This window comes from Gobio gobio (genome assembly GCF_949357685.1).
Source record: "Gobio gobio genome assembly, chromosome: 7".
Lineage (NCBI taxonomy): Eukaryota > Metazoa > Chordata > Actinopteri > Cypriniformes > Gobionidae > Gobio > Gobio gobio.
Genome location: NC_137103.1, coordinates 5,442,587 through 5,514,675, shown reverse-complemented (window position 1 = coordinate 5,514,675; position 72,089 = coordinate 5,442,587). Strand labels below are relative to the sequence as shown.

Here is a 72,089-nt window from a genome sequence, read left to right as displayed (position 1 = left end):
GAGAAAATGATCCCTGCATCCGTTCCTAAGACATTTCTAATATGATCTTCTACATGATATGAGATGATGGAGGATGATTTCTGAGAGCAGATGAATCTCCAGGACTTTACCTCTGTCAGAGATCTTCTTCTTCTTCTTCAGCTCCTCTTTGCAGAAATCCTCCAGTTTGTCTCTCAGCTGACGGACAGATTCTCTCACGCCATCAAAAGAGGAGAGAGAACTGAAGGGATTGTCATTGACGTCTGTAGATTCAGGAGGAGCTGAGAGAGACTGGAAACTCTACAGAAAACAGAAATCAAAGCTCATCACCTCCACACTTCAGCCAATAACCTGCACTACTGTCAGATTTGAGCGGCTCTTGTTGATCTTTAGTGACTCTCCTCAATCCAGCACTTTCACAGCATCAGCTTCATTCTGCTCATGTTTCACTTTTAATAAAGCACTTTAAGTTTTATTCAATAATAATCGGCTACTGTTGCATTATTGAAAGTGAAGGAGCAATACTGTTGTATTATTAAAGGAAATATTATAACATTTCTCATTTTATTCTAAGCTTTGTCCATTTATTGTTGGTTGAATGCGTCGCGTGTCTAGAGATTGTCATTATTTAAAAGCACAGAGTGAAAACAGAGCGAGGTTTTTTATTAGTGATCGGGCAGCGAGTGATGAGGAGAGAGAAACGACAAACTAGAATCTCAATAGAAAGGAAACCAGACAATCAATTTACTATAAATGAGTTCAGATCTGGATCCTGTTAGGATTCGGGGAAAATATCAAATTACGATTATTCTTGTTAAAATTTCAATTTAAAATGTGTAATTACATACACATATGTGTAAATTATATGTGTAAATATATATACATTTTGTGCTTATATATGACTAATAATAATCATTATTATTTTTTATTATTGCTAATAATATATAGAATAATATTTAACAAAATAAGAAATATTACTATTACAATAAAATTATAAAAATAGAGTATTTAAGAATAAATATAACAATATAATAATAATAATAATAATATATATAATTATATATATATATATATAAATAAATAATTTTTCAAAAAAAATGCAGTTAAACCAGTTAACATGCCTGTGGCTAAAAATAATATATTTTCATTACAAAATATATTATTATTATTATTATTATGAAAATCTGTGATATCAATTTCTTAATTTTTGTCAGGACTTATTCAAAATCAAGAACAAATAAATATATATAAGACAATAAACACACGACTGAGACAATATATGGTGTATTTGAGTTCTTCAAGTCTTCTCGGTATTGTCATAATAATAAAGTATATTGCAGTGCTAATCACTGTATAGAATAAATACCGTTTAGGCAACTGGTGAAATGAATCAAAATCAACTCACTGGCACAAACACTCTTAAACAAACAAACAAAAACACAGACCAACAAGAACATCAAAAGAGACGCAGATAAACACAGCGTGTCAGCTAACATTACCAGCTTTACATCAGGATGCACACGAAGCTCGCGCAGCCCGTCATCCGCAGCGGCCATAGCTTATTTCACATAGATCCCTCACAACCAGAGAAAAGTTCAAACAGCTGATGACATCAGCGGGGGGAGCGCAGACACATCGCTGGTAGTGATGTGTCGTTCATGAATGATTCGTTCATTTTGAACGAATCTTTAATATGACTCGGGACTACCGAGTTGTCTCAGAGAGTGATTCGTTCATTTTGTGTTGACCGCGCATGCGCATTACGCTAAATCTGTACTGGAAAGAACAGAAATGATTAGTTCATCTTTCGAGTCTCGAGTTCGGGTTCGAGTCTTTCGTTCTTCCTGTCAGTCCCATAGAGTCTATGCTGTCAGTAGCGGAAACAGAAAAGATTCGTTCTTACGAGTCTTTCGGGTTTGACGTTTGAGTCATTCGTTCTTTTGCCACGTGATTTGTCACCGTATTAAACACTAGTTCACAACCTTTTTACTAACAAGCACGTAGTTATTTTTTATTTTATTTTTATTTTTTTATATTCTCAGTTAATATCAGACATATACAAATATGGGAAATATATTGACTATTCAAGTCTAACATCACAAATTCAAGTCAATTAGACTATTACTCGTTTTGAATCAACTGTATTTTATTTTTCTCTATTGAGTTATATTATTATTATTTTTTCCTTGTGTTATTAATGATTAAAAATCAGTTTAAAAATGTTACCAAAACCTTTGTTACATAGCTTATAGGCCTATAGCACCTATACAAAAACATATTACACACACACATATATATGTGTGTGTGTGTGTGTGTGTGTGTGTGTGTGTGTGTGTGTGTGTGTGTGTGCGTGTGTGTGTGTGTGTGTGTGTGTGTGTGTGTGTGTGTGTGCTATATGATTCAAAATGAGTAATAGTCTAATTGACTTGAATTTGTGATGTTAGACTTGAATAGTCAATATATTTCCCATAGTTGTTTATGTCTGATATTAACTGAGAATTATATATAAAAAAAATAAAAATAAAATAAAAAAATAACTACGTGCTTGTTAGTAAAAAGGTTGTGAACTAGTGTTCAATACGGTGACAAGTCACGTGGCAAAAGAACGAATGACTCAAACGTCAAACCCGAAAGACTCGTAAGAACGAATCTTTTCTGTTTCCGCTACTGACAGCATAGACTCTATGAGACTGACAGGAAGAACGAAAGACTCAAACCCGAACTCGAGACTCGAAAGATGAACTAATCATTCTGTTCCCGGACCTGTGTCACATGGCCCGGCCCCAGATCAGAGTCAGACACAGACGAGTGGACAACTAACGTCTCGAGGAGTTCGAGGACACGAGAGGCGGAGAACAAACGTGATAAATATGAAGTTGCAAAAGAAAGAATGTCTCGGATCAGGAGGTGAGGTGAACTAACAGAGTTAGACTGCAATAGCCTGACCCAACAACTAATCAATTCATTAAACGTTTCAGTTTCTTATCATTTGGCTTTGGTTGCAGTACCCTTTAGTTTATTTTTATTTAGTTTTACAAATGTAATCAACATTTACATAAGTAGGCCTTCTAGATGGGTTGGGCTATTTAACATGTCATTTTAATTATATTTTTCTGAAATGAAAGATTAGTTCATTTTGCTGAACGAGACTCAAAGATCCGAGTCAGTAAAATTATCCGAACTTCCCACTACTAATCGCTGGGCCTCTGGGGCGTTTTATCACTACACATCAACATTTGATTGGCTGATGACCCACGTCAGTCAAAGTTATGATCCAATGAAAAATGGCAGCTTCAACTGAAGGCTCGCTATTCCACTAGTGCTGGTCCACAGAGCTGTGATGCGTTTAGATGAAAAATACAGCTCAGCCTCACAAAAAATAACCACATTCTTTCTGGAAATATAATTGTAACGTACTGAAATAGAGAGCAATTGAATTTAGACTCGTTCAGACACATTCATTTAATTATGAAAAATATATATATTTTTGATTTTGACAGGGCCAGCAGAGAAGACCCTGACAGCCCACCACTGATTATTATTGTAATCGATTAATCTAGCACTTAATCGATCGATTAATCGGATACAAAAAATGTTGTGTGTGTGTGTGTGTGTTTTTAAACAACCAAAACAAATAATGCATAACGAAAATGAAGAGGAAAAGCAATTTAATTTATTAATATGCACAACTGGTTTAATGCTGTAATCTAGCCCTGACATCAAAGTAAATATCTGTTTCTGTAGATTTCTACACCTGCAGCATTTACCATTAGGCTACTAACAAATAATATATCATTTCTGGGGTGAGCCTATTTGCTATGGTAACCTTGTGTGTGTGTGTGTGTGTGTGTGTGTGTGTGTGTGTGTGTGTGTGTGTGTGTGTGTGTGTGTGTGTGTGTGTGTGGGCATGTTTTTGTGAAATATCAGGACACAAATGTGTATAATGTCATGGGTATTACAAAAAGAGGTAATCCCCATGTCCTCACTTTTCAAAATGCTTATAAATCACAGAACAAGTTTTTTTTCACAGAAAGTGAACTGCACAGTCTCCTGTGAGGGTTAGGTTTAGGGGCAGGGGCAGTGTGTGTGTGTGTGGGGGCAGTGTAAGGGGATAGAAAATACGGTTTGTACGGAATAAAAACCATTACGCCTATGGAATGTCCTCACATTTCACAAAAACAAACATGTGTGTGTGTGTGTGTGTGTGTGTGTGTGTGTGCGTGAGGAAGAGTGACGTTCCAGTCAGACCAGTTGCTTCATTGCAGTTTGGTACGGCAGAAATACATACATTAATTTTCAATAGAGCGCTGCATCTGGCTTTCATCACTTGCATTGCGATGCATTTTAGGTGAAGCATCCGTTCGAAAAATCACATCACAACGTCACGTCCCGATGTATCCAGTGAACACATGCTGAAATTATTGTTGCGTGGCTACATAAAAGTTTAAGCATATGTGATGCATTGCCGCGATTGGTCTGACTGACGCGTGAGAGAGACGAGGGTGTGTGTGTGTGTGTGTGTGTGTGTGTGTGAAGGGGTTCTTTTTTTAGGCTATACTCTCTTGCAGTTGAATGTGAATACGTTTACTACTTAAAAACATCAAAGCTAAACATCATATCTAGTCAAAGCGCATCACGACATCGCTACAAATACAGTATGGGACTAAAATCAGCGAACATCAATGTATAGGCTTAGGCTACATTACCATTGAAGTCACACTGCTGTGGAACGCCAGGTCTACTTTGCAGTAGACACATTGCACCTTGTTCTCTTCTTTTTTAAGAATGTAATGATCCCAAACTTTAGACATTCTCTGCCGTTTATGGACATCTTTACTCTCCACCATCGCGCCAACTAAATTCAAAATGTATCTCGCGCTATGGTGTGCTTCCTGAACATTGAACAGGTCCGTGTGAATCAGATTCCTGCGCGTATAGAGCGCGTCATAGGAGTTTAACGAGGCTTCGAGGCAGAGTTTTTGCCTTGAGGAATTTTTGTAATCGAGTTAATCGAGTAACTCGATGAATGGTTTCAGCCCTAGTTTCCACTGCGGTCTAAAGAACCGTGAAGATTAGGCAAATTAGTCCAGAGACGTGGGACTGCGCAACTGAGACTCAAGCAGCGGGACACTTAGCGCTCTTTTTTTAATTAGTAATGATCATAAATTTATCATTTCAAAGCTTACAAACTCAAAATTCATCCTGTGAAATTGGATGTTGTGTTACCATGGAAACGGCACTTTAAATTCTTCTAGCGGCTCCTCCCCTAGTGGGCGGTGTCAGGTTTCATATTACACAATTTATTTCAACTGCTTTATAAATCAAAACCTTTTTCTAATCTTGACAAAACACATGTCATCGGAAAGGTCTGAGGCACAAAGGTTCATATTTGGTGACTGTTTTGTGATAGAAGTGATATTTGGGCAGAAATGTATTCATTTGTTACAGGAGAATGTGGACGACACCCGGTGGCTATTTCTGGTACAACGCCTAAACAAAATCTCATGGGAGCTTCAATTTTTGTGATACCAACTTCTAATTTGGAACAACTCATATGGCTTCGATTTTTAAAAATTTTGGAGTAAAAATTATTTGATAAAATATATATTTTATATAAAATAACATTAGTACAGTATATTTAATTTACTGTCAAATTAAACTTTTTCATACTTTAATTTGTTGAACTGAATTACAGCCATTGAAGTTTGGATAGTGCATTTTCACGTCTATTCTCAAGAAGGGTGTGACAGTGAAGCGGTTAAGAGATTTCCAGAGCTGAACTGCATCTGTAAGTGCGTCTCTTTCACAAGAAGACGATCAGATGAGCGTCTGACGGATGATTATATAATAACCCAACACACAGATCAACGGCTCATTCTTACGGTGGCCGAGACAGCTCAACGCGCTGCAAATGAAGAAAACACATGCAAATACAAAAACGCGCTGCAAAAAGTCCACAACACATGCAAATACTATAATAACTGACGTGCTGTAATAAGATTAGCTAACTCCTCATTAAAAAAACTTGTATAACACCTATCTGTTCTCATTTCTTTTAACTACGGGCCACAAGGGAAATAATAATACATAAATTTAGGTTAAATAGTGTTATCAGAACATGTTGAAGAAGAGCTCTCATCGCTGACTTTTAGTTTCACTTTCTGCAGTGAATAATTAATTGGGATTTGAGTCATAAAATCAAGTAAATTATAAAAAAATATATATTATTAATTATTAATAATTTATGAATAATATTTTTTAACACAAAATAATACCCCAAATCGTTTGTCCTGGCGCCGGGACTGGCATACCAAAACGAAAGTGTTATAAGGGAACATCAGCAATTGACGTCCATTAGTCTTCGGTGGGCTGCACCTGAAAGGTGTTTGTTTATTTTAACATTCTGATCGTATGTGCATTATGAGCAGGCCTATTTGCAGCTGCGTTTTTGTATTTGCATGTGTTGTGAACTTTTGCAGCGCATATGTTGTAAAACTGATGAAGATGTTTTCTTTATTTGCTGGTGTTTTTTCTATTTGCATGTGTTTTCTTCATTTGCAGCGCGTTGAGCTCTCTCAGCCACCGTACATTCTGCTCTCATGAAATGTTTCTCTGTGAGTCTCTTGTTCTTCTAGATCTCTGTTACCTGCAGGAAATGGACGTGATCCTGTGTGTGTGAAAGCTGCTCCAGCTCAGCGTCTCTCCTCCTCAGATCATTGATCTCCTGCTCCAGTCGCTCCAGTCGTCCTTCAGCTCGACTCACTGCAGTCTTTTCCTGATCTCTGATCCGCTGTGTGGCCTCAGAGCGGCTTCTCTCAATGGAGCGGATGAGCTCAGTGAAGATCCTCTCACTGTCCTCCACTGCTGTCTGTGCAGAGCGCTGTTAGGACACACATCACAATCACACAGTGGCTTCAGTGAGTCCTGACTGACACTTCTCAAACTTCTCTTCTTCTCCAGACTCACCTTATGAGCCTCCACAGCCTCTCTCAGCTGCTGAAGATCTTTCTCTCTCTGCTGGATTCTCTGCTGGAACGACCTCTGCGTCTCCTTCAGCCGCTTCTGCAGCACAAACCAATGACAGAGACGCCACTTTATACTGCGCACACTAGAGCATCATGGGAGCTTTTGTTTGCTAACACTTTCTATGAAGCTTGTGTTTATAATCCATTATAAGGATATTCTTAGTGCATTATAACACATGCATAATGCCTTATAAACAACCTTATAATGTGTTGTGTCATCTCATGAATAATCAGAACAACAGTAATAATACTTACCTATGTGTGGTTATAACTATTAAGATTATGATGATTTATAGCACACAATGAAGATGATTTTATCCACTTAAAGGGTTTGTTCACCCAAAAATGAAAATTCTGTCATTAATTACTCACCCTCATGTCGTTCGACACCCGTCAGACCTCCGTTCATCTTCGGAACACAAATGAAGATATTTTAGTGTAAAGCTGATGCTGAGAAAGGCTTCAGATAGGCCTCCATTGGCATTCAGTACATTGACACTTCCAAGACCCATAAAAGGCACTTAAAACGTCGTTACAAAGTCCATCTCACCACAGTGACTCTACAATAATTTTACGATGCGACGACAATAGTTTTTGTGTGCAAAAAAAATCAAAATAACACCTTTAACCAACTTGTTCTTGTCTTCCGTGTGTGTCTCCACGACGCATGCGCGAGAATATGATCCGGCGTTCGGACACATGACCCAGAAGCGATTTGTTTACGAGCAGAGGAAGACGCGCGTGTCTAAGCTGTTGAATTCTACATTGATCGTGCTTTAGGTCTCGGCGTAGTTCTCAAAATGGGGCTAAAGTGTGCATTTCATGGATTCCCGAACGCCGGCGCTACGTCATATTCTCGCGCATGCGTCGTGGAGACACACACGGAAGACAAGAACAAGTTGGTTAAAGGTGTTATTTTGATTTTTTTTTTGCGCACAAAAACTATATATATAACTATATATACTAATATCTTCATTTGTGTTCCGAATATGAATGGAGGTCTTACGGGTGTCGGAACGACATGAGGGTGAGTAATTAATGACAGAATTTTCATTTTTGGGTGAACTAACCCTTTAAGTTATTATAGATTATATATCTCATAGTTTCATATCTTTAACTTTCTCAAGTCTCATATCTTGACATTGTTTCCTTCAGATCTGCACAGTCTCAAACTACATCTTATGAGTCTTTTACTGCTTAAAGTGACACAAAGTCTTCTCTTAACATCTGTACGCTCAGCGGTGAAAGTCCACTTCCAGCTCCTGTTGACTTCTGCTGACGTCTGCAGTGTGAATGATGTTTCCTGATCATATGGTGCCAGTATAAATAGTGTCAGCATTATTTGATCAGTGTGTGATTTCATACCTGTTTCTCTGTCCTCTGGGCTGCGGCTGATACAGTGTCGTGGTTTTTATGTTCGTCCATCGTACACAGCACACATATAAACTTCTGGTCAGTGCGGCAGAAAACCTCCAGGAGTTTATCATGAGTTTGGCAGATCATCTCCTGCAGTCGTCCAGTGGCATCGGTCAGATTGTGTCTCTTTCCTTTAAACCAACTCTCATGTTGTTGAAGGTGATTCTGACAGTAAGAGTTCAGACACACCAGACAGGACTTGACGGCTTTGTGTTTTCTTCCAGTACAGACGTCACACTGCACATCTCCAGCTCCAGCGTAACAGTCAGCAGGAAGTTTAGTCTTCTTCAGTTTCTCCACCACTTCAGCCATCATGGTGTTTTTAGCTAAAGCAGGTCTTGGACTGAAGGTCTGTCTGCACTGAGGGCAGCTGTAGACTCTCATCTGATCCTCCTGATCCCAGCAGCCTGTAATACAGCTCTTACAGTAACTGTGTCCACACGAGATGGTCACTGGATCCTTCAGGAGATCCAGACACACTGAACACATGAACTCATCCTGAGAAAATCTGGCTTCTGCCATTTTACTGAATGAACACAGAGACACAAACACACACCAGCTCGACTACACTTCAGTCTCTCTTTCCCTGAAGTCATGTGATTTCTGCTTCCTGGTTCTGTGTTTGAGTGACGTGTGCAGAACCGGTTTATCTGCAAGTCTATAAAGCGTCATAAAGCCTCATTCATGCTGAGTTCAGATTCTACAATAGTAAATGCAAAAACCTTTATTAGTTAAATAAGGTGTGTTCAGTTACAGCTGGAACTAAACTCTGTTGAACAAACCTCCAGATCTACTTTATAGACACAGTTATTGAACTGAACTGAATGAACACTGAACTGACTTCAGCTGAACAATGACACTATTTTCTTTATAGAGCAGCTTTACCGCAGAATGGACTTGTTTGCATCATTGATCATTATTTTACTGTTTTATCTCTGTAAAGCTGTGTTGAAACAATCTGTATTGTATAAAGCGCTATAGAAATAAAGGTCAATTGACTTGATTGACCCTTGAGCTTCTGTTTTCCATATTTAAATTGTATATGTATGTTTTGTTGAAAGGTTAATTTGTAACATAAACATAATTTAGCGGTTGATTCACTGATCTCATCTAGTGTCTAATCTCTGATTGTAAAGGTGATGTTATTAACAACATTATTTCTTACAGAAACCCTGATAAACTACAGCATGAGCTCCAGACACTATCCACTGTAGACATTAAACTGTATATGTATTGTATTTGATGCAAAACATTTTGATAATTGCTACTTTCAAGATGGATTTGTAGACAACAACAAGCAATAACGCTTTAGAATAATGGTCCGTCATTAATAGGTAACTATGCAGGAAGTAATGCAGACTAATGAGTAGAACTACATCAACACTTCAGCTACTACTATTAACTAATATAGAAACAAGCTTAAAGTAATATAAATTTAGGACTAAGATAGTTCCTTATTAGGTAATCAATAATTACTGAATGGGATTGGCATCACTAAAAACTAATAGATAACTATAACAAATAATAAAGAATTACTAATGAATTACTAATCACAACATTGACGTGTTTGAGATGTGAGAAATTGTCTTTTTTTACTCTCAAAGTCATAAAGTGCATCACTAATTACAAGCATTACTTAGTCACTCTGCAGGAACTACTAGTGACCTGGACCATTATTGTAAAATGAAGAAGTCACATGACAATGAACTTGACATTGGCAGACGGCAGCCTATAACGCCACCTCTGGTGCGACCATGAGTATAAAAGCACACCTGTGAAATACATCATCCACTTCTTGTCTGAAGGAGACGTGTGTAGAAATAACGAAAGCATGGCAAAGGGACGCAGCGTCTCGTTCCCCATTCTCAGGGAACCATGGTTATATGCATAACCTGAGACGCTCCCTTTCGAAAGGGAACTCGTGCTGCTCAGAGAGCCTACAACTCACAATTGCTATCTAGCGGAGCGCTGGGGAGCGGACGCCTCAATAAGAAAACTCTCTAGTGAGAGGAGGCCTAGCAATGCTCACAGCAGTCAAGGAGGCTCACAAAAAGCCTGACAACTTATCAAACTGCCTAGCCGAGCTCTTGGAGCTGAGGCCTCAACATGACAATTCTCTAAATCAGGAGGAGACCTAACAATGCCCCACACTCAGGACATCTTACAAGGAGACTCACAAAGAGCCTACAACTCATAATGCTGTCCTAGCGGAGCTCTGGGAAGCGGAGACCTCAGTAAGATCACTCTCTCTAGCGAGAGGAAGCCAAGCAACGCCTATGGCTGAATACACCAAGTCCTACGCCTGTCAAGGAAGCGACATAACAGGGCAAGCAGCTTGATACAATAATGGGTGGGGCTCAGAGGAGTGAAGGCCTCTAATAGAACAACTCTCTATAGTTAGAGGAGGCCTAACAACATATATATATTAATATAATATTCTGTGACGTTAGTCCACTGGAGGCAAGTTGTGATGAACCCAAGTGCAGTTTATTTACAGTGAATCCAAAACATGAACAGAGAGAACAGATGCAACACAAACGATGACTTGACTTGAACAGACATAAAACCATGACAAACAATAACACATGACAAAACCAGGAAACATGACAAGGAGCATAATTACAAAGACATGAACACAAACAAGACCCAAAACTGTTACAGTTACAAATCAAGTTACTTTTACTAACTACGTTTTCGTATTTAAAGACAAGGACAATTTTCCAAATTAATTTAATAAATTACTTTTTAAATAAATTATTTAAAGAATTATTTTAAAAAATCATATGTTTACACAGTAAAATCCCCAGTGTTAACCCTTTTCTGACCCCAAAGCACGTTTGCTCAAATAAAAAACATGTTCCCTTTGTCCGAATGGCATGAGACTTTGTACGGTTGTCAAGCCTGGTTAAAACCAGACCATTCTCAGTAGTAACTGAGTTATGGTCTGGCAAAGCTTCATAGACAAATCATTTCCAAAGGGGCGTAATTGGATAGACCTAAAACCAATCAGAGCGATGAGGGAGATGACGTATGCAGAGCGGACACAAAACACAACCCAGTCTCTTTTTGTTAAATGTCAGTTTATGTGTGATCATCAATAGCAATTATAAAAGCATAAGTAAAAGGTATAAGAAGCTATACAATAAATAAAGCAATTCAGTCAAAGTCAGCGCTAGGAGACTACAACGGTAAAGTTTAATATCTTAAAAATATAAAGTTATGAAACTTCACTTTGCCCTCAGACAAAACGATCTGTCTAGGAACAAATGATAGATTAATGAGAGCAAAGATCAGCCGTTAGATCTGCACAAGACGAGACGGTTTAACCACTACAGAGACATCAGAGCCAGCGGCAGACGGCAGAAGGACTGGCCGAGGAAAGGCTCCTCTCGGCGGGCTCAATGATCGGTTGAGCGCCGCTGAGCCACTGGAGCTCACAACTCCGAAAACGGCAGATCAAATTTTTAAAAAAGGCGCTCTCTTTATAAATAAACCACAGATTTGAGCTTTAAACAACTACATTCACTCCTGAAAAGGACTTAAAACTATATTTTGTAAAACATTAACACTGCCAGAGGACTCTCGCTAAGACCCATTCGTTTAGCCACCAAAGGGCCAAGCTGGTATCAGACTTTTGCCGAATCCAGTCGGTAAGACAGCGATAACATCTTTTTTAGATATAAAGGCTTCGAGTGTTGTTCTTTGCTCGGGTTTTAACGGAAAGGAGAAGTTTAAATCGCTTAAAACAGATGCGATAGCTGATTCGAACGAGTGATGCTCCACAGCAGCGGCAAATCTGCTTCACCGTCGCTGCGCTGTCGTCATCGTGTAAAGCCGCCCCAACGTTTCTGATTGGTGCCGCGATTTCTAGGGTTTAGAAATGGGTTTGAATGGACTCTTTGCCAGACTACTTGCAGAGCAAATCTAAATTTGCCGGAAGTTGTCTGGGTTTTCCCAGGCTAACGGTTGTCAACAATCTGTTTTTATGTTCGTGTGACAAAAAAGTCAAACTCAGGGTCTTCAGGGTCTGGACAAAAGAAAATGGACAAAATTCATCCTCAAAAACAGAAACAACACAGAACACACATACAGAAATGAAGTGGCACACTTCCAACAATGCATAAAACATCCACAATGTAAAATGATCCTGTTCACACACACACACACACACACACACACACACACACACACACACACACACACACACACACACACACACACACACACACACACACACACACACACACACACACACACACACACACACACACACACACACACACACACACACTATTGATTATTATTGCTGTTCAGTTCATTGCATTTTGAAGTTCATGTTGTATATTTTTTTACTCAATATGTAATATAACTGTTCATTTCTGTTCATTTTTGTTCTGTTACAGTTAGTCACTGAAGTGTAGATTAAATTTGTAGAATTATAAGAAAAACAGATGAAATCAGAAAAAACCCTAAAGAACTTTTCTCTTGTTCAGGTTTGATTCAAATAAAGTAACATTGAAAAAAAAAATTCAGTACAAAAAAATGCTAAACTTTGACAAAATTAATTAATTTTAATTGTTATAATTGTGATTTCCTAACATTTAGATATCAATCCAACTGAAAAATACTTGTGAAAAGATGTCTTTCAGTCAGTCAAATAGCACATAGCAAATAGTGGAGCTCTGCAGCCATTTACTGGTAAAAGTCTTTTTATTTTAAAACTGTATTTTCCAAAAGATGGGCAAAAATCTTACACTAATTATCCATTCTATTACCATATTTTTTATATGGTAAATAAAACATGATTTTCATTTTTGGGTGATCTCTCCTTGTAACATTTCAAGTGTGAAAGCGGTTTGGAATCGGTAATGAACACATGATGAGAGCAGGCGTTTTGCAACTGTTGTTCCAGGTCGTGTATCACAGTGTTAAACCGGCAGCTCTCAAACAGCAGCTGGAAAACATCAGCATTGCGTCTGAGAAAGCTGAAGGACCTAATCCTGGAGATGGAGGAGAGGGAGGCTGAGAGAGAGCAAGAAGCAACAGAGAGAGAGGAGAGACGATTGCCTGAACCTGTCCTAATCAAACACACCTGAACATGTCATCAAGTTCACCCAAAACCAAGGGGGAAGTCCAGCCTCCGGAAAGCGTACCATCCATAGGGGCGGCCATTGCTAACCAAGCCATCACCTGCTGTTAGCATCCCATTGACTCCCATTCATTTTGGCCTCATTTTGACAGTGAATATCTTTACATCTGAGGCGTTTAAAGACTCCATTCGTCCATTGTTTATTTCTAAACAAACACAACAGCGTATAAAAGGCTCCATTACCTTGTATCTGACACTATCGCCCCATAGAAGCCGTTTTTGTAAAAAATAGGCTACGATTGCGTCATAACCACACGACTCTCGTCGCATAGTAGAGAAATTACCGTATAGACCCGAGGAGAAGCTCACAGGCAATCTTTACTGTCTATGAGGCGATCGGGGGGACGTGGAGGCGTAAAGTCCGATAAAGTCAAGGGAGAAGCATGAGGAGAAGCCCATAGAGAGCCAGAAGCAACGGGACAAAATATTTCAACAACGTGATTCAGATTTTACGCTGCACAACTACTAGAAGACTTACAACTGTCAGACAGGCTGATCACGTCACATCTACGTCCTCAAGCTCAGTCTGCCCTTACGAAAATTAACCATGGCTTTACTACAAATAAAACCAAAAAAACATGGTTATTATAGTTAAACCATGGTAACCACAAATTAACCATGGTTTTGCAACTCTAACCGTTTAACCATGGTATTTGTGGTTAAACTGTGGTTATATAAATTAGCCAAATTAGTAATCAATTAGCCAAACAAACATGGTTAACTACATTTTTACTATAATAAAACCATGGTTAATTTTCGTAAGGGTGAGGCTGCAGTACATCAGCCATCAGGAAGTGATGCTTCTAACTGACTTTAATTTTTCTCTGTGAAGTCTATGTGTCGCTGTGTCCATTTCTTTTACTGTCTATGGTGTAGACGCAAGAAATGTTTCAAAATCCACGAGCTGCGATTTACAAATGTGCAAGAAGAGATCCACCAATGCAGAGGAAGCCATTCACAAATGAAGAGTTGTGTTTGTGACAAAAACATTTGTGGATTTGTTTTATTCACAAATGTCATTGTATTTATTTCTGAATCATTCATTTTTGTGAAACTCCTGCATACATTTGTGGATCTCATTCTATTTATTTGTGAATTTATTTAATTTTTGTGAATCTCTTTACGTTTATTTGTGGATAACAATCTATTTGTTTGGAATAACGCAACAAATCTACCCTCATAGAAGAAGGTCAAGAGATGTCATCCGTGTGATTTGAAGGTTCAAATATTGCCACACTGATGGCTCAAGAAGGTGTTATTGTTCAAATAACATATGGTTTAATTTTAAAATATGAAGAAATTGTAACCCTAAAGTGTTTTTCACGTGTAATAATTCTGTAAAGGCTAGGGACATTTCCATAGAAAGGACTTATGTAATATTTTTCGTGTTATAGCGCCACCAAGTGTTCAATCGTCGCGGTTTTTTTATCGTGACCAAACACTCAGCCCATACACATGTGTACCAAGTTTGGTAAATATATCTCATTTTGTTCTTGAGGTATAGCCATTTTAGTAAAATAGGCTCCTCCCACAACATTCGTTTTCCACCCCTTAGCAACCGTGAATCGAAATTTCAACTTTTTTTCGATAATTATTGATATTCAGACTCCAGAGAACATTTCTGCACTGGTTTGGTTCCGATCAAGCAAAAAACCTAGGAATAGTTTGCAAAAGTAGTGTTTTGACAAATACACATGATACATGATATAAGACACTTGAGTCTACAACATACGGTTTAGGAGTTATGGGCAGTTTCGCGCAATTGATTGCTATAGCGCCACCTATAGGCCAATAGAAGGACGCGTCTGTTTGTCATTCCGCGCGACAGGTGGCGGTGGTGAGCAGACACACAACAACACAAACACTCATCAATGCTGACGAAGAAGACAGAGTCGCCTGCCCGTGTGTGTTGATCAACAGCATGAGTAATAAACGCAGTGTTTACACGTTTGAGGATTATAAATGCACGCCCGACCCTGTGTTCGCGGTGGAGCGGGACTGTCTCGAGCCGTCCCCGGCGCCGATAGTGGTGGATAACGGCTCGTTCCAGTGCCGCGCGGGCTGGGCGAGCGGGGTCGCGCAGCTGGATCAGCCGCGGCTCGTGTTCAGATCGGCGGCGGCGCGCAGCAGAGGAGCCGCGCGCGGGGACGCGCACGTGGGGAACGACATCCCGAGCCTGGAGCCGCTGCGCTGGACCCTCAAGAGCGCGTTTGACCGCAACTCCGTGGTGAACTTTGACATCCAGGAGCTCATCTTTGACTACATCTTCACGCACCTCGGAATAAACAGCCAGGTAATGATGTTTATCGGTGGAGAAGCGTTTTTGACAGTGTGTGTGTGTATATATTCTCACCATGTGCAGAGTTGAGTTCTTCTTTTACGTTGTTTGCTATTATTATTCAAATACACCAGTGGACTTGAGGTCAAGACACATCTGACCTGTGTAATCCCAGTACAAGAGACTGGTTTCATTTCCCAGATCTTGTCAATATAAAGCAGGTATCAGAGATGTGGTGATGTCTGTGCAGAAGTACTTTGTGTTCCTCATGGTATACCTTAAAGGATTAGTTCACTTTTAAATAAACTTTTGGTGATAATTTACTCACCCCCATGGCATCCAAGATGTCCATGTCTTTCTTTCTGCAGTCAAAAAGAAATTAAGGTTTTGGATGAAAACAGTCCAGGGTTGTTCTCCATATAATGGACTTCAATGGGCTCCAAACGGTTCAAGGTCCAAATGACAGTTTCAGTGCAGCTTTAAACGACACCAGATGATGAATAAGGGTCTGATCTAGTGAAACGATCAGTTTCTGTGAGAAACCCAGCAGTATTTATGCTATTATTTTACCTCTTATCAGACGAACGTGATCGTCTCTGAGCTCCGCCATAACTTCTGCTAAGTGAGGTCAAAATACGAGCTTGGTCATAGATGTTTACGTAGATGCCTCATTAGCGACTGCACAGATCAGTAGAATGAGGCATCTACGATCGATATATCTATGACCACGCTCGTATTTTGACCTCACTTGCCGGAAGTTATGGCGGAGCACGTTCCTCTGATAAGAGGTAAAATTTCTTTTTGACTGCAGAATGAAAGACATGGACATCTTGGATGACATGGGGATGAGTAAATTATCAGCAAAAGTTTATTTAAAAGTGAACTAATCCTTTAATTGTAACCTTTAGTGGTATAGTAATGTACCAACTGACAGGGTTTCCTTGTATAGTTTACAAGAATAAGTGAAATCGCAAAAAAGTGGATACAGGCCATCGAGAGCATTCAGAGGACGTTATATTACACGGAGAATTAATAAAGTTTGATTCAACTCAAATTAATAAAGTTACATAAGACAAGGGAAAAAACAGTTTGAAGATGAATGCAAATATTAACAATATTTATTGAAATTCATATCACAAAAGGTTCTGTCATAAAACACAAGTGTGCTGTTCAGTCCAAATGCATCACAATAAATACAGACTTGCACCTTCCCATGAAATATGTAATACATTCCTCATTTCTTAAGTACCGTCCAAATAACATGAAAACATTAATATGTACACTTCCCATGAAATGTCAACTCTTAATACTTTAACAGATTTCCCAAACACGGACATTTTAAAACAAAACCATTGTGCTGAAGTCCAGATAACATTCAAACAATTTCATCACGCATACACTATACCCAAGAAAAATAAACTAAAATATAGTTCACTTTCAAATAAAAATGACCCCAAGCGTTACTCACCCATAAAGCCATCCTAGGACTTTCTTCTCTATGATGAACACAATCAGAGAAATATTAATAAATATCCTGACACAGATAATGGGAGTGATCGAGGATCAACGAGTATGAGCTGAAGAAAGTGCTTCCATCCATCATCGTACTTTACATGGCATCCCTTTGCTTTAGAAGGCCTTTAATTTACCCCTGGAGCCATGTGGAGTAAGTTTATGATGGATGGAGACACAGGGTATTTGCAGGTTTCACCAAGTCAAATTTAAGACTTTAAGACCATTATGAATTAAATTGAAGACCTATATCTTATAAAAAAAAACTTACAAAGGATATGCAGAATCACAAATTTACTTGCAAAGCAAATAATTTATTCAAATTGAACAAAGTATTAGTAAACTTGCACTTCCTCATAGCTCAATCCTAGGTAGGCTACTGTTTGTTTTTTCCCCTGTTGTTGCTGTTTTCCCACGAAAGCTGATTGGCTGCAATACAAGAGACATTTTGGTCTCATTTGTAGTTGTAACACAGCAAACTATAGTTGGACTGGTGAAAGAAAGAACTACAACACCCCGGAATAAACACACACTAAAGCGCTGCGGGAGCATTGCACTCGTGAAAATACTCAGCAAAATAGCTCCCTTGTCATGGTCTTTATTTAACTATAGGCCTATCCACGTTTCTCCTGAGTAAACGCCGAGCGCCGCCATGAGGAATTCCAACTTGCGTTTAGATGCCCTCATGTTCCCGATCTCCATAGGAACACATTGTCAAAACGGGGTAAAAAGAGCATCTGAATTAATTAAACAGAAACTTTTTGAACATTACTAAAAATAAAAATATGTGCAGGGTTCAGCTGTGCTGTTGTTGACAGCTACATAACAGCAATAAACTGAAGAAATTCCTGGAAAACCCTTATTTAAGACATTATCCCCCGGTTTCACAGACAAGGCTTAAGCTAGTCATAGACTAAAATGCATGTTTGAGTTGTTTTAACTGAAAGAAACTTGCACTGATATATCTTAAAATATGTCAGTGCTATTGTTTTGTCTCAAGATGCATATCAGTAATGTTTTTTTTCTAGCGCACGTTTATAAAAGTTCCTTAAAAGTCCTAATTGAACTAATGCCTAATCCTAGTTTACCCTAAACCCTGTCTGTGAAACCGGGCCTAAGATTTTTAAGGACCCGCGGACACCCTGAGACACTCACTTCAGCTCATACTCGATGATTCTCGATCACTCCCATAATAAAGCTCAGATGTGTCAGGATATTTATTAATATTTCTCTGATTGTGGTAATCAGAAAGAAGAATGTCATACTCCTAGGATGGGCTTGAGGGCGAGTAAATCATGGACTAGTTTTCATTTGAATGTAAACTAATCCTTTAAGACAACCTGAATGCTCAGTTAGATTTGAAACATTATTTGAACTAAAATGTTAAATTGTTGCAATATAGTATGTCATACCTTGTGGGTCTTGAAAACATCTGCAGAGTCTTCTTTCAGATAAACTGGTAGACCTGTCAGAACAGTAGTTCGTCTGACGTCAATGTCATTCTTGTCCTTAAAAGGCAAAAGACTAAATTAGCAGAATTTAATTCACAATTAAACAACATTTATGGATGAATTCTCTGTCATGATACATTTTGCTGGACGATAAATTGGCCAAGAAATTATTGCGATAAACGATAATATTGTCGTTCATTATTCTAAAATAATGATAATGGCATAATGCAGGTACACCTTTTCAAAGATCAATAAACTTTTATTTCTAAAGACTATTTAACACTGAAAAAGGAAAGCATTTTAAATATCAACAATAAATTAACAAAACAACCAAAAACAAAAAAAATGCACTTTAATAAACAGCTGGGAAACTGCAACGATTGATTGCGTTTAAGGTAATGCTGGGAATCGATAAAAAAATTAACTAATTAATCGAATTTTTTTCCGCAATTAATAACGATTAATACATTTTCCCGGTAACATGACCAAAAATATTTAAGACCCATCGAATCTGAATTTAAGACATGAAGACTTTTTAAGGCCTTATTTAAGTAAAATCTTATTTAAGACATTAAGACTTTAAGACTTTCATTACCTATGATAAGACAACCTTCAAGAATTGCAAACTTAATTCCATGCAATAGTATTAGTAATTGTGTGTCTTCCTTAAAAACCTGTATAACAGGGAAATTCTTTAGGGCAGATAAAAGATAAGTACAAGAGTTTTTTTAATTTATTTATTTCATTTCAATTCATTTCAATTCATCCAAACATAAAAATGGAAATTTTCACTTACCAGCATGTTAATCTAAACCTACCTTATATTTTTACATATTTGGAACAGAGATATTGCAAGGAATCTTTTAGCTTTTATGCTCATATAAGGAAAGTCAATGATTACCAGAACTTAAGTCTTAAAGCATGAGGGTGAGGAACTGATGACAATTTTCATGTTTGGGTTCACCCTTTAACATTTGTTACATTACTTAGTGTTGAGATTACTTTTACACCAATAATCTCATGCTGTACAGCCCTTCGATAGGTTCAAGTCTACTTACTTGTTCATTGTAGTCTTTTAGTATTGCAGCCATCTTGTTGCCACTGACACTCCCCTTCGCTGCCTTAGCTCTGAAAAGATCCAGAAGCTGTGGAGTATGTTTATCCAGGGAGGAGTAAAATGTCTGCTGCAGCTTTTGATTTGTGATTCTGTGAAACTCTGCAAGTACCTGCAACAATAAATAGAAGAAAAAAACACATAAAAAGGCTGTTATAAATTTGAAAATGAAATAAATCACAATGCTTTTCTACACTGCAAGTAATTTTTGTACACTAAAGGGTGCAGAGAAGTGCATAAATTGTTACAAAATTAATACATTCACAAATGTCATTTATTTCAACATTTACCCACCTTTGTGTATTTACAAACCTAAGCCAATGATTAAGTCAATATTTTGGGTGAACTAATCTTTTAAAGAACAAAATGTTGACACCCCAAAACCTTAAAGCGTTAGTTCACCCCAAAATTAAAATTGTCATTAATTACTCACCCTAATGTTGTTCCACACCCGTTAAGACTTTTGTTAATCTTTGGAACACAACAGCGTTGACATCAAAAAGATATTCATTTAAGTTTCAACTAATCCATATGAAATCAAGGGGTTTAGTTCACATTTTCTGAAGAGAATCAATCGCTTGTTATAATGAGAATATTTCATTTAGGCTTTTACTCGCATGTAAACATTGATCAGCAAACATAAGCAGACGCTCAACTGAACGTGAATCACGCACAAGATTCTCAAACTCAAGCTCAAACATGCTGCGTAACCAACGAGTTCATTCCCATGTGTTCTGTGTCTGTGCTTCTGGAAGAGGATGGATCAAAAGTATTACGGGTGTGGAACGACGTGAGGGTGAGGGCGAGTAATTAATGAAATGATAATACATTTACATTTTGGGGTGATCTAACCATTTAAGATGCCAACAATTTCTCTTTGAGAAGTAAACAAACAATTTATTAAAGCATCACTTACTTGGGCTTCACGAAACAAAGCTGGCCATCTTGACATCATTTCCTTAACTGATGGACTGGACTGCACAATCTCTTTTCGTCTCAGCGCAAATGTTTGTTGCATGTGTCGATTTATCATCATGACATCTTGGTCCTTCTTTTTAAGTTCATCCATCATTTTTAGACGTAAATCTTCCAAAGAATTTTCATCTGACCCATGAGTAAAGTTAGGGAGAAAGTTGACTTCTGCTCGTCTAGGGCGTTTAATATTTACACGACTGTGTTCTGCATCTGGATTGCTCCTGCTTCTTTTGCACACATTAATGGCAACTTCTTGCATTCCTGATCGCCGAAGTTTGCTTCTATAATTGCCCATTTTGAACTTCAAGGACACTTTCCAGCCATCATAACCGGTTCTTGAGCCATTTTCCTTCAAACAGGGGTGTTTGTTCACCAGGGCTTCAGCTGCTTTGGCAAAGTCATCATCACTTGGGTATGCCTTGAAGCTGTAAATTGTATCAATCATTCTCTCAAGTATGTTATGTTTTTGATCCCTTGTCAATTTAAGATGCTTTCCTTCTTTAAAATATTCAGAATTGCCCTCTCTCAAGGCAAACTCCACGTCATAAGAAAATGTTGGTGGATCAAACACATCAGGCCACCTGCTTGTGCGCTTAGAAGAGGATGATGTGTCTAAAGCCAACGCTGTCTCTTCTGTGTCAGTAGAATGAACATCCAGCTCAAGTGTTTTAATGAGCTTCACAGTTGCTTTGGAGGGAAGTTCATCAATGTTCTCGAGATCGCATAATGCATTTCCGAAATCAGGATCTTCAAACTGTAGCCTAAATTCATAACTCACATTGAGGTTTGTTTTTAGCTGCAACAAAAGGGCACTGACTGTCTCAGGGCGAGATGGCAAAACTATTTTACGGGTACTTGTAGGATCTATGATCACCCTCAGCTTTAAAGTGCTATCTGAGGCACTCATTTTGAATCTGTAAGCATAAAACACACACACACAGGCAATCAAACTACAGGGGCTTTTGCGTTAAAAATAATTAATTTTGTATGTAATATTTTGCCATGAAACTGATCAGCTAATTGGCAACCATCAAGACATCAAAATTTGTTTTGTAGAAGATGCATCTACAATCTTAAAGGCACTTACAGTTGACCCTCAGGGGTAGTGATCAGCAATGCAGCAGCAAGCTACTGTAGGTCCAAGAGTGAGATGAACCTCTTTGTGGTAAGGATTTTTTGGCCTTTTACCCTGTAAGCAGTCAGAGGAATGCTGTCGTGCAATTCATATGGTGATCTCACAAATACCTTTCCTCCAGAGTCTGCAACTAACTCATAACTACGCAAATGCTCTACATAGTTTGATTCAAATTTCTTCAGCACAAAATAAACACTGTCATTAAACAGTAAAGCGTGCCAAATCTCATGAAACTGAGGAAACCCTCCATGTAGCCCTGTGCAAACAAACATGCCATGTCTAAAAAGGGTACCATCAATGATCACTTGATCAGCAGAGTAAATGGTGTTGCTGTCAGTGATACTGGATATAAATGCCTGTGCATCTTCCAGCAATGTGGCTACGAAGACAGATTTCATGTTTGTGGTTTGAATTTCAGGCTTAAAAAAGGTGGGAGAGGACAGATAGTGAGCCATCAGCTTTTGGTGTCATTCTGCAAGCATTTTTAAAATGTTTTTGAAGTTGTGCGCATCATGCACAATCTTCTTGAAAACTTTGTGCTTCCCTTCAAATCTCATGGTCCAGAGATGTACCAATGGACCAAAGCACTTAATCAGGTGAGGATAGTGCTCAACGAAATGGTGTTTAGGGCGAAGCACAAAGTTAGGAAACACTTCCAGTAAGAGTTGTCTGTGATCAGCAATTTTGCAAGCAAAGTACTGTAATGTCGCATCATCAAACGAATGACATAGTGACAAATCAACTATGTCTTTTAAATCCCATCAAAATGTCCCAACATTTTTCACCCTCTGGGACAGCATGTCCAATTAGAACAGGCAATAATCTCAGCAAGGTGTGGTTCTCATGACCGTTTCCACCTATAGTGCCCCGTATTGAAGTTTTTGGGAATTGGATGTGGAAGGTCAGTCTTGTCAGAATGTTCATAAGGGTAGGACACAATTGCCTTATTGAGATCGTCCAAAGAAAAATATTTCTTTGTAGGGATGTGACGGTGAGGAAATTTCCCCACCGGTTAATTGATGTGTGACAACACCGGTAATACTGGTATCACCGGCGAAGGCTTTTAAATCACTAATTCTATCTAATCGAAAGTAACATGCACACGACCGCTCTGGATTGAAAACGCACCAGTGCGCACACACCGTGAATGACAGCTCGTCTGTAAATGCGCGCTCTGTGAGGCCATCAATCAGTTCCCTAGTTCAGTAGTCAGGGCACTGACCAAGCATTGATCAGTCTATGATTGAGATGCACGCCATGAATGAATAACAGTTCGTCCGTAAAGCCTTGTTTATACTCGGTGCGCGCGGCAAAAATAAATGCGCGCAGTCAGCGTAGCGCGGAGGCTCACACTGCGGAGCCAGGCGAAAGTAAACAATGCGCGCTCTGTGCGGCCGTGCACATTTTACTTTCGGTTTTGAATTAGCGCCAATTCGGCTGCGGGTTGCTTGAATTGTGGGTTCATTAGCCTATTATTTTTTAATGAAAAACACAACAACAAAACAAATGACAAACTCCCTTAAATAGGCGCTTTTACGTTTCGCTTTGAAACCAAATCTTCCGCGTTCATCTCAGTCAGCTCCTCACTCTTAAATCTGATGAATGACTCCTGCCGCTGCCGAGACTCACGGTCGGATCCTGCTTTATTAAGCAGAAACGTTCAGTTTTTATTTGTATTGTCTGTTCTCTAACTGAACTAAATTATTTTATTACTATAAAAAAATCTAAAAGACGGTGGGCGGTGCCACGGTGGGCAAGTGATGTAACCGGTGTTGAGTCTGGACACCGGTAACACCGGCAACACCGACTATCGTAGCAAGCCTATTTCTTTGAAATCAAAACTTTTAAGCAAAGTGCAATTTCAACCGGAACAATTCCTTCAAGCAAATCATGCAATATATCGGGTGGAAATCCTGTGATGGGATGGAAATAAGCAAGGCAGTCAGACAGGGCACAAGAACTCTTTACCCCATAATCAATATGATCTCCATCCGTTTGAAGTGCTTGGACTAAGGTATCATGGTTGTCTCTTGTCCTTAACTCACAGTTACCAGTGGTCACTTCTGAAGTCTGCATGTCTGTCTTGGAACTGAGGCAGAATCTGCAAACGTAGGAGGAATTGAAACTCTCTTTAAAGCCAGCCAAGCCATGCGCCGCAAGATTGTCTGCCACCACGGCAAAAACTGAACCCCTTACAGAGTCAACAAGAGACTCAATGTAAACACCTTCCACTTCAAGGGTCTTGAGGTCATTTAGTAAGGGTTCAAGAATCCTAGAATAGCCAAAAGGTCTCAAGTCATTGGAATTGCATAAAAGCGCAAGTTGTATAGTGTGAAGTGCAGAGCGAAACTTAGCTGGAATGTTAGCTAATGTCCAATACACTGCGCACACTTTGTGAATTTTGCGAGAAGTACCCAGAGGATTTGAAACCTCAAAATCATCAATGTAAAGTATGAGAACAAACTTTAGTTTTTCATCTGAAAAGAGGGGATTTTCTTCACAATAAGTGCCATCCCAAAAAGATGAATAATGTCCATCTTGTGAAGGTGAAGTCTCCTGTACTTTTTCAAGTACATCTGTTTTTCTCAACAACTCCTGCAAACTGGAGAGAATTGGCACATACATGCAGGTGCGATTTGATTCAATGAAGTACTCAACAGGCTTCACAAATGGAAATTTGTGCTCAATGTACGTCTTCCTCCTTTTAGCAGTTGACAGAATTGCATGTTTAGTCGTAGATCTGTGAAGTACGTTATTCTCTGACACTGCCTCAACAATTTCATCAACAACTGATTCAGGGACGCAGCACTGGTTTTCAGTAAGTACTTTACTGACAGCAGCTTTGATCAAGGGCTGTGATAAATGAAAAAGTTGATCTAATTGTTCAACAATTTCTTGAACTGCTCTTTCAGACATGTAATATTGTTTGCAATTTGAGGAAAAAAGCTGCCAAATTGTGTTGAAGCTTGTCAATTAATTGACCAGTGTCTAACGCAGGTGGCTCCAAGACAGAATTACTTTCAGATACCTCATCTTCAGATCCACTGTTCTGCTGCTCAGAAACGTCACTTTTTACCATCATGTCATTATATTCCGAAGCATTGTGGTGCTCCCTCCATTTGTGTGAATTGAAGGTTGAGTAATTATTTGTTTGGAAATTACAATTTTGATACGGACAAGTCACCATTTCAAATTTTTTCAAATGACTTCGCAGGTGACAGAACATGTCCTGTTCCACAAACGGCTGCTTCAGTGTGCACAAAGGACAGTGGAATTCCCTAGACTTTTCACAGCCATGTGTCTCTTGCTTCTCAGGGTGAAACCTGGTCAAGTGTATCTTCAGGGAATTGTATGATTTGAATGTACACATGCAACCTTCATACAGACATGGTATAGGACAGATTGTTGAATGTACAAAATGGTAAAGTCTGTAATGTTTTAACAGACTTTGTCTGACAGAACAGACAAATGGGCACAGCTTGCACTTCAAGAGCATTACTGTGATCTTATTGAGAAATTCACATTTGAAAACGTGACAAGCACACCGCTTTGTCAGTCATTTTAACCTCAATTACGTGATTTCCTGACCTCTTGACTTTATATAATCGCCCATTTTGAATTCAAGGAGGAATTCGAGGGAATATTTATACCTTTCGCTTTAGTTTTTGCCACTTGAATGACAGTCCATGGAGTCAGTCAGTCTTCTCTGAACTGGGGGGAAAAAAATCATTTTCTACTGACACAACTGTAGGTTACTCACAGCATAATAAAAGAAATATGTCAGGTTGTAGTGCCTTTTTATTTGTTTGTTTTTTCCACGTGAATGACAGTCGATTTGGAGAACATCAGTTTTCTCACTGATAATGATCAAAAAATGCGCAGGACATGTTTGGCTATGCCAAAATGTGAGAAAACACAAATTTCAACTAATCTTCCACTGGCAAAACGGTGGTTTACTCACAGCATAATAAATACTGGAATATATTAGTTTGTATTACTTTTTTTTCAGTGTAAGTTAAATGTCGGTCGGTGGATGATAATGCAACTCCTCAGGGATATAAAAATTGCGCGTGACACGTTTGGCTATGCCAAAATGTGAGAACGCAAATTTCAACGAATCTTCCACTGGCTTACTCACAGCATAATAAATACTGGAATATTACATTTTATTTCGTTTTTTTCCGTGTAAATGTCGGCCGGAGGATGATGATAATGTAACAGTCAATATCAAAATTGCGCGTGACACGTTTGACTGAAAACGCCACAATGTGAAATAAACCCCCCACAAACATATGACGTTACATTTTCCACTGAAAAATCTGTGGTTTAATCAAAGCATAATATTAAGAAGAATATGTCAGCTTGTATTACCCATTTCTTAAGTTTGTCGTGTGAATGACGGTCGCTGGAGGATATTCAGTCAGTCTATTGACGGATAACTTGCGCGGGACACGCTTGTCTATGCCAAAATGTGGAAAACAAACAAATATAACGTTAAATTACTTTTTCACAACAAAAAAACCCACTTGTGTACACTAATCACATTAACTACTGCCACTTATAGATAAAAATATATAACGTTATCTTGAGTAAGTTAACTTAGGCAATGTCGCGTTAGCTCGTCTTAACTGACATGACACAAATTACCATAATTTAGCCAATCGGTCTTCTTGAGATGAACAGAAGAGTCACGACAATACAAAACGTTACCACATAATCAATATGATCGTACAAAAGTTTAAAAGTGCTCTAAACAGAATTAAATGAAGCAGTTTGCCGTGCTTACCATAACGTACCTGTTAATCATCGTCGCTATCCTCTGAACTTGGGAGTTCTTCGTCAGCGGTGTGGGGGAAGGGCAGATTAACGTTACACATGTTTAAATAAATTTGCGGGCTTTTCTGGTGCGTGAGGTAGAATGCCGTGATGAGTAAAAATATTTTTTTACAGTCTATGGTAAAAAATGACCTAAATGTAGGCTTCCAATGAAGCTTAAAACTTCAAATGTATTTATATATTTATTTATGTTAATTTAATTAACAATGAAAATATAAAAGTATATGCCTTATACTAAAGTAATTTCTTGAAACATATCATTTAAAAGAAATTAGAAACAATTGTGGTTTCTAATTTGCTTTTAAATGATTTATTAATTATTTTCAATCATAAACAAACTATTCAATTAATTAAATTCAACTTTAATCTTTGAGGTAAAATATCAATAGGTTATTCATAACTTGTTAAGTTTAAGTTCTCCTTAATGCATTGCAGTTTTTAAGTTAACATCACATTTTTTATTAAGTGAAATGAACTTTTTTTTTTAAATAAGTTAAATTAACTCATTTCATTTAGTGACTTTCAGTGTTAGGTTTTACAGTGTTGGGAATGAATAAAAGTAAAAACAGCTTGCCATAGCCCTCGAATAAAGGTTTTTCTAGTCGAGTAGTCGTTAATTTAAGCCATTAGTCGACTAATCGCATGCTTATATTAATAAACCATAACTCATAATCATGTGCCTTTAATTGCCACAGCCTAAAAAAACTATTTATTAATAATGTGTTCGGCTGCAGAGATGAAGTCGACGATGCTGACCAGGGCCGTGCAGAGAGTTCTTAAGAGGCAGGGGCTCAAATGTAAAAAAGGGGCAATATGTAAATATATATATATATATTAGGGGTGTAACGGTACACAAAACTGACGGTTCGGTACGTATCTCGGTTTTGAAGTCACGGTTCGGTACGGATTCGGTACAGCAGTTTTACAAAATTGCGTTTTATTAATTTTTATTCAACAGTGGTTTAATAAAAAAAAATTTGTCTGTCCTTAAATGAATTCAATTATAACTAAAAGTTTATAAAATGGAAGATTAAAAAAAATCTTAAAGATAATGCTGTAAACTATATAGGGAGCCCTTACATATTGCTATTAAAGATTAACAACAGAGCCCAAACTATTAGCCTAAATTCATTTGCTATTTATTTTTAGATATAATAATAAATTATAAAATTGTAAATCTATTTATTATTATTTTTTGATTTATTTGTTGAAATATAATCATTTAGTGGCTGTAATTTTCATGACAGGTTTATTTAAACATACATTAAATAAACAAGACATCACTAACAGGCTAAGTGGTATATAATGAATATATAGGCTAATATAGTGCATGTATTCAGTGAAAGAGTTAATCTCTCTAGTGAACTCACAGCTGTGGACACTGAATGACTTCTGAGGTAAATGTGATTCTACATGACATTGTTTGTTTATTGTCTTTCCGCGGTTGATATGAAACATATGATACGTTTCAGTAAGTTGTAATGTATCCTCAACATACCTTTAGATATTCATTTCTTTAGGAAGAGATGATCGCGTTCACTCGCGCTGCCGCTTGAAGTTGAACTGATACGCGTCTATCTGTCACGTCACATAATAGAGCGTTAAAACGGCATTTATCGTTTGAATTTCGTGATAAAATGGACTGAATACTTAATATGTTCGTGTGGGAACTCGGATTGAAGTGTGTTCCGCGCTTTAAACAAGCCGACTGTTAACTGTTATAGATTACATTCATAACCGTTCGGTACACGCGCGCACCCTACCGAAAGCCCGAAACGTTAGTTCGTCTGTCCATGTAGTTTTCAACCGATTTATGAATAAGAACAGAAAATTACCGCTCCACTTCACATGCCCAATGGAATTTGAACTTGCTTTGCCAGATTGGTTGGTGTATATGACAAACGGGCATTGGTGAATTGTGTAATACTTTAAAATATATAAAATATAGATTTGTAATTAAATCAACACATTAGCTCTGATTGTGGATGAAAAAAAATATTGGTTTACATTTTTCCCGTAAGGCCACATACTCTCTGAAAGGACCATATTTGGCTCGAGAGCCGCTTCCGAACAGAGGAAAATCAGCAATCAATCAAAACGCACGCAACCCATAGCAGCGTTATGGCAACGCCTCAACAGAAATTGTCCGACTTTTGAGCCGTTCGTTACTATTGTATACATTGTCATCAATGTCATGTTATAATAATCACATTTATTTAGTTTTATTGACCACGATATTATCATTGATATTTGTCTGAGAGGGGCACTTTTGATTCATTTTGAAAAAGGGCAGGGGCTCGAGCACCCAAAGCCACCCCCTCTGCACGTGCCTGATGCTGACTCATCTCCACAGCCGAAAACATTATCAGTAAATGATTCAGATGTTCAGACAGTCTCTTGTGTTTTTCATAACACATTCATAATCACGTCTGCCGGTGCGCTGTGGCTTTATGTCTACATTTGAGCTGATTAGGCTGTGGCGATTAAAGGCACATGATTATGAGTTATGGCTTATTAATATAAATGCTTGATTAGTCGACTAATGGCTTAAATGAACGACTACTAGTCGACTAGAAAAACCTTTAGTCGAGGGTTATGGCAACCTTTTTTTTTACTTTTATTTATACCCAAGATATGAATTCTTGATAAAGTTACATTTTTACTTGTGACAATGTTAATTTCTGATATCATGAATATGATTGTTACTATAGTAAGAGCCATTTTAGATATATGAGATTATATTGATTTCAGGAAGTGAATTTGAATGGCAGCCTATGATGACAATTCACTAGTGAAAATACAATTACAGATATCAAGAAATCATATCCTGTCAATGAATAGAAGTCCAAACGGCTTGCCATTGGTTCCTGGTATAGTTTACAAAAATAAGTGCAATAGTGAAAATCCCAAACGAATAATTTTTCAAGTAAAATTGAAGTAAACGCCTGCTTAAGTTGTCTTGTCAGATGTGCAATACACACATCTCAGTTAAAGTCTCAGTGTAGTGTGTTTCATGAGCCCTTCAATACTGAGGTGGAACCATTGGAAGTAGGGGTGCACCGATCCGACTTTTTCAGTCCCGATACCGATACCGATGCCTGGGCTTTGTGTATCTGTCGATACCCGATACCGATCCGATATATTGTTGAATTAATAATAAACTGTATATCTTCCACCTTATATCTTCCTTGAAGAGACTAAAGGCACCAGACTTTACTAACTAAACATAACTAAGACAAAATAACAGATGTATGTAAAGTGTTGAATTCTTATTTATTTAAAAAACAATTGTGCTTTCAAATCTAAAATAGAATGTAATCAAACTTCTTTAAATAAATAAAATGTAGCAGTGGAAACAAAAAACAGTTAAACATACAATAGTAATCTGACAGTTACCAAACATTTTTTACACTACAGATCATTGTTTTGGTATATAATCATATCAATATTAAAAAGTAGCATTACAAATTAACAAATAGTCTTAATTTTCTGCCATATGCAATTTAATAAAAATTTTCAGCTAGCTAATAACAACTTTGTTCTGGTTTCACCTCACTCCAGATTAAATGATAGTAGGCTAGGCCTATTTATTTTACTACACATTGTCAACAGAAATAAGATGAAATACTGTCGATAATTAAAAATAATTCTTACTACCCACTCTTGCTTAATTGGGTAAGCACTTGTGTTCTCATTTCAGATGCGTTCTGAGTAAATTAATAAACTGAGTTCATGAGTTCAGTGTTGGACAGATCAGTTGTTCTAACCAGTCGTTAAAATGATTCGGTTCAAATGAGTCATCAGGTCACGAATCGGACATTAGCAGACGCGTTGTGTGTGAATCCCGTCTGTTAGAACATCGCAAAAGATGTCAACACAAAGAAAACACTTCATAACTGAATATAATTTGTCTCCCGCTTATTGAAAGTATGCTTTATGTCAGCTGGTCAGAGAAGAGTCAATGTTTTTTGAGCGCAATTCACACCCAGCGATATTTCAAGGACAAAATTGTCCGAATGTGTCACGTGCAACATGGTTTCGGTCTTCCGAGCTTTTGATTTGGATTAATATGTGAAATATGAGAGCGAACACTGATTATTTTGAAGACCCAGAGAGCGCGCGCGGGGGAGGAGCTCTCAGATCGGTCTCTCTGTCACTCAGTCACAAGCGCAGCATCTGTTCTACATCACTCGTAAATCACAATAACTCATCAAATTAGGCTTTGGCGGCCGTCAAAAAATGTTCAATGCAGGAAAAACCCTGACTTTGCAGTAATACCACCTCCCCTTGAAACATTTAAGTTACTTTGCAGACATTGCGAACTAGTTGGCGTGGCAAGCGTGAAATATCTCCTCCACACAGCCGAGTCTCTTCTAGCATGCGTCACACGTGAAGCTGACGAATGACGTCGGTTCTGCTGCGACGGAAAAAAACACCTGGATCGGCTTGTGGATCTGTTCATTTTTCCGATCCCCGATCCAGCTATTTTGTCAGTATCGCGGCCGATATCCGATCCTAATATCGGATCGGTGCACCCCTAATTGGAAGTAGGGATCGACCAATATGGATTTTGTTTCATCAGCTTTAGCCGATGAGCGATACGGGCTGCTGATTTTCTTGAGCTGATATTTGGAGCCGATACTGCTTTTGCTCCCTCAATTTACATCATAAAAATGACACCATGATCAGGATGATAACAATTTAAAATGTACAATTTAAAAAAGGAACATTTATTGAACTGAAGAAAACAATATTTAACAAATAGTAAAAACAGGTGAGGTAGAACAAGAAAAAAAAGAGTTCAGTGGTGAAAATAAATTCTGAAAATAAATATTTAAGCATAAATAAAATAATGACACTATTGCACACAGTATCAACAAGCAAGCAGCATAATAAAGTGCACACTGACTGTACTATACTTAATTTAAAACTATTTACAACCTAGTCATTTAATGGTTACACTCTAAAAAATGCTGGCTTAAAAATAACCCAAGTTGGGTTGAATATAGACTAACAGCAATTGGGTTGTTTTGACCCAGCGGTTGGGTTAAATGTTTGCTTAAAACAACCCAATTGCTGGTTTAAAACAACCCAATTAATGGGTTAGTCCATTTTCAACCCAACTTGGGTTATTTTTAAGCCAGCATTTTTTAGAGTGTAGGTGCACTTCACTTAATCTCTTGTAGAGCAACACCTTTTACCATCGTGTCAATTCTCAGTTGATTTTGATTAATATGCGCGAGGGAGAGCGAGACAATCTGAAGACGGTGAGAGCTGCCCTGTGGACGCCTGTCTGTAAATAATGCAGGGAAAGAAATATCGGCGAACGCAGCAGCCTTGTATCGGCCGATAAACGTAAAAATCGCAAATATCGGCCGATATATCGGCCCAACACTAATTGTAAGGTTTGGCTGTGAACTCAAACACCAAGCCGGAGCGCTAAACACAGAAGGAAAGCCTAGCGGATGGGATTGTGTTGTGTGTCAGGATTATTGACCCGCTCCTCCTGTGTCCTCAGGGGCAGGTGGATCACCCTGTGCTGGTCACCGAGCCGCCCTGTAACCCGCTGCACTGCAGACAGATGATGTCCGAGCTGCTGTTCGAGGGCTATGGAGTCCCGCGGGTGGCTTACGGCGTGGACAGCCTGTTCAGCTTCTACTGCAGCGGTGCTGGAGCAGATCCGGCCTCCACCGGCCTGGTGCTGTCCTCAGGGTATCACTGCTCACACGTGCTGCCCGTCATCAACGGCAGGTATCACTCTCTCTCTCTCTCTCTCTATCTCTCTATCTCTCTCTATCTCTCTCTCTCTCATGTAAAAGTGCTTTGGTTTCTTTTATAACAGTCTCAGCTTTCCAATGGTGGCGCTAATGGAAAAGTGGTCAACTTTACATTTCTGACTACTATGGTGATTGTGAGACACACAGAACACTTCGCTACATGATTTCATGGTGAAATGTTTTATTTTTCATGTTGATCGGGTTAATTTTGATCAAGAACAATGCACTGTGGCTTTAATTCAGCGTGAGCAGCGCAGCAAAAATAGACTCTGTGCCGAAACGATCGCAGCACTGCTGCTTCTGCTCCTGCGGCGCGCCGCCTCTGCGTGCGGTGTGTGAACGCTCTGATCTGTTAACATGGGCGCTGAAAAAAAATTCTTTCTGCTTACACGTGCAGTGTGAAACCGGCCTCAGGGCTGTTTGGGCAGCAAAAGTGGGACCAACACAATATTAGAAAGGTGGTCATAATGTTAAGCCTGATTGGTGTATCATAATGCATATAGTGATTATGTATCTATATTTTCCATAGCATTCAGTTGGCACAGCATTGGGCAGGATGTGGAATAGTGTGTTTTGTCAATAAAAATAAATTGGCCTTTTTTAATCAAAGATATCGATTATAATCTTTAGTTGCAGCCCTAGAAATGAGGTCAAATAGTGATTAAATGTTCTGGATTCTTCCTCTGATATTCACTGGCTCTTGGTGAAATAATCTGTTTGTGTGGCTCTTGGCATGTGACCAAACGCGCACATCTTATTGGTTGGTCAGCTTTATGTGCAGTGCGATGGAGAATAGAAAAAAACGTCTCTCTTTAAAAAATCTGCCACATGCAAATGCTGGTGTTAGTCTGAACAGATGCATTGATGATTTTGAAATGATTGGTCTGAATTGCAGGCTGGATGCTGTGAATTGTAAGCGTGTGAATCTGGGTGGAGGTCAGGCGGCGTCATATCTTCAGCGGCTGCTGCAGCTGAAATACCCCGCCAACCAGACGGCCATCACCCTGAGCCGCATGGAGGAGCTTCTGCACCAGCACAGCTACATCGCTCTGGACTACCAGCAGGGTAAAACACACACACCGGCCTCAGACGTGTTACAGGACACAGCCGAGCCGCATTTCTGCCGGTTATTAGAAGAACAAGATTTCAACAGTTACAGCCGACGTTTCACCCTCTGGGGCTCTTCGGTCATTTCTGACCCGAATTCTTTAAAATAAAAAATGTAAAAAATTGTAGCTTCATCGGAATGGTCTGAAACTTGGTGACTTTATTGGTACTTGGTATATGAACACCCCAAAAAATTGGGGACAGGATTTAAAAGTTGAAGTGGTCGTAAAAAAATAGTCACACTCAGGACCTTCGGGTCAAAAATGACCCCCATAGGAAATTAATGGGAAATTGGCAAAAATATGAAAATACAGAGTTTTTTTGTGCATACAATCTACAAATCAGCCAGGATGCAGAAAAAAAGACTCAACAGTGAAGATCTCTAAAACATCAAGAGTGCAAAACAGACAAAAAAACACACGCACAAAAACACAATAGCTTTTGGAATGGCACGTGTTAATTTGTGTGTGCGTGTGTTTTTGTGTGTATAAGTGTGTGTGTTTTTTTTTGGTCTGTTTTTCACTCTTGATGTTTTAGAGATTCACCCCTTCACTGTTCAGTCATTTTTTTCTGCATCCTGGCTGATTTGTAGATTGCATGCAAAAAAAAATGTTTTCATATTTTTGCCAATTTCCCATTAATTTCCTATGGGGGTCATATTTGACCTGAAGGTCCTGAGTGTGACTTTTTTATTTTATTTTACGACCACTTAGACTTTTCAAATCCTGTCTCCAATTTTTTGGGGTGTTCATATACCAAGTACCAATAAAGTCACCAAGTTTCGGACCATTCCGATGAAGCTATGATTTTAAAAAAAAAATATTATAAAACGCAAGATCCACTATAGTGGTAAAAATGTGCTATTGCGTGATAAAAATGCTCAATGTGTCCACCAGATGGCACTGATCACATTTTAAAAATTGCTTTCATTAGGCCTAGGCTTGACTCAAAATGAAATACAGCTTTAATAAAAAAATTTAAAAAATGATATATATACATTTTTTATTATATTCAATGGGAAAAAATGGGTCATAATTATTGCATAAATATAAATTATAAATCATAAAATTATCTCAAAACACCAAAAAAGAAAAGAAAAAATATTAATGAACAAAAATGTATTTCATTGATTTTACTCAAATCTTTTTTTATCTTAATCCTGAGTGTGACCCATAAATGAAGAACCCCAGAGGGTGAAACTGTTAACATTTCAATAACAAATTGGTGTAGAAACCTAGTTGATATAAAAACTGCAATTTAAATGTTGGTAGACATCTCTCGTGTTGATTGTCAAATTAATTTGATCACTTGATTATCAGAGCTGGATAACTGATATTCTAACTATAAACAAAACGCATATTAGCTCCAATTTTGCTTAAAATGTAAAGTTCATGTACAGTATTTGCACAGCAGGATAATTATTTACCAAAAATGTATGTTAAGAATCGTTTTGGGAAAAATTGAGAATGTTTATTCTTAATGATTGTTCTTTGCAATTGTATGGCTTACTATGTTTCATTAGAGCTTGTTAATCTTGAATATAACTTTGTTAATAAAATAAAAGTATTGAAAGTAATCTTCATAATCATTTTTAATATGGCAATACTGTCAAACAGATATTCTAACTATAAGCAAAAAACATATTAGCTCCAATTTTGGTTCAAATGTAAAGTTCATGTATTTGCACAGCAGGATAATTAGTTACCAAAAAAGTATGTTAAGAATCGTTTTGGGAATCGGATCGTTACTCCCAGAATCGGATCGAATCTTTAAGTGCCTTAAGATTCCCACCCCTATAAAACACACATATCGGCGTCAGACATGGCGGTTATTAGAAGAACAATATTTCAACAGTTACAGCCGACGTTTAAATGTTAACATTTCAATAACACATCGAATTATATCATTGAAGAGTTGATATGAAAACTGTCAATGTAAATGTTTGTAGACATCTCTCGAATGACTTTGATCACTTGATTATCAGAGCTGGATCACTGGCGCAGTCCGAGCTTCTACGAGCGGGAGGTCCACCGCGTGCAGCTGCCGTTCTCCGGGCGGGCGGCGGGCGTCTGCGTGAGCGCCGAGGAGAGGAACGAGAGGAAAGCACAGCAGCTCCGCCGACTGCAGGAGATCAACAGCCGCCGCAGGGAAGAGAAGCTGCAGGAGGACCAGAAGCGGCTGGAAGCGCTGCTGTCTGTGCAGGTACACGCGTGCTGAGAGACGAGCCGCCAGAGTCCTGCACGGGTGCGGGTAATATTGCTGAAACGGGTGAAAAACATCCTACTGTGTCAGATGCAGGTGCGGGTCGGGTCGGACAAGGGAGAAACACGGGTCTAAACACGGGTTTTAAACAGTCACGTGTAAACGAATATAGGCCTATATATAAACAATATATGCATGTATATTGTAGATGTGTTCCTAAAAATATGCATATACAAAAATATGCCTTGCCTGTATTCCAAGTTGATAAAATAATTTCAAATCCATATCAGTTTATCTGTGGCCGCGCGGCGCGCGCCCTCCCAGGAGAATCACAACCGCGCGCGCGATCTGCCTGCACTCGTCGAGATGGATCATGAGCAGTTGAAGAAAAGATAGCCGCAAATGTGGAAGTTCATCGCTGAGGAAGCACGCAGATAACTGTGGATAACAAAACCAAGCTCAAGCAGTTCTATCCAACAGTATTTGTGTTATGGTTCCTGAGTTTGGTCTCCTAATAACACTGTCTTAGTACATTAAGCCACGTTAAGTGTTTTTTTATAATGGTTTTCTATGGTAGGAAAACGTTTAATGTGTAATTATACGCGTTGCGTTCATATTCTGGGCTCATCTGATTTTTTGTACATAGTATACGTTATTAGTATTATGTTTACTGAGTTTGGTCTCTTAATAACAGTACATTAAGCCACGTTAAGCTCCCGGCAGAAGTTGTCCTTGTTTTAATGGTTGTGTAAAAACTTCTGTATGCTGGCAATAAACATTTTTGTAAGTGTGTCTATAATGTGACATGCTTAACTGATTTTATTGCGGGTGCGGGTCGGGTGTCGGTTCTATTTTAAGCGGGTCGGGTGCGGATTTTATTTAGTGCTGTTTTATTTAGTGCTGTTAAAACGGGTCGGATGCGGGTTTAAGCACTGCGGGTACGGGCGGGTGCGGGTTTTCAAAATCGGACCCGTGCAGGACTCTGGGAGCCGCTGCTGTAACTGTCCTGTTCCCGCCGGCTCACTGTAACTGTTCCCGCAGGAGCTGCTGGAGGACGGGGCTCTGGAGCTGTTCCACAGGAGTCTGGTGGAGCTCAACATGGACTCGGCAGAGGAGCTTCAGTCCTACATCCATAAACTCAGCATGAGTGTGGAGCAGCACAGGCTCATGAAGGCCGAGGTGTGTGGCACTCTTTGATTAACCTGTTAGCCCACACCGGTGAAAGCGGTGAAAGGCTGTTTAGTAGGGATGAGCGCAATGACTAGTCTAACCCTAGTAACTGCACACATGCCGGGCGACAAAATCGCAAATAAAAAGCTTGTTGTGTATTGACAACTATACATTATTTAGCCGTATTTTCATATCTTTAGGATGTTGATATAGCAACTGTTCAAGTGCAAAGTAAGTTTCATTCATAATGTTTCTCCTTTAATCCGATATAAAATGTCATACTGTATTGTCCCTCATAGCCGGTAGTATAACAAGCCTAAGCAAGCTTAAAGGGTTAGTTCACCCAAAAATGAAAATTCTGTCATTAATTACTTACCCTTATGTCGTTGGACACCCGTCAGACCTCCGTTCATCTTCAGACACAAATGAAGATATTTTAGTGTAAATCTGATGGCTCTGAAAGGCCTCCATTGGCACAATGGCACGGTTCACTCTCAAGACCCTTAAAAGGCACTAAAGACGTCGTTACAAAATCTCACTACAGTGGTTCTACAATAACTTTATAAAGCGACGAGAATAGTTTTTGTGCGCAAAAAAACCCTAAATAACGACTTACATAGTGATGACGATTTCAAAACACGGCCTCATGAAGCTTTGAAGCGTTATGAATCATTGAGTCGATTCAGCAGTTTGAATCGCCAAATTTCAGCAGTTTGGCGTTTGACACACGATCCGAATCATGATTCGACTCACTGATTCATAACGCTTCGAAGCTTCATGATGTTTTGAAATCGGTCATCATGATATAAGTCGTTATTTAGGGTTTTTTTGCGCACAAAAACTTTTCTCGTCACTTTATAAAGTTATTGTAGAACCACTGTAGTGAGATGGACTTTGTAACGACGTCTTTAGTGCCTTTTAAGGGTCTTGAGAGTGTAAAGTGCATTGAGCCAATGGAGGCCTTTCAGAGCATCAGATTTACACTAAAATATCTTCATTTGTGTCTGAAGATGAACGGAGGTCTGACGGGTGTCGAACGACATGAGGGGAAGTAATTAATGACAGAATATTCATTTCTGGGTGAACTAACCCTTTAACTGTTATTCTAGTTTGACATGACATGCAAGAAAACTGAAGTTTTGTGTAAGCGTTCACAATCCTCCCTCACCCGAGTGGAGATTTATCTGAAGCCTCCGCGAGCGCCAGAGAAAACCAACACATGCAAAACATGAGGTCAAATAAATGATTTTGTTTTGCTGCAGATATACACTCTTTTGAATTTATTCATTTCAAGATGTAATATTAACACGGTGGTAATTTAAACATAGATTTTGTAAAAAAATGTTTTAAAGCAAAACCCTAAATGTGCTAAATAATGTAAATGTAGTATTTTCCAAGTCGTCTAGCAGCAGCGCTAACATTTAATCGCACATCCCTAGCTCAGTGTCACACATTGCAGATGAAAACAGAAACAGGCTCACAGCTGATAATGCAGAGAAGCTTCACATTTCAAGTGTCTAGTTTAAAATAAGACCAGATTTCTGAATTTAGACCATAGAGTTTAAGAGCTGCAGACATTTTTATTTGGGTATGTCGTTTTCAGAAAATTATAGGGGAGCAAGTTAAGAGGTTAAAAAGTAAGGAATAATTGACGCCGGGCTGTTAAATTATAAAAAAAAAAATTCTGAGGTGGTACTACCACATCATTAGCAGGTATGCATTATTTTTCTAATAATTGAACGGCCTGTTGTCAATTATTTCACTTAGACTCTGGTTACCACACCTCAAAACATTGTTCAGATGTTCAGACTTTTGTCAGGTTTTTGTTAGAGAGGCACCGATTTTCTTGGCCGATTTTGATTTCCAATTTTTTTTTTTTACCTGCCGATTCAGATATAGACATAGACAAACAGAAATCTACTTTTATCCTATTGTTTACTGTATTTCTTTGCTTGGTCAGTGTCGCTGTGGGTTTTGGTTCTTCTGCTGTTGTTGCTGAAATAACTGAACTCGTTTGGCGGAGTGATATGGAGCTGTAATGCGGTCAAGACCTGCTGGAACTACTTTATCTGTGCGTTTCCCTGAAAATAACTGCACACCTTAGAACGTTCATCAGCCAATCAGATTCAAGCATTCAGCAGCCCTGTAGTATAAGTGAATATAATTATTAAAACATGATTTCAGTAATCATCTAAACAGAAATTAAGTCTTTTGTACAGTTGAACATGCTTGTATGTCCTCAGCTTTAAGGCCTGTTCACATTGAATGTCGATATTCAGTGCATAGAAACATTTTTGTATAAACATTTACATTACGCAAACATTTACACACTGCCAATATGGCATTTCTGCAAAGAAAAAATAACTAAACGAGACATCAGGAAAAATTAAAGGCAGTTTGAGAAATACTGTCATGATGTATAAATGCTGTATTTAACCGAATGCTACTTAATGATATCTAATAAGTATAATACATTTCTTATTTTTCTAAATTATCCCAATAGTTGTCGTCACACCAAAAAGAAAGCAATGTTTAAAAAAAAAAAAAGGTTGTGACATGAGAATTACTTTTTCTTTAATCTAGCACCAAAACCATTGTTTCTGGCAGAATGAGGGTGGATTTTTTTTGTGCAAAAAGTAACTTTATACATTAGCATCAAGGAATTATAAAGGCAAGCCATGAGCCCTTTTAAAGATGAAATGGTCTTTTGTGCTTTAGTTACTGAATCAGGCGGCAGAGGTGGAGCCGCCCGCTGATGAAGGGAATGAGATGGATCCAGATTTAAACGAGGAGAGCGACGAGCCCAGCAAAACTCCCAGTGCCAACCAGGTAATCATGAGGAAATCAATGAATGACGTCTTTACTCTTCATGAACACATCTGGACTCATGGCACTTGTGTTCTCATGTCCTCTATGATTTTACTCTTTATTTTCTCTGTGACAGCCGATGTTTAACCTGGCCGAGTATCATCAGCTGTTTGTGGGCACGGAGCGTCTGCGTGTGCCGGAGATCTTATTCCAGCCGTCCCTGATCGGAGAGGAGCAGATGGGCCTGATGGAGACCCTGCAGTTTGTTCTGGAGCAGTGAGTGATCAAATAAACTAACACTCTGTTACCCAACTAGGGTTGGGTACCGAACTCTGTACTTAAGGGCAGCGACCGAATTACGTCGGTCCTACCGATTCACATTAAATCAATCGGTGCCAAATTTCAGTACCTGAGAACACATCTGGTGATATAGACTAGTGTCTGTGAATATTAAACCGCAGAAAGACTATTTAAATACGAATCCTGTGTGTCTCTGGGAATGAATGGCGCAGACTCGCAGTTTAATTTACCTCACATTGAATCGTGTGTGACAGTCATGTGTTTCCATCTCTTACGAGGACATGAACTTCATCTCCAGAGCCGCTCTGAGAGTCACTTCATGAGCATTTTACTGTTTAATTTGAGAAACTACCGTCACATTCAGAAACTCAAAGATCTTCACTGCAACCCGTCAAAATAAAAGTTTGGTTTAACTTGACAAATATATTACTGTAGTACAGTAGAATTTAGATACGTCTCAGTGTAATAATAATACATTATCAAAACTGTATTTAAGTAATAAATCACATTTGTTCTTCCATATTTTAATTTTAACAGTATAACAGCACTTTGTTTGATAAAAACGTTTAATTAAATTAACAGATTAATTCAATTAATGTTTTACGTCTTCATTTGATTACCAGAAAATACACAACACAATTTGTGGGAAATCTTTTCATAGAAATAATTAAAAAAAAAGGTTATTTTTATCAATTCAGTTAATTAAGTAGCTAGAAGCTCACAAGTTCCTGCAGTCCAAGTCAAGTCTTTGTTCCATTTTTAGCAATATATTTTTTCAGCTAGTTGTTATAAATAACAGTGTATTGAACTATTAAAACAGATTACTTTTACTTTAAAATGGCCTAATAAAGCACACAAAATACTACTTAAATCATTACTATTACTTTCCAACTTTGTACAAAATTATGCCATTTGGAACCACCACAAGGGGGAAAAAGTGCTGTGTATTTTGAGCTATTTGAGTTGCCGTAGTTTGCTGTAGATCTCAAGCAATGCTGGATAATGTAGTCTTCCAGTGAGGGCCGGCGGTAACAACCTGTGTATAGACAAACGACACAACAACAGTTTCATCTGCATGTCTCGTATGTGGAAATGAGTCGGACAGGGTCATACATTGCATATGAAAGTGTTTGTGCAATCCAGATGCAAATTAACTTGGTAAATCATATGTTAGCATATAGCCTACTTTGGAGAAAAACACGAAAAGGACATGGAAATGTGTACTTTAAAATCCGCAGCTTCCCTTCAGATCAATTGATTGCTTTTCAGATTAAATGACAAAGTTTCGTAAGGTAAGACTTGACTATACTGTTAATTTTTGTTGCTAATTTATTTAACAGCAGTTTTCTAATGGGTGATGAATTGGCGTGCTCGCTGGCTTGGTGTGTTTAGAAATGTTTTGTGATATTCGCTGCTGCAGCACATATTTGTGAATGAATGAATTGTGAAAGGTGGTGTTTCGTGCTGTCATGTGGGGTAGTAAATGGGGAAGGTAATCAGGAATGCCGTGCCAAAAGACTTGAAGACTGAGACTTGTGGGAAAAAATGCAAGTCCATGTCAAGTCTCGGGTCAGTTGTTTGTGAGTCCAAGTCAAGTCGCAAGTCTTTTTCTTTTGCGACTTAAGTGCGACTCGAGTCCAAGTCGCAGACTCGAGTTTCCATCTCTGGCTATTAGCCTACTATTACATGTAAATATTACAGTAAACAAACATCACAGACATTGGCAGACAGCGACAGAGGCAGATCTGGCAAAATGTCCATAACACTTCTAGAAATTACTTCCAGTTCCTGCACAGTTATTGAGGAAAACATCCCTAAAGAACTGATGAAAGGTACCGTTCAGTTACCGGTAAAAATGTGAACGGTAATCAACCCTACATACAACAGATTTTATTATTGAGAGGAAAGCGTGCAGCACTTGTTTACATATTCATGAATTAAAATAATAAAACTCAGTTGTGAATGCGTCTTTGATTGACATGTTGTCTTGAACAGTGGGTCAGTAGATGATACATGTCTCTCGAACCCCTAATATTTCACAGTAAATGTTGCCAGTTCAGTTTGAATCATAACTGAAAAGTTTTAAGTTCAGAGATGTAGTCGGTTGTGAGCTCTGAATGCTCTGATTCGATTCAAACTCTCATCTCCAGAGCAATTTAATTGTTTGGGGAATCTTAAAAAGGTGTGTGTGTGTGTGTGTGTGTGTGTGTGTGTGTGTGTGTGTGTGTGTGTGTGTAGGTACCCTCCAGAACAGCAGGAGGCGCTGGTGAAGAATGTGTTTCTGACTGGAGGAAACCTGCAGTATCCTGGACTGAAAGAACGAGTGCAGAGAGACCTGATGGCCATCAGACCCTTCCAGTCACACTTTAAGGTCTGAGCATCACAGTCACAACCGCTTCAATCATCGGGAATACCATACCATTTTTTATTTTGAATGAAAATATGTACATAAAATAAGTATAATGCCTTTCCAAAGTGGAATACCCTGGGACAGTTCATCAGGGAGAAGGACTGACTGAAGCATTAAAGGCTGATGTGTGTGTGTGTGTGTGTGTGTGTGTGTGTGTGTGTGTGTGTGTGTGTGTGTGTGTGTGTGTGTGTGTGTGTGTGTGTGTGTGTGTGTGTGTGTGTGTGTGTGTGTGTGTGTGTGTGTGTGTGTGTGTGTGTGTGTGTGTGTGTGTCTGTGTGTGTGTGTGTGTGTGTGTGTGTGTGTGTGTGTGTGTCTGGCAGGTGTCTCTGGCGAGCCGGCCGGCTCTGGACGCTTGGTTCGGGGCTTGTGAGTGGGCTCTCAGGAACTCTGCTGAAGATCAGGGCTGGATCAGCCGGCAGGATTATGAGGAGAAGGGAGGGGAATATCTGAGAGAACACTGTGCTTCAAACACCTTCATTCCCATGAAACTCCATAAACCCACAGCAGCCACAAAACACACACTGTTGGGGAAACTGGTGACGGACACAAGCCTTCCTGACACCATCAGCAACGACAACGACATCGACATCTCCTTAGTCTGATGATGGACTGGTGATCCTGCAGCATTCATGACATTTTTACACATCAGTTTGTACAGTTGACATGTATATTTGACAAAATACTACCAGTGACCAAATTTTTTGTGTGTTAGTGTACAGATTAAAGCTGGGTTCACACTGTGTGGTTTTGGCTGTCTGAGAGAAGTGTTGAGAATCCTAGATTAAAATCTGTAGTCTTTGATCATGTAGTTCACCGACTGCAGATTGATGACCGTTGCGATCAGATTTCTTGTCTGATAAATGTTTGAAGATTTGACGCAGTCTTTAGGGATGGGGAATTTTTGTCAATTTCTCATTTCGATCATCGATAGGTCTCAAAAACGAGTACTCGAGTAATTGGGGGCGGGGCTTGTGTGGGGGGCGGGGCGTCTCCGTCATGGAGATGTGAAACTATTTTAAGAGTGTTACGAAAATTAATGTTGACAAATACAAACATCACATGTCTATGAAAACATGAACATATGACTAGAAAAAATAACTGCTAGATTATCATGCAAATGGTTTTTGTTTATAGATGTTTTTTTTTTTTTTTTTACGTCTTAAATAACCCAATCAATCCTATCATTGTAATTGAACTGAAACTGTAAATAAACAGCACCCTACATAGCTTTGCTAGCTGGTTAATACACTCAACCAAACGCACCCTATATTAGATTAATCAGTGAACCTTCTTGCATCAGCACAAAAGGACACGAATGCGCACGTGAACTTGGCCGTGCTAGTTTTTACACATTTTGAATGTGCTCTTCCCTTAATAACAACGCCGATACACGGGCAACTAAAGCACAGATTTTTTTACAAAACTATTACAAATGTGTTCTCGTTATAATGTTATGAACATGACGGATTGGCTCTGTGCATCTTGCACTTAATTGTATTTTTCCTGATCAAAGTGACAGACATCACTGCGCGTTTTCGAAGGCATAATAAGAAACAACTTTAAATAAAACATAGGTCTACTGTTAAAAAATATGAGAACGAAATAACATTGCTGCCAGAGATGTATAGTAACGAAGTAGAACTACTTCACTACTGTACTTAAGTACTAAAAGGCAGTATCTGTACTTTACTAGAGTATTATTTTTTTCTCCTACTTCCACTTTTACTTCAGTACATATTTTCGATGAGTTTAATACTTTTACTCCGATATTTTTTTTATGTGCTGCATCATTACTCGTTACAATTATTAAAAAGTTACGAATCATTCTATTCCAAACCCACATTACCACTGCCAGAACAGTAGATGGCAGGTTTGATGAAGCTGAATCAAGCTATTAAGAAGACTGCGCGTGCTTCCGTTCTGCCTTTTGATCAGCTTAAAACATGGACAAACCAAAAACACCACCTTCCACCCCTTCAACTTCAAGTGATCGTGACTGTGAGAGAGAGACAGAGCGCGCGAGAGAGAGAGGTCTAATACATTAACTAATGTAATGTTAACAAATCAAACCATATTGTAAAGTGTTACAAACAAATCATTTACTCAGAACACCTCTTGAAATGAGAATATAAGTGTGCTTACCCCATTTTTTTTTATAGTAAGAGTGGTTAGTAAGATTTAATGTTAATGAACTACAGTATTTTCAGGTTATTTATATGGCAATGTGTAGAAAAATTACCTACCAACATTGTGATTGTCCTTTAGGTTAATCATTTGAAATAATAAAAACAATATGATGTTCAAACTTTTGACTACTTTCTTTAAAAACTACATAACACAATACTTGTACTTTTACTTTCAGTACTTGAGTAGTACATTTTAAAATAAACTACTTGCAATACTTAAGTACAAAAAATGTTGAATACTTTAGTACTTCTACTTAAGTGTGGTGCTTAAATAGCACTTCAACTTCTACTCAAGTCACTTTTTTGATAAGGAACTTGTACTTTTACTCAAGTCTGTGTCTCTAGTACTTTATACATCTCTGGTTGCTGCATTAATATCAATGCTTTTGAAAGAGAAATAGCTTATCTAAAAAGAATATAACGTCTCAAATAACCCAGAGTCGATAATGTCGGGCATTCCATGTGAGCTGAAACTGAAGAGAAACTCTTTGGTCATTTTTGAGCGTGATGCTAATGGTCTAATCCGATTCAGTGATCTATGCTAAAAGTGCTAGCGCCAGACCCGGAGATCGGCTGAATGGATTCGAAAACGGTAAAACTCAACTGTTTAATGCTTAGGGGAGACGGAAAATGAGCCTATTTTCAAAAAACTTCTAATCCCGTCCGAATAGGGCTTTAGTCGTCATTCATGTCAGACTGTCCGGCAATCGTGATCCCACAGTGTGACATGGCTTAAAGTGGGGATCATGTTTGTACAGTCAGACAAGTAACAGTCCTAAAGGACTATTATAAATCGCACAGTGTGCACTCGGCTTAAGAGAAAATGTGAAATACTGTTGATGATGTTCTTCAGACAGTCAAATATACACTCACCGGCCACTTTAAAAGGTACACCTGTTTAACAGCTCATTAATGCAAATGTTTAATCAGCCAATCACATGGCAGAATGTAGAGATGGTCAAGATGATCTGCTGAAGCTCAAACCGAGCACTAGAATGGGGAAAAAGGGTGATTTAAGGGACTTTGAATTTGGGATGGTTGTTGAATATTTCAGAAAATGCTGATCTACTGGGATTTTCATGCACAACCAACTCTTGGGTTTACAGAGAATGGTTCGAAAAAGAGGAAATATCCAGTCTGGCCATTCTCCTCTGACATCAACAAGACAATAGTAACTCAAATAAGCACTCGTTACACCCGGGGTCTGCAGAAGAGCATCTCTGAACACACCCAACCTTGAAGCAGACGGGCTACAGCAGCAGAAGACACACCAGTGCCAAACTGAAGCTACAATTCACACTGGCTCACCTAGTCTGGATCTGAAAAAGTGGCCTGCTCTGACTAGTAGGGTCAGAACCATTGGTGAACCACATGAAAGCATGGATCTGGTGTAATGGGGTGTTTTATATTTTCTTGGCACACTTTGGGCCCCTTAGTACCAATTGAGCATTGTTTTCAAATCCACAGCCTACATGAGTAGCCCACATGTCATAAAGCTCAAATCATCTCAAACTAGTTTCTCACCAGATCCCAATCCAATAGAGCAGCTTTGGGATGTGCCTGAATGGCAGATTCACATCGTGGATGTGCAGCCGATAAATCTGCAACTGTGTATCATGTCAATTAGAGTGCGGATCGGGCCGCATTTTTCTGTCCGAGCCCGGCCCTCGTCCGACAGGCATTAAGATATTTATGTCCGAGCCCGAATGTGGCGCACAGACTCTTCATAGATGTGAAATTGCTGTTTTGTTTTGCACCGGCAGTGATAGGGTTAACAAAGGGAGTTCAGAGGGGCGGAAACAAATCCTGAAGACGGGTGCGCTTGAGTGAGAGTGTGTTCATCTTCATTCTGATTAAAAGTTCGGAAACCTCCCTTGTCTGTCATTCTTCAGACATTACATTTTTTTTTTCTCATACTAATGACACATGTGCGTTTGTTCGTGTGGAAAGCCGGCTTTTATTAAGCAACTGTAGGAAGGCATTCTGAAATGATTACAGATGAGCGCATCAGCGCGCACACGGGGAAACAAATACACACGTTAACACGGGGCCCAATCAAATAGCCAATTGTGAAACCAAAATTAAATGAACAAAAGTCTACCAAAAATGGACCAGCTAACAGAACAAAACATCAACGTAACACAAATGCAGCTTATTGAAGTGAAAATCACTCTTACCATTTTTCTCGAAAACTGTATGGCTACTAAACTGCAACATGGGATTTATTTACATAATCCATCCATCAAAGTTTAGGCTAATCCAGGTTATTATGCAGAAAAAGGATTGCATCAATTGTGGATGGCTTCAAGGCTGTCCTCTGCTCGATGGTCCTGCCAGTCACATGTAGCCTAATAATATGCAATATGCATGTGTTGCGCGCTGGTTGCGCGTTGTCACAGCTACATAAACAAATTTCAGCGCACAGGAAGACGAATGTTAAGGTAATATTTTTAATTTATTTTAATCACAAAAACATCAAGTTAAAAAGGCCCATTGGCTACCTACATAAGCTGTTTTAAATTTCAGATGTTCAATGCCTTAAGGTAGGCCTATTTATTAACCAGACAAAAGTTCTTTGACGTTCGCAGAATGTTGAAGAATTCTGGGTTTATCTTAGCTGTCGCTTCAGTGCAGAATAGCCACAGAGCTATACAATAAGCACGATCTCCCAAGACACTACAATAGGCTACTAATAATTCATTAATAAGGGCTGTTTTCTTGTACAAAATTAAATATTTTCAGTTAAATGTACAGTGTTAGACATGTAAAAAAGCCAAGATTCTAAAGATCAAATGCATGACACGGAAGGCTATTTTCACAGACTAACACACGTCGCGTCTCTGGCGTAGACTACAGTATTTAAAATAGCATATGCATTAGTTATATTCTCAATTTAATTTACAGAACAATTCCTGCAAATATTTTAGGTTAACTGTAGTCTATAGAAGAGACTAGGATTAGTTTGTCTGTGATATCGTCCATCGGCACAACCCTAATATATAATAAATAACACTGTCAATTTATGACTCTTTTTTGGGTCGGGACGATTTTCACCTTTATCGTGCGTCGTTTGTCGTGAGGTGCGAGACGCGATAAACCTCTCGCAATCGGATGGTCGGATGAATTTCTGGCATGACAGAAATTCTGGTCGCTCCTCGTGAGGTTATCGCACAGCTGAAGCAGAGCTACAAACTGATTGCTCTATTTCTCATCACTGCGCCTGCGCGAAAGCAGAAGTTGAACCATTTCATCTTTAATGCAGCAAGAAAGAAAACGAAAAGAGGGAGATCTTTAAGTTCTGTAGGCAGTTATCAAATAGCAGAAATTTAGCAAACTGTTGCTTGCCTCCAGTTCGTGTTGTAAAATGGATAATCTAAGACGTTTCAAACCACCGTGAAGCCTACAGCGCCTCTTTTATTCATTTAACTTTAAACATTAATTTACTTGTTTTACTTTCACAAATTATTTAATTTACTATTATTTAATATTTACTTAATTTTATTATCATGGGAAAAATGTGAACCGTTGTCCATCATTTGACAAAAGAAAAGAATGACAAAATGTCACGGCGCAATATATAGGTTTTTTTTTCTTTTCGTTTTAAATCATGAAGGCGAGTCAGTGGATATCACGCAAAAATGCAATGTGCGCGAAAGTCGGTGAAAGTGAAAGTCAAATCTGACGAGCTTTCGGCGCATAACCTATTCTCACAGAGACAAGATTCATCTTCTTTAAAATATGCTGATATACCTATAACTGTCTTAATTTATATTCTTAATATTTCTCTTGTGGCCCATATTGTGAAACAAATTAGAAGAGAAGTATAGGCCCATTTTGTGTTAAACAAGTTGTTTTTGAAATAAAGCTACTCTTACTTTCTGATAATACTGATATTATTGCAGTGTTCTGACATATAGACTAATAATCATTTTAATTATAGGCCTATAAATCCTTGTTTAATTGGGAAAAATGTATTTAAATAATGAGGAGTAATTAAGCTAATCTATCTATTCTTTTAGTATGCAGTGTGTCGGTTATGCATTGATGCGTTATAAAATTAGCGCAGGGGCAAATTAAATGTAATATCAATTTAATAATAAAAGTAGGCCTACCCTAATAATAATGTTCATTTATTTACATAAATTGTAAATGCTAAATGCTCTTGATATCGATGATGCATTTGATAGGCTATCTCTCTATTATAGGTTTTTTCGCGCATATTTCACTCGTACAGTGTGAGCAGTCAAGTCGCACTCGACGATCGGACCGCACAGTGTGAGCACATAAACCATGAGCTTTGGCTTTACATCGCATGCGATCTACTCGTACAGTGTGAGTAGATTACCTTGCTGAAATCGCACAGTGTATGCCCAGCTTAAAATAGTTGGACCCAGAGGTTCAGGCCCTCGAGTTTTTTGCTCCAAACCCTGATCAAACACACCTGAGCAAGCTAATCAAATGTCTTCAGGGTTACTTGAAAATGACTCGCAGGTGAGTGTGGTCAGGGAGCAAAACTCTGCAGGAAAGTGGATCTAAACAGCCAATCAGTTACAATCCTTGAGATTGGCTCGGGACATCCATAAAAAAATACTTCTAAAACATTTATTAATCTTAGTTAATGTTAATTTCAACATTTACTAATATTATTAAAAAATCAAAGTTGTAACTGTATTATTTAATGAGCTAACATAAACTCATTTTTAACTAACTTTAACAAAGAATACTTTTGTAACAAATGTAGAAATTGCTAACTGTTAATGTTAGTTAATGCATGAACTAACATTAATGAGACCTTATTGTAACGTGTTACCTATTGTTCTTTATAATTCTTTGTATTTGTACAATTTGTAATTGTATTTAAAAAGTGATTAAATCTGTTATAGGATGACTACAGTAACTCAAATTCATTGAATCCTCATCATTTCTAATGAAGCATGCTGGAATTAATTTCTCTCTGATCACAAACAGAGTAAACAGGCTAATTAATTAATTAATAAAAATGATAAAAAAAATGTATTGTTTTAATCAACACACAATAGCAGTCTCAATCCCAAAGTATACTTCTTTTGACTCGTACGCGTGTTCACAGGCGTTCAACGCATGACCAGTGTTTTTTTATATATGACTTTGATGTTCATGGTCATTTTGACCCTCATATACCCCTTTTCCACCAAAGCAGAGCCAGAGCTAGATCGGAGCCAGAGCCTAGTTTCAAATCGGTTCTTTGTGTTTCCACACCCAAAGCCCCAGCTCCGAGCCAGGAAAAGTGGTTCTTAAGTAGCACCAAAACATTGCTGGGCTAGAACAGGGCTAGAAGAACCGATTCCGTCAGGCGCTGGGGGCGGAGTCAACAAGACCAACACAAACTGGAGATCCGCCATTTTTGAAATAGCAGCTAATGGAGCTAACAGCTGCTGCTCGTTTGTAATCTCCGTCTTTACAAATTACGGCGAACTGCATGAATGCGTTGGATTCGCTGTGTTTTCGCTGTGTTTTGATGCCGATGTAGGATCGTAGGCTTGTTCGCAGCGGTGCTGTGCAGAGACCGATCGCCGTATGATAACGAGTCCAGCGAGAGCACACGACTCCTCATGCTTTTGATTCACTCATGCGTTTTTTTTAATATCCTACGTGGATCGGTCTGCACAGCGCCGATGCATCTCGAACAAGCCTGGTGTGTGTGTGTTTCCCACTGCTCAGGGTTGCCAGGTTTTCCCAACAAAACCCGCCCAATTGCTACTCAAAACAAGCCCAATCGCGTTTCAGGGGGGCTTCCCCGGTAAAAATCACATTTGGGGGTAAAATATGTGTCTTTTTGGCATGGTTGCCTACTAAAATTCGCATTCCCGGGGCTAAATATCACATAACTGGGGTCGCTTCAACGCGCGGACATGAAAAACAGCCCACGGCAACAGTGATGAAGGAGCCCAATTCCACGGGAACACCGTGGACTTGGCAACACTGCCGCTGCCTCGCTAGCGTTGCTGAGAAAGATGAGGCGTATACAGTGACGTAAGATCTGGCTCTGTTGTGGCTCTCAGCATGTGGAAAAGCAAACGGTTCTTAGAAGGTTCCTCAGTCGAACCAACTATGAACTGGGATTAGCTCTGGCTCTGAACTAGCTCTAGCACTGCCTTGGTGGAAAAGGGGAATTGGCAGCTGTTCCAAAGCAACTGTACAGACCCAAAATAACAAAATTTCTTTTATGTATGTCAGGGCTCTTCAACTCCAGTCCTAAAGAGCGAGGGTATTGCGGAGTGCAGCTCTAACCCTAACCAAACACACTCGAACAACCTAAATCACTGTGTTGAGAATGAATTGCAAATTACAGGCAGATAGGTTAAAAACTTTGTCAGACACAGATAGTAAAAATGAGCTCTCAAGCAATCTGAAATACCACTGTAACAAAACCGTTTTATGTTGGATTTTCAAAGAGCCAGAGCCAAAAAATATATATATTCTCACTCCCCTGTGAGGGAATAATGAGCTGTCCCACAGAGGGACAGAGACAGCAGGAAAAATGAGCTCCAAACGGTTAACAGTAAAGGAAGTTTGCCAAATATGGGGTAACACTTTACAATAACAGTACATGAATAATCATGTATTAATACATGAATTAATAGTTAATTCAACATGAACTCATGATTAGTGAAGATATGAACTAATCATGAACAAATGAGGAGCTATCATGAACTAAGACAAGAGTCATAAGGATTCATGCATGAATAACAGCAGCATTAATACATGTTAGTACATGCATTAATTAACATGTATGGGTAAACTAAACCAAACAGGCTTTCTAAGAATGAATAACAAATATTTTGACTTTGAAATACATTTTAAAATGTATTCTTGTCATAATTTAAACCATTTTCATCAGAAGCTTCATCATAAATATTACTGAAAGCCACAGGAATGGTTTTTCATTACTTTCACTGATCACCCTTATCAAACATAGAAAACACTAAATCTGCTATATTTTATCTCATAAAGTCTGTTTTGTGATATTCTCTTTCCCATCAAACTAAACCTACTGTGACTTATAACAGTTCCTGAGAAATCAGTTCCCAAAAAATAACCAAACAGGAAACATTCAGTAAAGTCAGGAAGTGAGGGATCGTCTGCTGGGATCTGTACAGTTCTCTCTCCACTCAGACACAGGCCCTGATGATACTGTACCTCCATTCTCTTAACTGGGCTGAATACTAGTTATACTAGTTACATGTGTATTTGATAGTAAGTCTATGATAAATCATGAGCTGAATTTGATAAGTAGTTAACAGTGAATTAATCATGATGTGCCCCCTCAAGTAAAGTCATGACACAATGATGCATTAACAATTCCTTCATTACAAAATGAATAAACATATACACTAAGAATCCTTATTCCTTTACACCCTAGGTACAAAAAAAACAAAGATAAACATTATTTGTAGGCTAGTTCTTTTATTTATATTTATATAATTAAACATATATGGACTTAAAAGAAAGCCCAAACATACCTGTAAAGACACACATAAAGCATGTTTACATGTAAAACAGGGCACATCCACCGGCTAATGCTATTCGAAGTATATAAGTAAACATTTAAACAATTAAAAAATACAGTTATTAAAGTACACACCTCCAGAAATATCCCAATACAACAATCATACAAACATGTCTTAAATTATTATTTCGGTTAACCAAAGCAGTCGACATATATTATTTGATGAAAATGCCAGCAATACCGAAGGAACACAACTAACGCGCTAGGAGCACCGAGAGCGCCACTAATGAGTGTCCCACCAGAAACAAACCCTACATACTGTAGTCCCGGGAAGAAAACTAGCAGTGACTTAACGTAGCCTAATTGAACTATAAAAATCTGAAAACGGTTAATATCAAATTAAAGTGATTAGTGATAGTTATTAGTCTATTTTCCACGTTTGATTAGACATATGTGTGTAATTAATGGCTCACAAAAATGGCTAAAAATCACAAAGCTGCAGATATAGGCTATTACAGTTTAACTTATGACAATATTAAATCACATGTTTAATTCAAAGTCAGAGTACTTCTTATTTATTCTTAAGGAGCCTGTTTGATTTAGTTTAACCATACATGTTAATTAATGCATTAATTATCAAACATGTACCAACATGTGTTAATGCTGCTGTTATTCATGCATGAATCCTTATGACTCCTGTCTAAGTTCATGATAGCTCCTCATTTGTTCATGATTAGGTCATATCTTCACTAATCATGAGTTCATGTTTAATTAACTATTAATTAATGTATTAATACATGATTATTCATGTACTGTTATTGTAAAGTGTTACCGTGATGTCTTCATAGGATATTTTCATACACCTTACACAAAATGTGCCTGATCACTTCAGGATGATCTTCATGAATTGTTTTGAGTAATTGTCATAATGTAATGCAGACTCTGCAGAGAGACAATTACTGATATATGGGGCAGATAAGTTTTAGGATTGTGCACATGCACATGCAGAAGTAAGAACAAAGCTCAGTTTATGCTAAATTGGGTGGAGTCTAATGCTGCCTTCACATGCTCTTGGAATTATCGTAAATACAAGTTTCCTAGGTAAAAATTGCTCATGAACGCCCTCCCATTTCGAACTTGAATGTGATGGGCTCGTAATCACGACTTCAGAAGTGGTAATTATCACATGTCCAATAGCACGTGAAGGTAGCATAAAAACAATCCTGGATATTTTACCAACATAGCAAGTTACACAAACATGGTTTAACAAAACTACAAAATTTTACAATATGTCTTATGAAATGTATTGCGACACTATTATATTTGATTACTTTCATCATGACCATTCATTTACACCACATCAAGGTTTATTTAATGAAGCAAGTGGTCACATTTTTCCAATAGTGTTCATGCATTAGGATAACAATCATTTCATTATGAATTCACTTGATATCACGCACTGTACCACAGCATATGGCACCAAAATAATTATAATACATTGCTTACACAGCTAAAAATGACACATTTTTATACAAAGCATAAATTAACTAACAGTATGACAAAGCATGAGAAAAAAACCTATTGCTCAGTTTTTGGATTTTCTACTTTGAATTGATAGGGCCACTGTGCTTAACTATAATGCATTCTATGAATATTTGGCTATTCTTTCCTATTTGCCTTCCTTTTATTCATTATAATGATGACAAATTCATAGAATACATTAAGCCATCATACATTTTGGCCTTTTCTCAATATGCGTTCTTGTCTGTACTTGTGAAACGTCATCAGTCGCTGCCCAAGTACTGTCCAATTCAAAGTTCACATCCAGCCAAGTACAGTTCAAATCCCTGGATGTGTTCTTGATCTGCCCCTTTTATCAAGGATGCATCGAGATGTGACTTGTGCGGACTTGAGACAGACAGGTATCCCAGAATGCACCTCGCACCAACCAGCAAGCGTCAATAGCCGATGAGAAAACCCCCATCACTTAAAAATACTACTGTTATTGTGTCACGAAATGTAGTTTTAAGAGTTTTTCAGGCGAGAATGTGCTTGTTTCAAGCTCAATTCTGTGGTTTATTTATAAAGATAGCGCCTATTTGAAAATTTGATCTGACGTTTTCGGAGTTGTGAGATCCAGTCGACCAGCGGGCGCTCAGCGCTCATTAACCCCGCCTAGAACAGCCTTTCCTCGGCTAGTCTTTCAGACGTTGGCCACTGGCTCTGATGTCTCTGTAGTGGTTAAACATGAGAGATAATTAATCTTGTGTAGATATAATTGGTCTTTGGTCTCATGAATCTATCATTTGTTCCCTGGCAAATCGTTCTGGCTGAGGGCAAAGTGAAGTTTCATAACTTTACATATTTAGGCTTTACCGTTGTAGCCTACTAGCAATGACTTTGTATGTTTGACTGAATTGTTTGCTTTATTTCTTATTGTATAGCTTCTCATACTTTTTACTTATACATTTATAATGGCTATTATTGATCATTAAAACTGACATCTTAAATTTTTGCACGCTAAGAGAAAAGTTGGCATTTACATCATATTGATCAGAACACTTTGACACTGAGCAACACACAAAAAACACCCACACTGCAGTGTAGCGACGATATTCATACAGTATTTTCTTTACTTAGCAACACTTACACAATAAATACCAAAGTGCGTGAGACACGACAGTTATAAGTCAACTATCATGATTACTGGTTAAATACATACAAATTAAGTTTATTTTCATATTAATCGCAACATACATTTATCATTCAGTTTAGGGCTTTTGAATTGGACAGATTAAATTGAGATTTTTAATTAATAATTTTGAGGCAGATATACTGAGCACCAATATTTTAGATTTAAGATCAGCCATATACAGAGCACTGATATTTTTACATGCCCTTGCCACTTTTAATATACTGCATCAATGTACTAAACTATACACATTTCAGACAATTTACGTTGTGAAAACAAACTCTAAATTAAAAAGTTAACAATGAATACATTAATGAAGATCATGACACTAGGGAGAGAAAAAGAGAGATTAGAAGCTCTAAAACTGCCCAAGCCCTCAACTACAACTGCTTTTAAATCTACCCCAAATTTTAGTTAAACAGTCAATGCCTACAGAAGTGACATTAAGACACAGTAACTGACTCAACCAATTTGGCACCAAAACCTAGATGGCACCCCTTTACCAAGTTAAATGACCTCAACTAGCATGGAGTTCCATCCTTTGAATGTTGCTTAAACACAAGCACAAGAAAAATTGCTTTTTTAAAAACATTTATTAGAATTTTATATTCTGGAAGACATCACTTTGCATAGTGTGGCAAGTTTCTAGAGACCCTTAGCGGAGTAGCGGCTTGAGAAAGGGTTTGTTGTATAGCTGGCATCTGACCCAGATTCACGTAGAGCCTGTGCAGACTGCGGGATACCGAGTTTGTCATTTGCATAGGACCCAGGGGTGTACTTGCTAGAGGGGCTTAGAGAATTAAGAGAAGAACCGCCATAGCTGGTGCTACCACCCTGTGCAGAAACAAACACTCCAGGATCTCCTGAAGAGGGGCCTCCTGCTGATGACAGGGAAGAGAACCAACTCTGCACTGGAGAGCTTTGAGACAGAGAGCTAAACGGTGATGCAGCTGTACCTGAGGTCTGAATACCTTGTGAAGGCTGCAATCTTTGAGACTTCTGGCCTTGGTGTACAAAATAGCTTTGAAGTGCTTGGCTGGACTGTCTGGCAACACCTTGGGGTGAGGATAGTGCTACACTTGGATACGAGGCTGGAGACCCAGAGGCAAACTGGCTTGAGGTACCTTGGTGCTGGAGTGATCCACCATCAGTGGTGCTGCCTTGCAAGTTGAAGGGAGTAGAGGACCCCGGCTGGGTGTCATAACTAGAGGTAAACTGATTCTGTGAACTCTGGACAGTAGCAGACTGGCTGACAGCCCCTTGAGGTGAGGATAGCGCTACACTTGGATATGAGGATGGAGACCCGGAGGCAAACTGGCTGGAGGTACCTTGGTGCTGGAGTGATCCACCATAAGTGGTGCTGCCTTGCAAGTTGAAGGGAGTAGAGGACCCTGACTGGGTGCCAGAGCTACCGGTGGAGGTAGAGGTAAACTGCTTCCATGGCCTCTGGACTTTAGCAGACTGGCTGACAGCCCATTGGGGTGAGGATAGCGCTACACTTGGATACGAGGCTGGAGACCCATAAGTGGTGCTGCCTTGCAAGTTGAAGGGAGTAGAGGACCCTGACTGGGTGCCAGAGCTACCGGTGGAGGTAGAGGTAAACTGCTTCCATGGCCTCTGGACTTTAGCAGACTGGCTGACAGCCCATTGGGGTGAGGATAGCGCTACACTTGGATATGAGGATGGAGACCCGGAGGCAAACTGGCTGGAGGTACCTTGGTGCTGGAGTGATCCACCATAAGTGGTGCTGCCTTGCAAGTTGAAGGGAGTAGAGGACCCTGACTGGGTGCCAGAGCTACCGGTGGAGGTAGAGGTAAACTGCTTCCATGGCCTCTGGACTTTAGCAGACTGGCTGACAGCCCATTGGGGTGAGGATAGCGCTACACTTGGATACGAGGCTGGAGACCCATAAGTGGTGCTGCCTTGCAAGTTGAAGGGAGTAGAGGACCCTGACTGGGTGCCAGAGCTACCGGTGGAGGTAGAGGTAAACTGCTTCCATGGCCTCTGGACTTTAGCAGACTGGCTGACAGCCCATTGGGGTGAGGATAGCGCTACACTTGGATATGAGGATGGAGACCCGGAGGCAAACTGGCTGGAGGTACCTTGGTGCTGGAGTGATCCACCATAAGTGGTGCTGCCTTGCAAGTTGAAGGGAGTAGAGGACCCTGACTGGGTGCCAGAGCTACCGGTGGAGGTAGAGGTAAACTGCTTCCATGGCCTCTGGACTTTAGCAGACTGGCTGACAGCCCATTGGGGTGAGGATAGCGCTACACTTGGATATGAGGATGGAGACCCGGAGGCAAACTGGCTGGAGGTACCTTGGTGCTGGAGTGATCCACCATAAGTGGTGCTGCCTTGCAAGTTGAAGGGAGTAGAGGACCCTGACTGGGTGCCAGAGCTACCGGTGGAGGTAGAGGTAAACTGCTTCCATGGCCTCTGGACAGTAGCAGACTGGCTGACAGAACCTTGAGGTGAGGATAGTGCTACACTTGGATATGAGGCTGGAGACCCATAAGTGTTGCTGCCTTGCAAGTTGAAGGGAGTAGAGGACCCTGACTGGGTGCCAGAGCTACCGGTGGAGGTAGAGGTAAACTGCTTCCATGGCCTCTGGACTTTAGCAGACTGGCTGACAGCCCATTGGGGTGAGGATAGCGCTACACTTGGATACGAGGCTGGAGACCCATAAGTGGTGCTGCCTTGCAAGTTGAAGGGAGTAGAGGACCCTGACTGGGTGCCAGAGCTACCGGTGGAGGTAGAGGTAAACTGCTTCCATGGCCTCTGGACTTTAGCAGACTGGCTGACAGCCCATTGGGGTGAGGATAGCGCTACACTTGGATATGAGGATGGAGACCCGGAGGCAAACTGGCTGGAGGTACCTTGGTGCTGGAGTGATCCACCATAAGTGGTGCTGCCTTGCAAGTTGAAGGGAGTAGAGGACCCTGACTGGGTGCCAGAGCTACCGGTGGAGGTAGAGGTAAACTGCTTCCATGGCCTCTGGACTTTAGCAGACTGGCTGACAGCCCATTGGGGTGAGGATAGCGCTACACTTGGATATGAGGATGGAGACCCGGAGGCAAACTGGCTGGAGGTACCTTGGTGCTGGAGTGATCCACCATAAGTGGTGCTGCCTTGCAAGTTGAAGGGAGTAGAGGACCCTGACTGGGTGCCAGAGCTACCGGTGGAGGTAGAGGTAAACTGCTTCCATGGCCTCTGGACAGTAGCAGACTGGCTGACAGAACCTTGAGGTGAGGATAGTGCTACACTTGGATATGAGGCTGGAGACCCATAAGTGTTGCTGCCTTGCAAGTTGAAGGGAGTAGAGGACCCCGGCTGGGTGTCATAACTAGAGGTAAACTGATTCTGTGAACTCTGGACAGTAGCAGACTGGCTGACAGAACCTTGAGGTGAGGATAGTGCTACACTTGGATATGAGGATGGAGACCCATAAGTGTTGCTGCCTTGCAAGTTGAAGGGAGTAGAGGACCCTGACTGAGTGCCAGAGCTACCGGTGAAGGTAGAGGTAAACTGCTTCCATGGCCTCTGGACAGTAGCAGACTCGCTGACAGAACCTTGGGGTGAGGATAGTGCTACACTTTGATATGAGGAAGGAGACCCAGATTCACCTGTCGATTCATGGCTGCTAGAAACACCACCATTAACAAACTGGAGTAAGTTCAGCTCTTTCAGGGGTCCCATTTCTTCAGGCAAAATCCCAGTCACAGGGACCTCTGAGTCAGAGGACTGGACTGCATGAGATGAGAAAGCATAATCAGAAGGTTGGTGGTTGGCATTTGAAGAAGCACCACCTGTGAATTAGAAAGAAAAAAAATAGAAGGCTTTGTAGACAAACAAACCTGTCTTAGATCCTTGACAAGACAGGAAAAGTCAAACAAATCTTACCTTTAAATCCATAAGCATTACTCAAAAGCAGGATGATTACAAACAAGGGTAACCTACAAGTAAAAATATAAAAATGTTAAACAATGTAAATTAATTATATGGGGAATCATTCACAAACACAGATTGAATGAATAAACTCACTGTTTCCACCCTTGATCCATGGTGGAAAAAAAAAACCCTGAGTACTCCAAAACCCCAACATTTACTTTCTCAAACCACCACACAAAAACTACAAATACAAACATACATGTAGTTGGAGATAAGTGTATTTTATAGGCCTTCATCAGTCCAATTAGTGCAAATAACTAATCACATGAAACATCATTCACCTGGGAAACAAACTGGCTGTTAAAAGATAATTGATGATTGCTTTGTGAAAGCTCTGATACCCTCTGCTGTTTGAACATTTTAAAGCAGATCATTAATCCAGACTTTCAATGTGTAATGTCTACATAGGATATTTTCACACACCTTACACAAAATGTGCCTGATCACTTCAGGATGATCTTCATGAATTGTTTTGAGTAATTGTCATAATGTAATGCAGACTCTGCAGAGAGACAATTACTGATATATGGGGCAGATAAGTTTTAGGATTGTGCACATGCACATGCAGAAGTAAGAACAAAGCTCAGTTTATGCTAAATTGGGTGGAGTCTAATGCTGCCTTCACATGCTCTTGGAATTATCGTAAATACAAGTTTCCTAGGTAAAAATTGCTCATGAACGCCCTCCCATTTCGAACTTGAATGTGATGGGCTCGTAATCACGACTTCAGAAGTGGTAATTATCACATGTCCAATAGCACGTGAAGGTAGCATAAAAACAATCCTGGATATTTTACCAACATAGCAAGTTACACAAACATGGTTTAACAAAACTACAAAATTTTACAATATGTCTTATGAAATGTATTGCGACACTATTATATTTGATTACTTTCATCATGACCATTAATTTACACCACATCAAGGTTTATTTAATGAAGCAAGTGGTCACATTTTTCCAATAGTGTTCATGCATTAGGATAACAATCATTTCATTATGAATTCACTTGATATCACGCACTGTACCACAGCATATGGCACCAAAATAATTATAATACATTGCTTACACAGCTAAAAATGACACATTTTTATACAAAGCATAAATTAACTAACAGTATGACAAAGCATGAGAAAAAAACCTATTGCTCAGTTTTTGGATTTTCTACTTTGAATTGATAGGGCCACTGTGCTTAACTATAATGCATTCTATGAATATTTGGCTATTCTTTCCTATTTGCCTTCCTTTTATTCATTATAATGATGACAAATTCATAGAATACATTAAGCCATCATACATTTTGGCCTTTTCTCAATATGCGTTCTTGTCTGTACTTGTGAAACGTCATCAGTCGCTGCCCAAGTACTGTCCAATTCAAAGTTCACATCCAGCCAAGTACAGTTCAAATCCCTGGATGTGTTCTTGATCTGCCCCTTTTATCAAGGATGCATCGAGATGTGACTTGTGCGGACTTGAGACAGACAGGTATCCCAGAATGCACCTCGCACCAACCAGCAAGCGTCAATAGCCGATGAGAAAACCCCCATCACTTAAAAATACTACTGTTATTGTGTCACGAAATGTAGTTTTAAGAGTTTTTCAGGCGAGAATGTGCTTGTTTCAAGCTCAATTCTGTGGTTTATTTATAAAGATAGCGCCTATTTGAAAATTTGATCTGACGTTTTCGGAGTTGTGAGATCCAGTCGACCAGCGGGCGCTCAGCGCTCATTAACCCCGCCTAGAACAGCCTTTCCTCGGCTAGTCTTTCAGACGTTGGCCACTGGCTCTGATGTCTCTGTAGTGGTTAAACATGAGAGATAATTAATCTTGTGTAGATATAATTGGTCTTTGGTCTCATGAATCTATCATTTGTTCCCTGGCAAATCGTTCTGGCTGAGGGCAAAGTGAAGTTTCATAACTTTACATATTTAGGCTTTACCGTTGTAGCCTACTAGCAATGACTTTGTATGTTTGACTGAATTGTTTGCTTTATTTCTTATTGTATAGCTTCTCATACTTTTTACTTATACATTTATAATGGCTATTATTGATCATTAAAACTGACATCTTAAATTTTTGCACGCTAAGAGAAAAGTTGGCATTTACATCATATTGATCAGAACACTTTGACACTGAGCAACACACAAAAAACACCCACACTGCAGTGTAGCGACGATATTCATACAGTATTTTCTTTACTTAGCAACACTTACACAATAAATACCAAAGTGCGTGAGACACGACAGTTATAAGTCAACTATCATGATTACTGGTTAAATACATACAAATTAAGTTTATTTTCATATTAATCGCAACATACATTTATCATTCAGTTTAGGGCTTTTGAATTGGACAGATTAAATTGAGATTTTTAATTAATAATTTTGAGGCAGATATACTGAGCACCAATATTTTAGATTTAAGATCAGCCATATACAGAGCACTGATATTTTTACATGCCCTTGCCACTTTTAATATACTGCATCAATGTACTAAACTATACACATTTCAGACAATTTACGTTGTGAAAACAAACTCTAAATTAAAAAGTTAACAATGAATACATTAATGAAGATCATGACACTAGGGAGAGAAAAAGAGAGATTAGAAGCTCTAAAACTGCCCAAGCCCTCAACTACAACTGCTTTTAAATCTACCCCAAATTTTAGTTAAACAGTCAATGCCTACAGAAGTGACATTAAGACACAGTAACTGACTCAACCAATTTGGCACCAAAACCTAGATGGCACCCCTTTACCAAGTTAAATGACCTCAACTAGCATGGAGTTCCATCCTTTGAATGTTGCTTAAACACAAGCACAAGAAAAATTGCTTTTTTAAAAACATTTATTAGAATTTTATATTCTGGAAGACATCACTTTGCATAGTGTGGCAAGTTTCTAGAGACCCTTAGCGGAGTAGCGGCTTGAGAAAGGGTTTGTTGTATAGCTGGCATCTGACCCAGATTCACGTAGAGCCTGTGCAGACTGCGGGATACCGAGTTTGTCATTTGCATAGGACCCAGGGGTGTACTTGCTAGAGGGGCTTAGAGAATTAAGAGAAGAACCGCCATAGCTGGTGCTACCACCCTGTGCAGAAACAAACACTCCAGGATCTCCTGAAGAGGGGCCTCCTGCTGATGACAGGGAAGAGAACCAACTCTGCACTGGAGAGCTTTGAGACAGAGAGCTAAACGGTGATGCAGCTGTACCTGAGGTCTGAATACCTTGTGAAGGCTGCAATCTTTGAGACTTCTGGCCTTGGTGTACAAAATAGCTTTGAAGTGCTTGGCTGGACTGTCTGGCAACACCTTGGGGTGAGGATAGTGCTACACTTGGATACGAGGCTGGAGACCCAGAGGCAAACTGGCTTGAGGTACCTTGGTGCTGGAGTGATCCACCATCAGTGGTGCTGCCTTGCAAGTTGAAGGGAGTAGAGGACCCCGGCTGGGTGTCATAACTAGAGGTAAACTGATTCTGTGAACTCTGGACAGTAGCAGACTGGCTGACAGCCCCTTGAGGTGAGGATAGCGCTACACTTGGATATGAGGATGGAGACCCGGAGGCAAACTGGCTGGAGGTACCTTGGTGCTGGAGTGATCCACCATAAGTGGTGCTGCCTTGCAAGTTGAAGGGAGTAGAGGACCCTGACTGGGTGCCAGAGCTACCGGTGGAGGTAGAGGTAAACTGCTTCCATGGCCTCTGGACTTTAGCAGACTGGCTGACAGCCCATTGGGGTGAGGATAGCGCTACACTTGGATACGAGGCTGGAGACCCATAAGTGGTGCTGCCTTGCAAGTTGAAGGGAGTAGAGGACCCTGACTGGGTGCCAGAGCTACCGGTGGAGGTAGAGGTAAACTGCTTCCATGGCCTCTGGACTTTAGCAGACTGGCTGACAGCCCATTGGGGTGAGGATAGCGCTACACTTGGATATGAGGATGGAGACCCGGAGGCAAACTGGCTGGAGGTACCTTGGTGCTGGAGTGATCCACCATAAGTGGTGCTGCCTTGCAAGTTGAAGGGAGTAGAGGACCCTGACTGGGTGCCAGAGCTACCGGTGGAGGTAGAGGTAAACTGCTTCCATGGCCTCTGGACTTTAGCAGACTGGCTGACAGCCCATTGGGGTGAGGATAGCGCTACACTTGGATACGAGGCTGGAGACCCATAAGTGGTGCTGCCTTGCAAGTTGAAGGGAGTAGAGGACCCTGACTGGGTGCCAGAGCTACCGGTGGAGGTAGAGGTAAACTGCTTCCATGGCCTCTGGACTTTAGCAGACTGGCTGACAGCCCATTGGGGTGAGGATAGCGCTACACTTGGATATGAGGATGGAGACCCGGAGGCAAACTGGCTGGAGGTACCTTGGTGCTGGAGTGATCCACCATAAGTGGTGCTGCCTTGCAAGTTGAAGGGAGTAGAGGACCCTGACTGGGTGCCAGAGCTACCGGTGGAGGTAGAGGTAAACTGCTTCCATGGCCTCTGGACTTTAGCAGACTGGCTGACAGCCCATTGGGGTGAGGATAGCGCTACACTTGGATATGAGGATGGAGACCCGGAGGCAAACTGGCTGGAGGTACCTTGGTGCTGGAGTGATCCACCATAAGTGGTGCTGCCTTGCAAGTTGAAGGGAGTAGAGGACCCTGACTGGGTGCCAGAGCTACCGGTGGAGGTAGAGGTAAACTGCTTCCATGGCCTCTGGACAGTAGCAGACTGGCTGACAGAACCTTGAGGTGAGGATAGTGCTACACTTGGATATGAGGCTGGAGACCCATAAGTGTTGCTGCCTTGCAAGTTGAAGGGAGTAGAGGACCCTGACTGGGTGCCAGAGCTACCGGTGGAGGTAGAGGTAAACTGCTTCCATGGCCTCTGGACTTTAGCAGACTGGCTGACAGCCCATTGGGGTGAGGATAGCGCTACACTTGGATACGAGGCTGGAGACCCATAAGTGGTGCTGCCTTGCAAGTTGAAGGGAGTAGAGGACCCTGACTGGGTGCCAGAGCTACCGGTGGAGGTAGAGGTAAACTGCTTCCATGGCCTCTGGACTTTAGCAGACTGGCTGACAGCCCATTGGGGTGAGGATAGCGCTACACTTGGATATGAGGATGGAGACCCGGAGGCAAACTGGCTGGAGGTACCTTGGTGCTGGAGTGATCCACCATAAGTGGTGCTGCCTTGCAAGTTGAAGGGAGTAGAGGACCCTGACTGGGTGCCAGAGCTACCGGTGGAGGTAGAGGTAAACTGCTTCCATGGCCTCTGGACTTTAGCAGACTGGCTGACAGCCCATTGGGGTGAGGATAGCGCTACACTTGGATATGAGGATGGAGACCCGGAGGCAAACTGGCTGGAGGTACCTTGGTGCTGGAGTGATCCACCATAAGTGGTGCTGCCTTGCAAGTTGAAGGGAGTAGAGGACCCTGACTGGGTGCCAGAGCTACCGGTGGAGGTAGAGGTAAACTGCTTCCATGGCCTCTGGACAGTAGCAGACTGGCTGACAGAACCTTGAGGTGAGGATAGTGCTACACTTGGATATGAGGCTGGAGACCCATAAGTGTTGCTGCCTTGCAAGTTGAAGGGAGTAGAGGACCCTGACTGAGTGCCAGAGCTACCGGTGAAGGTAGAGGTAAACTGCTTCCATGGCCTCTGGACTTTAGCAGACTGGCTGACAGCCCATTGGGGTGAGGATAGCGCTACACTTGGATATGAGGATGGAGACCCGGAGGCAAACTGGCTGGAGGTACCTTGGTGCTGGAGTGATCCACCATAAGTGGTGCTGCCTTGCAAGTTGAAGGGAGTAGAGGACCCTGACTGGGTGCCAGAGCTACCGGTGGAGGTAGAGGTAAACTGCTTCCATGGCCTCTGGACAGTAGCAGACTGGCTGACAGAACCTTGAGGTGAGGATAGCCCTACACTTGGATATGAGGATGGAGACCCGGAGGCAAACTGGCTTGAGGTACCGTGGTGCTGGAGTGATCCACCAGTGGTGCTGCCTTGCAGGTTGAAGGGAGTAGAGGACCCCGGCTGGGTGTCATAACTAGAGGTAAACTGATTCTGTGAACTCTGGACAGTAGCAGACTGGCTGACAGAACCTTGAGGTGAGGATAGTGCTACACTTGGATATGAGGATGGAGACCCATAAGTGTTGCTGCCTTGCAAGTTGAAGGGAGTAGAGGACCCTGACTGAGTGCCAGAGCTACCGGTGAAGGTAGAGGTAAACTGCTTCCATGGCCTCTGGACAGTAGCAGACTCGCTGACAGAACCTTGGGGTGAGGATAGTGCTACACTTTGATATGAGGAAGGAGACCCAGATTCACCTGTCGATTCATGGCTGCTAGAAACACCACCATTAACAAACTGGAGTAAGTTCAGCTCTTTCAGGGGTCCCATTTCTTCAGGCAAAATCCCAGTCACAGGGACCTCTGAGTCAGAGGACTGGACTGCATGAGATGAGAAAGCATAATCAGAAGGTTGGTGGTTGGCATTTGAAGAAGCACCACCTGTGAATTAGAAAGAAAAAAAATAGAAGGCTTTGTAGACAAACAAACCTGTCTTAGATCCTTGACAAGACAGGAAAAGTCAAACAAATCTTACCTTTAAATCCATAAGCATTACTCAAAAGCAGGATGATTACAAACAAGGGTAACCTACAAGTAAAAATATAAAAATGTTAAACAATGTAAATTAATTATATGGGGAATCATTCACAAACACAGATTGAATGAATAAACTCACTGTTTCCACCCTTGATCCATGGTGGAAAAAAAAAACCCTGAGTACTCCAAAACCCCAAAATTTACTTTCTCAAACCACCACACAAAAACTACAAATACAAACATACATGTAGTTGGAGATAAGTGTATTTTATAGGCCTTCATCAGTCCAATTAGTGCAAATAACTAATCACATGAAACATCATTCACCTGGGAAACAAACTGGCTGTTAAAAGATAATTGATGATTGCTTTGTGAAAGCTCTGATACCCTCTGCTGTTTGAACATTTTAAAGCAGATCATTAATCCAGACTTTCAATGTGTAATGTCTACATAGGATATTTTCACACACCTTACACAAAATGTGCCTGATCACTTCAGGATGATCTTCATGAATTGTTTTGAGTAATTGTCATAATGTAATGCAGACTCTGCAGAGAGACAATTACTGATATATGGGGCAGATAAGTTTTAGGATTGTGCACATGCACATGCAGAAGTAAGAACAAAGCTCAGTTTATGCTAAATTGGGTGGAGTCTAATGCTGCCTTCACATGCTCTTGGAATTATCGTAAATACAAGTTTCCTAGGTAAAAATTGCTCATGAACGCCCTCCCATTTCGAACTTGAATGTGATGGGCTCGTAATCACGACTTCAGAAGTGGTAATTATCACATGTCCAATAGCACGTGAAGGTAGCATAAAAACAATCCTGGATATTTTACCAACATAGCAAGTTACACAAACATGGTTTAACAAAACTACAAAATTTTACAATATGTCTTATGAAATGTATTGCGACACTATTATATTTGATTACTTTCATCATGACCATTAATTTACACCACATCAAGGTTTATTTAATGAAGCAAGTGGTCACATTTTTCCAATAGTGTTCATGCATTAGGATAACAATCATTTCATTATGAATTCACTTGATATCACGCACTGTACCACAGCATATGGCACCAAAATAATTATAATACATTGCTTACACAGCTAAAAATGACACATTTTTATACAAAGCATAAATTAACTAACAGTATGACAAAGCATGAGAAAAAAACCTATTGCTCAGTTGTTGGATTTTCTACTTTGAATTGATAGGGCCACTGTGCTTAACTATAATGCATTCTATGAATATTTGGCTATTCTTTCCTATTTGCCTTCCTTTTATTCATTATAATGATGACAAATTCATAGAATACATTAAGCCATCATACATTTTGGCCTTTTCTCAATATGCGTTCTTGTCTGTACTTGTGAAACGTCATCAGTCGCTGCCCAAGTACTGTCCAATTCAAAGTTCACATCCAGCCAAGTACAGTTCAAATCCCTGGATGTGTTCTTGATCTGCCCCTTTTATCAAGGATGCATCGAGATGTGACTTGTGCGGACTTGAGACAGACAGGTATCCCAGAATGCACCTCGCACCAACCAGCAAGCGTCAATAGCCGATGAGAAAACCCCCATCACTTAAAAATACTACTGTTATTGTGTCACGAAATGTAGTTTTAAGAGTTTTTCAGGCGAGAATGTGCTTGTTTCAAGCTCAATTCTGTGGTTTATTTATAAAGATAGCGCCTATTTGAAAATTTGATCTGACGTTTTCGGAGTTGTGAGATCCAGTCGACCAGCGGGCGCTCAGCGCTCATTAACCCCGCCTAGAACAGCCTTTCCTCGGCTAGTCTTTCAGACGTTGGCCACTGGCTCTGATGTCTCTGTAGTGGTTAAACATGAGAGATAATTAATCTTGTGTAGATATAATTGGTCTTTGGTCTCATGAATCTATAATTTGTTCCCTGGCAAATCGTTCTGGCTGAGGGCAAAGTGAAGTTTCATAACTTTACATATTTAGGCTTTACCGTTGTAGCCTACTAGCAATGACTTTGTATGTTTGACTGAATTGTTTGCTTTATTTCTTATTGTATAGCTTCTTATACTTTTTACTTATACATTTATAATGGCTATTATTGATCATTAAAACTGACATCTTAAATTTTTGCACGCTAAGAGAAAAGTTGGCATTTACATCATATTGATCAGAACACTTTGACACTGAGCAACACACAAAAAACACCCACACTGCAGTGTAGCGACGATATTCATACAGTATTTTCTTTACTTAGCAACACTTACACAATAAATACCAAAGTGCGTGAGACACGACAGTTATAAGTCAACTATCATGATTACTGGTTAAATACATACAAATTAAGTTTATTTTCATATTAATCGCAACATACATTTATCATTCAGTTTAGGGCTTTTGAATTGGACAGATTAAATTAAGTGAGATTTTTAATTAATAATTTTGAGGCAGATATACTGAGCACCAATATTTTAGATTTAAGATCAGCCATATACAGAGCACTGATATTTTTACATGCCCTTGCCACTTTTAATATACTGCATCAATGTACTAAACTATACACATTTCAGACAATTTACGTTGTGAAAACAAACTCTAAATTAAAAAGTTAACAATGAATACATTAATGAAGATCATGACACTAGGGAGAGAAAAAGAGAGATTAGAAGCTCTAAAACTGCCCAAGCCCTCAACTACAACTGCTTTTAAATCTACCCCAAATTTTAGTTAAACAGTCAATGCCTACAGAAGTGACATTAAGACACAGTAACTGACTCAACCAATTTGGCACCAAAACCTAGATGGCACCCCTTTACCAAGTTAAATGACCTCAACTAGCATGGAGTTCCATCCTTTGAATGTTGCTTAAACACAAGCACAAGAAAAATTGCTTTTTTAAAAACATTTATTAGAATTTTATATTCTGGAAGACATCACTTTGCATAGTGTGGCAAGTTTCTAGAGACCCTTAGCGGAGTAGCGGCTTGAGAAAGGGTTTGTTGTATAGCTGGCATCTGACCCAGATTCACGTAGAGCCTGTGCAGACTGCGGGATACCGAGTTTGTCATTTGCATAGGACCCAGGGGTGTACTTGCTAGAGGGGCTTAGAGAATTAAGAGAAGAACCGCCATAGCTGGTGCTACCACCCTGTGCAGAAACAAACACTCCAGGATCTCCTGAAGAGGGGCCTCCTGCTGATGACAGGGAAGAGAACCAACTCTGCACTGGAGAGCTTTGAGACAGAGAGCTAAACGGTGATGCAGCTGTACCTGAGGTCTGAATACCTTGTGAAGGCTGCAATCTTTGAGACTTCTGGCCTTGGTGTACAAAATAGCTTTGAAGTGCTTGGCTGGACTGTCTGGCAACACCTTGGGGTGAGGATAGTGCTACACTTGGATACGAGGCTGGAGACCCAGAGGCAAACTGGCTTGAGGTACCTTGGTGCTGGAGTGATCCACCATCAGTGGTGCTGCCTTGCAAGTTGAAGGGAGTAGAGGACCCCGGCTGGGTGTCATAACTAGAGGTAAACTGATTCTGTGAACTCTGGACAGTAGCAGACTGGCTGACAGCCCCTTGAGGTGAGGATAGTGCTACACTTGGATAAGAGGCTGGAGACCCATAAGTGTTGCTGCCTTGCAAGTTGAAGGGAGTAGAGGACCCTGACTGGGTGCCAGAGCTACCGGTGGAGGTAGAGGTAAACTGCTTCCATGGCCTCTGGACTTTAGCAGACTGGCTGACAGCCCATTGGGGTGAGGATAGCGCTACACTTGGATATGAGGATGGAGACCCGGAGGCAAACTGGCTGGAGGTACCTTGGTGCTGGAGTGATCCACCATAAGTGGTGCTGCCTTGCAAGTTGAAGGGAGTAGAGGACCCTGACTGGGTGCCAGAGCTACCGGTGGAGGTAGAGGTAAACTGCTTCCATGGCCTCTGGACAGTAGCAGACTGGCTGACAGAACCTTGAGGTGAGGATAGTGCTACACTTGGATATGAGGCTGGAGACCCATAAGTGTTGCTGCCTTGCAAGTTGAAGGGAGTAGAGGACCCTGACTGAGTGCCAGAGCTACCGGTGAAGGTAGAGGTAAACTGCTTCCATGGCCTCTGGACTTTAGCAGACTGGCTGACAGCCCATTGGGGTGAGGATAGCGCTACACTTGGATATGAGGATGGAGACCCGGAGGCAAACTGGCTGGAGGTACCTTGGTGCTGGAGTGATCCACCATAAGTGGTGCTGCCTTGCAAGTTGAAGGGAGTAGAGGACCCTGACTGGGTGCCAGAGCTACCGGTGGAGGTAGAGGTAAACTGCTTCCATGGCCTCTGGACTTTAGCAGACTGGCTGACAGCCCATTGGGGTGAGGATAGCGCTACACTTGGATATGAGGATGGAGACCCGGAGGCAAACTGGCTGGAGGTACCTTGGTGCTGGAGTGATCCACCATAAGTGGTGCTGCCTTGCAAGTTGAAGGGAGTAGAGGACCCTGACTGGGTGCCAGAGCTACCGGTGGAGGTAGAGGTAAACTGCTTCCATGGCCTCTGGACAGTAGCAGACTGGCTGACAGAACCTTGAGGTGAGGATAGTGCTACACTTGGATATGAGGCTGGAGACCCATAAGTGTTGCTGCCTTGCAAGTTGAAGGGAGTAGAGGACCCTGACTGAGTGCCAGAGCTACCGGTGAAGGTAGAGGTAAACTGCTTCCATGGCCTCTGGACTTTAGCAGACTGGCTGACAACCCATTGGGGTGAGGATAGCCCTACACTTGGATATGAGGATGGAGACCCGGAGGCAAACTGGCTTGAGGTACCGTGGTGCTGGAGTGATCCACCAGTGGTGCTGCCTTGCAGGTTGAAGGGAGTAGAGGACCCCGGCTGGGTGTCATAACTAGAGGTAAACTGATTCTGTGAACTCTGGACAGTAGCAGACTGGCTGACAGAACCTTGAGGTGAGGATAGTGCTACACTTGGATATGAGGATGGAGACCCATAAGTGTTGCTGCCTTGCAAGTTGAAGGGAGTAGAGGACCCTGACTGAGTGCCAGAGCTACCGGTGAAGGTAGAGGTAAACTGCTTCCATGGCCTCTGGACAGTAGCAGACTCGCTGACAGAACCTTGGGGTGAGGATAGTGCTACACTTTGATATGAGGAAGGAGACCCAGATTCACCTGTCGATTCATGGCTGCTAGAAACACCACCATTAACAAACTGGAGTAAGTTCAGCTCTTTCAGGGGTCCCATTTCTTCAGGCAAAATCCCAGTCACAGGGACCTCTGAGTCAGAGGACTGGACTGCATGAGATGAGAAAGCATAATCAGAAGGTTGGTGGTTGGCATTTGAAGAAGCACCACCTGTGAATTAGAAAGAAAAAAAATAGAAGGCTTTGTAGACAAACAAACCTGTCTTAGATCCTTGACAAGACAGGAAAAGTCAAACAAATCTTACCTTTAAATCCATAAGCATTACTCAAAAGCAGGATGATTACAAACAAGGGTAACCTACAAGTAAAAATATAAAAATGTTAAACAATGTAAATTAATTATATGGGGAATCATTCACAAACACAGATTGAATGAATAAACTCACTGTTTCCACCCTTGATCCATGGTGGAAAAAAAAAACCCTGAGTACTCCAAAACCCCAAAATTTACTTTCTCAAACCACCACACAAAAACTACAAATACAAACATACATGTAGTTGGAGATAAGTGTATTTTATAGGCCTTCATCAGTCCAATTAGTGCAAATAACTAATCACATGAAACATCATTCACCTGGGAAACAAACTGGCTGTTAAAAGATAATTGATGATTGCTTTGTGAAAGCTCTGATACCCTCTGCTGTTTGAACATTTTAAAGCAGATCATTAATCCAGACTTTCAATGTGTAATGTCTACATAGGATATTTTCACACACCTTACACAAAATGTGCCTGATCACTTCAGGATGATCTTCATGAATTGTTTTGAGTAATTGTCATAATGTAATGCAGACTCTGCAGAGAGACAATTACTGATATATGGGGCAGATAAGTTTTAGGATTGTGCACATGCACATGCAGAAGTAAGAACAAAGCTCAGTTTATGCTAAATTGGGTGGAGTCTAATGCTGCCTTCACATGCTCTTGGAATTATCGTAAATACAAGTTTCCTAGGTAAAAATTGCTCATGAACGCCCTCCCATTTCGAACTTGAATGTGATGGGCTCGTAATCACGACTTCAGAAGTGGTAATTATCACATGTCCAATAGCACGTGAAGGTAGCATAAAAACAATCCTGGATATTTTACCAACATAGCAAGTTACACAAACATGGTTTAACAAAACTACAAAATTTTACAATATGTCTTATGAAATGTATTGCGACACTATTATATTTGATTACTTTCATCATGACCATTAATTTACACCACATCAAGGTTTATTTAATGAAGCAAGTGGTCACATTTTTCCAATAGTGTTCATGCATTAGGATAACAATCATTTCATTATGAATTCACTTGATATCACGCACTGTACCACAGCATATGGCACCAAAATAATTATAATACATTGCTTACACAGCTAA

The 72,089-nt window shown here is 40.0% G+C and overlaps 2 protein-coding genes across 2 annotated transcripts in view; one reads left to right on the top strand and one right to left on the bottom strand.

Annotated features, from left to right (window-relative positions):
- LOC307128965 (tripartite motif-containing protein 16-like) overlaps positions 1-9,018 on the bottom strand; it is an 11,064-nt gene extending 2,046 nt beyond the window's left edge. Inside the window, exons 1-4 of the mRNA XM_079821057.1 lie at positions 8,370-9,018; positions 6,946-7,041; positions 6,626-6,859; positions 111-279 (exon numbers count right to left, since the gene is read on the bottom strand). Coding sequence (XP_079677183.1) covers positions 111-279; positions 6,626-6,859; positions 6,946-7,041; positions 8,370-8,942 — 1,072 coding nt within the window. The 5' untranslated portion in view covers positions 8,943-9,018. The remainder of the gene's footprint in view (positions 1-110; positions 280-6,625; positions 6,860-6,945; positions 7,042-8,369) is intronic.
- A 6,404-nt stretch (positions 9,019-15,422) lies between these two features.
- actr5 (actin related protein 5) lies at positions 15,423-46,703 on the top strand. Its single transcript, XM_079822583.1, has 9 exons — positions 15,423-15,862; positions 32,389-32,621; positions 33,543-33,712; positions 35,739-35,956; positions 36,998-37,135; positions 39,845-39,955; positions 40,071-40,210; positions 42,473-42,605; positions 42,965-46,703. The coding sequence occupies exons 1-9, from the start codon at positions 15,491-15,493 to the stop codon at positions 43,244-43,246; spliced, it is 1,797 nt and encodes a 598-aa protein (XP_079678709.1). The 5' UTR covers positions 15,423-15,490; the 3' UTR covers positions 43,247-46,703.
- The last annotated feature ends 25,386 nt before the right edge of the window (positions 46,704-72,089 follow it).

Bases quoted from the DNA above. Each gene is read 5' to 3' on its own strand.
- actr5 (XM_079822583.1), top strand. From the start codon at position 15,491: ATGAGTAATAAACGCAGTGTTTACACGTTTGAGGATTATAAATGCACG. The intron at 35,957-36,997 runs GTACACGCGTGC...CTGTTCCCGCAG, and splicing joins AAGCGCTGCTGTCTGTGCAG to GAGCTGCTGGAGGACGGGGC. The intron at 40,211-42,472 runs GTGAGTGATCAA...GTGTGTGTGTAG, and splicing joins CTGCAGTTTGTTCTGGAGCA to GTACCCTCCAGAACAGCAGG.